We start from the raw sequence: 72089 nt of genomic DNA, 5'->3' as shown, positions 1-72089 counted from the left end.
TGTTTTTATCCATATAATTGACACATCTATTAAAAATAACTCTTTCCAAAATTTTGGAAAAACACGGAAGAATTGACACAGGTCGATAATTATAAATGGGTATTACCTTTGCAATCTTTAAATGATCAGGGACTATACCAGTGGTTATTGATAAGTTCATAATCATAGCAAGAGGTGTACTAACTTCCTTTGCAACCTTCTTTATAATAAAATTTCCAATGTCATCATAGCCAGGACTTTTTGTTTGATCAAATTGGTTGATGATTTTGATAATTTCTTCCTCTAGTACAGGAGGTAACTATACACTGTTTTGTTCTGGATTCTCTAGATATTCATAGAAATGTTTATCATCATGTTTTATATCAGACGCAAGTTCTGGTCCAATATTAACAAAAAAAGTCATTAAATTTATTAGCTATGGTTTTGGGGTCAGTCGTTATATCGTTTGAGCAGTTTTTGAAGCATGACTGAACTTTAGAGACCTTTTTTCGACCTAGTATACTATTAATAGTTGTCCAAGTTTTTTTTCACTCAGGTGCACCTGAGTGAATATACATCCAGTTTAGACCTTGACCTTTGAACCTAAGTAGCTCCAAGTCAGGCTTCTTCTGCAAATGCTTTTGCTTTGTCTTCACTATAAATATTTTATAGTATAATATTTGATAGGAAATGGAAATGGAAATGCAGACTATAAATGCTAGCTACTAAATTAACCTCACTCCCTATGACATAGTTCATAATATATATGCAGCAGTGAGATATCTAACTTGAGGTGGGCATAGAATATTAGCCCCATTTCCCATGAAACTATTTATAAAACTGTGTTCTGTAGCCCATAGTGGAGGGGATTTTTACCTGGGGGATGATATTAGTTTCAATAATCATAGGTGTTGACAGATTGATAGTGGTCTGGAAGTTCAAGTTATAGTAAATTACATACTGCTCATGAACTTATCAGATTTGGTTTGCCAGCTAGGTCAGTGTGCATGGCCAATACGTACAATACCAAATACCCATGAACTTCTTACTTAAATTTGCATTGAGAGGTAAGAAGGCTTGTTCTGACCAGGGTATGGATTTGATATAATCAGTCCAGCATTATTTTAACAACATTATTAACAACATTGAATTTTTAAGGCCAAATGTTTATCTTCTCCATTACATTGCACACAGTATTTTGATGCATTACCTGAATAGGTTTAGTTTCATATTACCTTCAACTTTTACTTTTACTCTCTAGTTGAAAGTAAGTGGCACTAATGAGGTTCTCAACATTTTAATAGATCCAGTTTTAAACCTTTAACTTTTACCTCATATCCCTGCTTTTACCCTCTTTCAAGTTGAAGTCCAGTGCATAATGAATATCATCAAAATGTTGTTTCCCTGTTTATTCTTCTAGATATTATATTCATACATATTCTAAGCTAACTGTATTCTAATTCAATATTTTCTAAAATAACACATTGCCTTTTGATTTATTGTAAAGACTATGGTAAGTTCTGATGTTAAAGCCACAATGTACGATCTTATACGAGGGCCGGTCAAAAAGTTCGTAGAACTCGGTATGTTACTTTGTCGCCCGGTATTGAATTTGGTCTCATTTGAAAGCTTGTTCCTTCAAAACATGACTGCAAAGATATTATATTTTTGCATCACTGTATATGGGCAGGACACTCTTCAGAGGAAGCCTATCACCATGAATTCACAAGTACTACCAGAAGTGAATACAGGGTCATCATGAAAATTTCGCCCGACGGTGGTGGAAACTCAAAAAACCTTTAACAATGTACAGTTGTTGTAAATGGCAATGAAGTCCTTGGTATTCAACAGCAACGAAATGGCTCTTAGAGTTCAAGAATTGAATAAGCGTCCTTGAAGATCATCCAAGGTCCAAAAGACTTGCTGACGTCACCACTAATGATATACGCGCTGGTACAGTGGCATTGATAATGAATAAAGAGCCAAATAAGAAAGATGAGATAGCCACAAAATATGACAACTCTGATGAATGTGTTTTCAATATTAATCCATTAACATTTGGGTATCCCAGGGTGTATTCTAGATGGGGTCCCAGAATCTTCATGTACAACATTGATACCAGTTGACATATTAAGGTCCACACCTTCTATACACTTAGAATGAGGACCAAGGCAAGTTTAATCTATATGTGGCTAAAGGTGATAAGGCATACATTAATCACTAGAATTATGAGTGAATTTAGTGGAAGCACCTGGATCTCACACCCCTAAGAAGAGCATCACTCGGTCACCGTAGTGCAAGGTCTTTATCGCTGTTTCTGAGATCCAGGGATAGTCTTGATGACAGATCTTTTGCCAAATGAAAGTACAATTATAGGCATATATCATATAATTTTTATAGCAACATTGAGGCAAGCCATCGTGTGAAGAAGGTTGATGGTAGGAATGTGGCTGTTCTCGGATTGTGTCCTGTACGCTATTCTTAGTTTGTCAAGCTGCCATTTACGATAGAGGGGTCAGTTAATTAAACTAACCATATTGTGGTTCAGGCATGGCCTTCAGTTAGTGAAACCTATTTTAGAATTTTAAGTCCTACCTTCATAATACCAGATTTGCTGGTGATCAATGCTGGTGAGCCTTCACTGAAGAGTGGCTCAAGGAGCTATCGGAAGACTTCCATTTTGTTGACATAAAAGGTTTCAAGAAAAAGTGCGACGGGTACATTAAGGTATGTATTGACCATGCTCAAGGGAGAGATAGACAGAAATTGGCTAGTACTCGTTCAAGTACCTTGTTCTACGAACTTATTGACCACCCCTCGTACATGTAATATGAAATTGGTTAATATTTTTTAAACCTGATTTTTTTGGCATATTTGTAATGTTTACACATGTCCCAACTTGCACCTAAATGGAATCAGCCAAAGTGGTTGTGTTGTAGGTCAACAGAACAAAGTTTGACATAATGTTATTTATATAATTCAAAGAATTGTGACATTATGTCCTCCTATAGACCACTTGACATCACTGTTTATAAACAAAGGCGAGGGACTCGTCTATCGATATGCTCGAACGAGCCACTACACTGATCAATGGCTTTCTTGTACTGTATGAAATGTGGCGGGCGATTTAAAATGCACGTGCCCTTAGCAGACTATGATGCGTACGCACACTGCAGGGCAAAGAACAATGTAAATTGTCATAATGGGCACGAATACTGCCGGGCAATGACGTCACATGCCAAGTGGTCTATAGAACTGCGTGTTAAATGGCCAAAATAACTAACCAGCAGGGTTTCTTTCATTTTACCTTGTTATTTCAGCTCAAAATGGACAGAAACCCTTCCCGATAATTATTACTAGCATTATTTCAGCATTTTGAGTGTAAAACAAATTTAAAATTTGAAGGAAATCATCTTTAATTAAAGCCTTGTTGTTTTCATACAATTTTAATTGAGTTTGTATTAAATTATACAAGTTTTGGTTATTTCATGATCCCCTCCAGCTTCATCATAATTTTGCACTTCCCTACCAAAAACAAAACAAAAATAACAAAAACAGACAAAATGGGATATTCTTATCATTTTGGACAATGCTATAATCAGCCTTCTGGAACGTTAAAATTTTACTGTATTTCCTAAAACTATTTATGAATCATCCAAATCATAAGAAACCTTATCATTATCTATCACACATCATATCCTATATATACATATCCCAACAGACTCTACATTGGTAGATATGCAGTCTCTAAATATTGAAGAGCTAATCACCTAGTGGAACGTTATATTTACCCTTTTAATCAAAATGCTTAGGGATCTTCACAATCTGATATCTTAATCTTATGTAGGCCTACATATAAAACAGTATCATTAGCCCTAATTATAAGAAACGCGACCTTATTCAACACCAACGACCTACATTGCACAACCATGTGTTCCAATCATGCCTGAGCACTCCCTTTTAAAGGGGTTTTTATTAATATTGTCTTTCGCCTTCAGAAACTTATCATCATAATAATTTCTCTTAGAGTTCCTTACCAAGGTATGCAATGTATTTCTGTATTCTTTAAATTTGGTGAACTTTCTCATTAGGACACCTCTTGTATTCTTTATACAGTTTGTTTTTAACATTTATACTCTTTAATAATCCATGGGGATAATGGGTCCTTCCTCCTATTTGGAGTGTATTTCGTAAGAGGAAGACACTCATCATATAATAATATAAGTTTTTAAAAATATTAATACATTTGTCATAATCATCAATTTCATCAATACCATCAAATTCTTCATGCCATTTCACTTGAGACAGTTTATGTTTAAACAATCTAATATTTCCGTCACTGAATGTTCTCTTATAAGTTGTACTTGACTTTTTTCTTATGGTTAGTTTTTGATTGAATTTCGAAACTAAAACAGTGGGAAAATGGTCACTTATGTCAGTTATAAGAATAGATGAATTGACCGCATCTTGATTGTTAGTTAAGATATTGTCAATTATTGTTGCAGTTTCATTTGTTATTCTGGTTGGCTTAAAAATGGTGGGGATGAATGAATAGGAAAACGCCATATTGATATAATCACGTGTAGGCCTACAAGTGTCTTCTTTCAATAAATCTATATTAAAATATCCCATCACATAGCATGTTTTATTCTCATTCGCAATTGTCTCAAAAGTTGGATTTATGTCTTGAAAAAAACTGTCGATTGACGTATACTCCAACAATACTATTTTTGTCATTTTCTTGATCAATTTCTATGAAGCAAGCTTCATAGTTGGAAGTTGCATTTGACAGATCTTTTCGCAGCTTATATTTTCCATTTTCAGATACGTATAAACAAACACCACCTTTTTCACGATCTATTCTGTTAACATATTCTGTATTGTAACCAGTTATCTTATAATAATCATGTGGTTTGTTTTTAAAATGGGTTTCTGATAATCCAATTATCGTGAAATCGTGTTCAGTTGATTTAATACACTCTTTTAGCTTTTCAAAATTTTTACTTAGACTTCTAGTATTGACCTTTAATATAGAGAAGTTATTATCTTTAGATGCTAGGGTACTTGTGCTAAATTGTTTAGGCATCATATAAGTACACGTTCTACATTTAAATTCACCCCCATCTGAATCATCAATAACATCGTTTTGATATTTAAGAGGATCAAATATCATCTTATCAAATCTTGATAGGTTTAGATCAGTTGTACAATTGGCACCAATACCTTTGCTAACAGTATCTTTACATTTCGTACATTTAGTTATGTTGTGATTAGCATGGCCCTTCTTTGAGCAAGACAAACAAAAATCAATAGAATTACTAGACATATCAATAATTTATAATACAAGTCCTATACAATTCATTATGTGGTAGTTATGAGTAAGCTACTTTCTAGATATATACGTCTAGCCCTTTTCTATTCACAGATTATCCACTGTATTCCTTTTGTTTAAGGTTCGTTGCCTCGACCATTACCTAGAGTAATGGAGGTAGCTGGCTGCCCAGAGACCGTTATCAACACAATAGGTCAAGATAACGGTCTCGGGCAGCGAGCTAAACAAAAGGAATACCATGGACATTCTAGAAACACTATGGAAAGGATCACAACATACATGTAGAATCCGAGTTGGTTACTAGTCTCTTGGAAATAATGCATTTACAGCTCGATTTAAATGCAAATGTTACATGGCAAGAGAAAATTATAGAGGGCGCCTGCAGTCCGTATAACAGTAATTCATATAACACCGCTGGTGCTCAGTTAGATTTATGCAAATTAAATTTTAATTATCATAACGAAGTAAATATTCATAAATAAAAGTAACCCGTTTCGTTGAATGTAAACTCAGTACATGTATATAAACTTGCCATTGGTTTTTAGAAGGAATCTGCCTTTATCCTTGCCCAACCCAAAAACGATTAACGGTCCTTGCAAATTAGCTGCTAGGCAAGAACCCCCGGGATACTACCCGACCAGGGGAGCTTCGCAAACTAACCTGCGGTACTCATTACAAGTCAAGAGGCTGGGGTGCAAAGCCTTACTGTGACCTACCCATAATGGGGAGCACCATTGGACACAACGTTACCAGGTCTAACAAATATCTGTTTATACTCACAGTTTTCTAAGATATAAATTTCATGGTGTTGAAACGTCAAAACGTTGAAAACTCTATATAATTTGCATTCTTCATTAATCATTTGAATAACAATGGTCACGGGGTGAATCAACTCCAGCGGATTAAAGCAAGTGAATAACCTACCAAACCACTTCAAATACAATTGTCAATTGAGATCAATTCTGTATTGATTTGATAAAATCACTTGTCATTAAATAGACTCGCACGCAGGACACATGGGAAGAATATTACACTATCTCGAGGTGTTTTTATTTTGGGGTAAAACCCACAACTTTTACAAAATAATACATCAGTTTTTTCCATTTGTTTTTTTTTTTTGGAAATGAATACACTTTTACAACAAATTCGTTTATTTTTGCATGTTCGTATATACGTTTAAAATTTTAACATCCCACTGATTACCTTTCTTATAACAATTCTAACTATTTTGTTATATTCACCGTTTGGCAGTATTGCATTAAAAATTATAACTTTTTGGGCGATATTCAATTTCAGCTCCAGCTGCTCGTAAATGTTAAAATGCTTGCACACTGTCGATAAATGCCTCTAATTGTAATATATAATAACAATTTTATTTGTATGAAAATTAATATCTACATTAAATATAATCTATAGTTATCTCATAGCAGCCTTAATGTTTAACAAAATACAGAAAAACAGTGTTATATAAACACGATTAATCATCTGTTCTTTCTTGAGGCCCAGTGTGGGTGTGTTCAATACAAGGTGTTTCATGTTTTGATGTTAACATAACGAAACATGCACAATAGCAAAGCTTATATTACTGAGAGTAACAGGAATTGCATTTTGGTGAAGGGAATCAAAGAAAACTTGGCTGAAATGGAATTCGATAGTAATAATAATAATTATGCCAAACAGCGGTGTTATACGAATTTAATTTCAAATTTGCTTCCTTTTCTTGTATCCTGGGCGTGTTGGCAAAGGACACGGTGGCCGATTTTCTGCATCATAAACAACAATGCGATCCTCCAGGCCAGTAGTGACCGGACCGGTGGATTTTATGTAATCTCTGATTATTTCGGGATCCAGTCGATAACCTGAAAAGAAAGGAGAAACTATTAAATGGAATCAAGAAATAATGAAGGTATAGTCCTCTTGTTCTATGAAAAATGGATGTTTATTCAGGACTAATTACCCCCTTTAGCCAACTCCCACCTGGACAAGCCCACCCCAATGTTAAACCACAGTAGACAATCCAACAGATATAAAATTGTTATGTAACAATGGTATTATGGAATCTGTTGGCACACTTTTCAAACCATGTTGATAGCTAAATAATAGGGCATCAGCAGGGTATAATTGGATAGATTAGTGGTTTTGATAGTAATTAATTTCTCGTATAGCATCCAGAGTATAAAAAAGAGATATAACGAAAACGAATTGAAACAGGGGAAGATTGTAAGAAAGGAATAAAAGGATAAAATAGAATATTTTATAAAAAGTAATAGGACTACGTAATAGTAATAGTATACCGTGGGCGCGCGCTTTATTCCGTAAACAATAAGTATATTAAGTATAATTTCTAGCACAACCACTTGTGGCATAATGTGTAGTCTCTCGACTATGGATTGATAGGTTGCTGGTTCGAACCCCGGTCGATCCTTGGTAGAATTTTAAATCTAACTTGTTTCGTTTCTTTTTATTAAGGAAATAATAGTAATACTAGTAGCCTGAGTAACTCCAACGCAACGCAACGCTAGTAAGCATTTCGTAAGGTGTGAAGACGCACGCTTTGTAGCGCTTGTTAGGTACCCGTCGGATATCGTGAAAGTGTGACAAGGGCGCACTTACATTATAACGTCATACCAACATTGTATAGAGACTGCTTGTACGTAGTAGATAAAGGGTGAGAAACAGACCATTATCAGAAATAATGGGCGTGTTGTTCATGACTGGTGAGATGTTAGTTGGTTTGAGGTTGAGACCCCGATAGGGGTCGAAACCTCAAACCAACTAACATTGAGCCAGTCATGAACAACTTTACCCATTATTTCTGGTAATGGTCTGTTTTGAACCGTTTATCTTACATATACGGCGAGCAAAATTAAATTGTTTGCATCAAAATATGTATATATAATTGTTTAAAAATAAGTTTAATGCCAAACTGTACTTTCTTGAATTAAAAACACTAACACCATGAACACCTCAGACGCCAGCATTATCAAATCAATAATAGTTATTGATCTCAATTTACATTTGTATTTGAAGTGGTTTGGTAGGTTATTAATCCGCTGGAGTGTATTCACCCCGTGACCGTTGTTATTCAAATGATTAGTGAATAATGCAAAGCGTTGTCAACGTTTTTTTTCTAGGGTTTCAACACCATGAAATTTATATTTTAGAAAAATGTGAGTAACCAGATATTTGAAACACCTAGTAACGTGTGTCCAATGGTGCTCCCCATTATGGGTAGGTCACAGTAAGGCTTTGCACTCCCAGCCTCTTGACTTGTAATGAGTACCGCAGGTTAGTTGCGAAGCTCCCCTGGTCGGATAGTATCCCGAAGGTTCATGCCTAGTAGCTAATTAGCATGGACCGTTGAGCGTTTTTGGGTTGGGCAAGGATAAAGACAGATTCCCTTCTAGAAACTAATGGTAAGTTTATATACATGCACTGAGTATACATTCAACGAAACGGTTACTTTTCATTTATGAGTATTACCTCGTTATGCTAATTAAATTTTAATTTGCATAAATTTAACTATCTTTATTAATTGAGCACCAGTGGTGTTCTATAAAATAGTATTGTTAATGTTATACGGACTGCAGTAGCCCTCTATAATTTTCTCTTGCCATGTAACATTTGCATTTAAATTGAGCTGTAAATGCATTTGTTTTCTAAGTCTACCTGAGACTAGTAACGAAATCAGATTCTACATGTTTGTTGTGATCCTTTCCATAGTGTTTCTAGAATGTCCATGGTATTCCTTTTGTTTAGCTCGCAGCCCGAGACCGTTATCTTGAGCTATTGTGTTGATAATGGTCTCTGGGTAGTTAGCCACCTCCATTACTCTAGGTAATGGTGTGGGCAGCGAACCTTAAACAAAAGAAATACAATGGATAATCTGTGAATAGAAAAGGGCTAGACGTATATATTTTGATATCGTTCGATAGAGGGGACTTGACTATATGACTTGACTTGACTTGTAACTAAACTGAGCTCAAAAAGAAACTTATAATTTTTTACAACTTGTGAATCACAAGGTCATATCTTAAAATAGTGTCAATCAAAATGAACCAAAATTACACACAAGATTACTTTAATACTCTACTCAAAACACATGTCAGTAACCAAGCAGTTGTCCAACTGACACAACAGCAAAATGCACTGTCATGGGACAGCTTCCTGGACTTCCTCCACTTTCACAGCCCAACATTTGGCACCCAGCACAAAAAATTTGTGAGAATACACACAAGATCCTTGCACAGATGATAAAACGGTGCTGCATTCTGATTTTCATACACTTTTTTCATGAAACAGGGCTGGGCTGTGAATGTGGTCCAGGAAGCTGTTCCATGTCAGTACATTTTACTGTTGTGTCAGTTGGATAACTGCTTGGTTACTGACATGTGTTAAGAGTAGAGTATTAAAGTAAACCTGTGTGTAATTTTGGTTCAATTTGATGGACAGGATTTCAAGATATGACCTTGTGAAAAATTATAAGTTTCTTTTTGAGCTCAGTTTATATACATTTGTATACCATATAACTGATTTTAAAATAGAAAATCATGAGTGAATTGTAACCAAGAGAGGACATCTTACCCTTCCCATAATCCGTTGTAACATGATGCATTTCCTCATTACTTCAAATGACACTTTGTACGGGTTCACTTTGTTTCCATGTTGAGTATAGCCTGTCACAACATGGGTCGGTAGAAATGAGCATATTTTGCAAGCTCTAGATATGCACTGTTTATTGAGGTTCATTTCGTAACTATCGCCCCATGTCGTACTACAGTCACTCTACTCTGAAGTACAAAGTACCGACGCGGACGCGGACGCACACATTGTGCCGACTTTGAAGGCACGTATACCTGCATCAGAGACGCAGCACTACGCACTGTTAACGCGCATTATACGCGTGCGTTGTCACTTTGTACTTCAGAGTGGACAAACTGTAGACATCAAATCAACACAGAAAATTGAAATTGGAAGAAATGCATTGCGGGAAGTGTAAGGTATCATCTCTATTGTCGCAATCCTCCCATAGGTAGGATGTCTTTAAAACTTCTCAGCATCACTTGTATTGTATGCTTACCTCGTTGTTGGATTATTGCGTTGTCTCTCAACACGTCGTACCCACCACCTCCTCCTAGGATATAGTTATTTAAAACCATCTTATAATATTTGTTGTTTTCCAGAGGTTCATATTGTGGTATGTCACACTGACGACACAAGACCTGGGCATCCTGCACTCGGTTACCCACTGGTTTGGTCATGTCGAACACGATTCTCATTCCTTTAAACAATAAATCAAGAACATGAAGTATTACATCAACCGGAAGCCAGAATATCCTTTTTCCTTTTTACAGGTGCGCGGCAAACAAAAAACTTCAACTTAGTCAGCCAGTATGTCTGGAAACTACCAACCTTACACTCATTTCGTTATAGCAGGTCACAGAATATTCACACGATTTGTGGGATTGACCTTAATTTCTTTATGTTATAACTTAAATTTTGGTTGTTTCTTTCTTTACACCGGTTAATATGAGTCCATTACATGCATAATAGTTATATACTAAAGTTTATTGTATCTATATAATAAACAAATTTACCTCCTGTGAAAGAGTCTAACCCTGGTCCATAGCTTGTGCTTGGACAAATCAATATGATTGATTTATTGATTTGTTGCCTAGTAATGGCTTTATATAAGCAGGTGTATAAGGACCAATGAGGTTTAAGGTCTATTGTTTGAAGTAGCCAATGGGAAGTGGTTAATAACCCTCTGACACTGCCAGTGGGTCAAGAATTAGGCACATTTTTATCTGTCATGGAAGGAGAAGGTTGGATCTCCAATGTGAAGAAAATTTTTAACACAGAATTATTTCCATGGAAGGTAAAACTTATTCTTTTCAAGGAAATAGTATTTGCTTGTATAACATGATATAAGCAGAGGTAGTTAGAAATAGCTATAAATTATTCTGAACGAAGGAATCATGATCGCAAAATATGTTGGCAACTAGTGTCTAGAAACACTGATGACAGGAATGGCAGCCGTCATGGGAATACAAAATATTTAGCACCTTGATGGATTTTTGAAATTTAGAGGTGCAGAATTTTGAACCGATCGGGAAGGCAAGACATCGCTCATCCAGTAAAGTCTGCTACAGTCAAGGCTGTTAATTACCGAATGCTGAATCTTTCAGCAGAAATGGAATTATATGGATGTGTAAATGAAACTCCATTCAAGCATCAATGCAGCAGCTAGCAGCGAGTCACAGCAATGATGGATCGATTGTCGATCATGGTCTGATGATGGCGAAATCTGTGTGTTGGGATCAAGTATTGCAATTTGGGAAGACCAGCTGGGCAAACAACGGTGAAACAACTGTGATTTATATGTAGTTATATTATGGATACTTGCTTGGACATGGACGTCGAAACGGGGTGAGCAAATTTTAAGTAAAGTTAAAATTAATTATAAACATGGACTCCATCAAGTTCTGATACTCCACTACTTGCGAAGTGCTGGAATAAGTAGGCCCTACTCTTGATCAATTTCAAATTCATGAGTGATTAATTAGTTGCGATCATGTGATCATAACATCGTTTTACTTTGTGTACGAGAGATAAAAATTATCATGAATGGAAAAAAATAAAATAAATCAATAAATCAATAAATAAAATAAAAAATGGGCGATTAGTATCCTGAATAATTTGGATGGTTTAGGTAGAGAAATTTGGTTGGGTAATCGAATTGGCTAGGGAGGGCCTTGGAAAACATGGGCGTGGCAATATTAAAAAGGGTGCAGGTGCCACTGCTGATGTGATAATTGTTTTGTCAGAATTCAGGAATATTAGTTGCAATCATGTGATCCACTGGATCAAAAATTTGAATGAGATCTCAAATAAAATATACTGGCCAAATTATTGGGGGCATGAATAAGTCATAGTGTGTGTCAGGTAGGGAGAATTTGTCAGGCAATCAACCCAGGATGTGATCATGACAGTTTGGCTTGAGAAAAAAAATAAATAAATGAATCGGATAACAATACAATATTGGGCAAATTATTTGTGGCATGAATAATTCATATTGTCAGGTAGAGAGGAATATATCAGACAATGAAGTACTTGACTAAGCACCCAGACAATATTTTATAGTGGTTAGGTAATCAAACATTTTGGCTAGGGGTGAAGTTTGTGCCTTCAATTAAAGGGGTGCCTTGGAGCCAGGGTTTTGGAGAACTGGGCAAAGAAAAATTTAAAAGGGTTGCCACTGCCACATTACCAAATTAGTGAATGTATAGGTAATTAGATGCATTCATAAGATCGACAGGGGCATGAGATATCATATAAATACCCTTTTCAAGGGAGAATTTTTCCCTTTTTGAATGAATTCAAAATAAATTTGCAGAGCGAACACCCAACAGGGCAAACAGAGGTCAAGGTCAACAGGAGATCATTAGGGGTCAATCAAACACCATGGAGGGTCGTTGGTTCATGAAATTTGGGGGGTGACCACGGAAACTGAAAAAAAAAAAATTTAGTAGGTTCATTAAATTTGGTTAGGGTAAGTTTGGGGTTATTCGTGGTCAGATCGCCATAGGTTGTCCCTCCGTTATCCGACTGTTGGATTTTTGCAGAACTGGTTAACAATTGCATGTGACATTTCATTTTATGACTTTTGAAGTTTGTGGTGCTTAAGGATTTTGTTCAGTCAGGGAAGCATGATCCTTTCTTTTCTGAGCGTTTATAGTTAAGAAGTTCAAGGTCATAAGGTAGGTCAGAAGGTATGGATTGTTGAAAAATATGGGATTGGAATTTGAGGTAATTGGAGGGCAAAATAAGAAGGCTCAAGGAGTTTTTCATGGAACTTGGGGAAATGGAGGAGCAGTCAAAGTCAGTTTCTTGGGTCAGGTCATGCTTATCAGGGTCACCTGAAGACATTGTATAAAGGTCAGATGGTCACGCAACTCGATAAAGGGGTTCCAGCAGATTCAGGCAATAGATAATAGTATCGGGTGTTTACGGAGCTTGGTAAAAAGAGGTACGTAGCATAGGAGTTTAAAAATGTTCAAGATGTTGGCTTTACTCAAGGTCATCTGGAGTCTAGTACATACATGTAAGACAGGGGAAATGGGGAAAGCGGCAGGATTTGAGTAACATCAAGTGAAGTAGTCATTTGGGAGATCAATGGGAGGTCATTCAATGTTGGTATTCATGAGGCTTGGAGAATGATCCCATTGAAAGTTAACAATTCACCAGGCAACTCACAAGATCAATTAAGTCGGTTTCGGGAAGTTGGAAGCATACACTGCATTTCATCAGGTTATTTAGGTACCATAATAAATCAAATAGAAATAACAAATTCCTGTTCTATGTCTGGGTAACTTCCCGGGTAACTTAAACAGTAAGGAAATTCCTGTCCCTCTCATTCCTAGGATAAGGAATTTTGTGTAGTAACGGCGAAATGAAATAGGAATTTTGCATAGTGGTAAGGTTGACTGGCAAGTTGCTTCCCAGTTTCTGTTTTCTTTTTCTGATTTATTTCAGGTTGAATCAACATATTGGTGGTCGCAGTTAATAATGGAGGCTACATGACGGAGAAGATATAAAGAATGATATACATGTAATACATTTCTGGACATTATTTGGACCATTTAGACCACATCTAATGATATCCGAAGCAAGCGTATGGCAGGACAAGACAAAGTGGGACGGGAACACTTTCAGTGTACAATGCGGACATTATGTATTAAAGGGCAGGTCTACTGCAAAAACAAGTTCATCTCTATCGAGGAGAATAATTATTAAATTACAAGTTGACACTTGTTGCAACTTTTTATGCATATTTCTCCTGGAAAACAAGAAATTGTGTGGGTGAAGTTCGTACGGGTTCGTTCCCCGTTTGAAGCGGAATTAATTTTCAAGGTAGCCGGCCGTCTATGTAAGTAAATGAAGCGGACACTATATCATACTCTCATTTAATACCTGTGTGACACAATCACAATCACTTTGACAAGTTTGACATTAGCCACATGGTTGCTGCAACAATGAGTTGTACTATATATTATTTACCATAACAATGCTGTATAACAATATGCAGACTATTTTGTTCTCATTTCGGAAACAAGCCTCACACAGTATTGTTACTATGTGTTGGCTTTGTAATATTTCATCCAACTGAAACTATAATAACTATAGCATTGCAATATTGCACAGGGAAATCAGGTACACGAGTTTGTGGACTTAACACGGTTTATATGCTAGTCTCAGATTGATCGTGCTGAAATTATTTTTTTTTTTTAATCTTTAGCCCAAATATTTATTATGATATTGATATACATATGAATTGTAATATCACAATGGACTAATATATAAGAAAAAGAAGCGGCTGATTTATCCATATCTTAAAAACATTTGTGTGAACAACAACAGTATACGTTATGTGCATTGAGAATGTTTATAGTCCCTTTTGGCAAAGCAGGCACAGTCATTTCACGATGTCAACTTTTTTCTAGGTCAAATCTGTCTTGTTCGAAGGAACTCATCGCTTAAGTTGGTTTTGCAGAATATCATTTTTAAACGTCTTATTTTCATTGTCCTCAAAACATTAGCTTTTGCCAATGATATGATGTTGTCTGAGCAATATATATGACCATTGAATGCCATTAATTATATTGTTACAATGTCCGACAATCTCATTCTTTGGGAACAAATGATAGATATGTAGATACTGGTATGCAAAATGGGTTGGCTTCGCAGCCAAAGCAAAGTTGCCATATTGTGTGTAATTATTGAGTTAGGCACCGCAGGTAGCCTAACTCGCTAGTATGTTCTTGCCATTTCTATCCTTTATTATATGACTATTATACATTGAGTGCTCTACGCCCTTACAATGATCACTGTTATGGAGTCAATTTACTTTACTTCACTTCCTGGGCAGTAGTACTGGGCACATTTGGAAATATTTGCCCAGCTAATTAATAGTCGGCCTGCTCACTTCATAACTACATTTATAATTAGTGAATAAAAATATATCCAATTGAGTGCCTTCTGCGCATTGGCGAAAACAGCATTTTGCTTGTTACGTCATCAGGAGTGGATCGCACGGGCTCAGGCGGGGCGTCAGTGATTAAGCTTAGGATAAGCTGTTGCGCAAGCCTTCAACTTGCCAGCATGGTAAAGGTACCGATGTGCAAGGGGCACAGGGAAATTAGGCTTCATAATAGGAGGAATTCAATCACCAGGGTGCCATGGGGTAGTAAGCCAGGGGTCATCCTACGTTCTCAATTTTTCTCCAAAAAATATAATAGAGGAGTGCGAGTTTTCGTAGCCCGCTGCTACCACGATTGTTTTTTCTTAGGCCCAAAGCCTTAACAAGTAAGTCTAAAATGTACAAGTATAGTATATGTTGTACATAGGGGAGGATAAACTCAGGAATTTGGCGCACAAACAAAAATAGGCACAGGTTTGGCTATTATTCGGGAATATAAACTGGGTGCAGCTCGTACCTCTTCCTTACACAAAAGGCGTCTTGTAAGGTTGAGATAAATTTTCTAAAATATCCTTGTGTTTGTCAATGACATCAAGGGCGCACATTTTCAAGTGATTCTGTAAAGGTTTTTAACGGCGTTAATAAGCCTAGGGAATTAAGCTGTCAAAAAGGATAGCTAGGGTTCATGAGGAGGCTAAGTTATAGAATCACAAGTGAAAAAAAAAAAAAGGGGGGTTGGGCAAATTTCTGTGCCATAAATTTGTTTGGCGGTAAAAAAGGGACAGGGCCACAAATTTAATCTTGAATCCAATTATATGAAAATAATTGGATCACCATAGGTAATTGTATAAGTGTTTACAAATAGTAATAATTCGTAACTAATAAATTTGAGAAATAGTGCTTGAGAAGTTGAACGAAATATGTCAAATATCCAGATTACTTTCCTGAATGTTTCCGGCTTCAGGAAAGTAGGATTAATGTATATGCACTTTTCTAAGGAATTTATATTAAAGGATTGACTCAATAAATGTATGTAAACTTCTCTGGAGAAATTTTCTCTTGAAAAGTTAAGCCAAGTTTGATGTATTATAACGGTACCCTTTGGGTCCGTATTTTATTGATAAGCTGAAGTTAAATCCAATTCTGGTTTACAAATAAATGGAGATACTCCTGACAGATATGCCAGCAAAACTTTTGAGTAAAATGTGCCTCATTTCATCTGGGGGTAATAAAGTTTATTGTATCTATACAATAAACAAATTTACCTCCTGTGAAAGAGTCTAACGCTGGTCCATAGCTTGTGCTTGGACAAATCAATATGATTGATTTATTGATTTGTTGCCTAGTAATGGCTTTATATAAGCAGGTGTATAAGGACCAATGAGGTTTAAGGTCTATTGTTTGAAGTAGCCAATGGGAAGTGGTTAATAACCCTCTGACACTGCCAGTGGGTCAAGAATTAGGCACATTTTTATCTGTCATGGAAGGAGAAGGTTGGATCTCCAATGTGAAGAAAATTTTCCCACCCACCACACCCAAAAATTTAGGTCATATCCCAGTATTCAATACCTTTGTGGACAGTCACTTGGGAGCATTAGTTGGCTGGGAAGGCATCCATATCGTACGGGGTTTAGAGGTACATAGACCTAAAGGGTATTGCAGTCTGCGTTTTAATGGTAGCTTCTGGGCATGGGCAAATTACCAGGAAGAGGGCGGTTAAGCTGACCAAGGGTGAGGATTCAATAAGTGCACATTTTAACTTCTCTTGGAGAGGTTAGGCCACATTTGGGTATACAGATCTAGGTGTTCATGAAATCCCTTTAAAAAGGGTTCTGTAGCTTGCTGGTTAATACATTGCTGTTAACTTCTTTAAAAAGTTGGACCACACGTGGCGAGTGTGGAAAGGGCTTGAGAATACCCTGGAGGGCCCCGTATCTATCTTACATGAAATTAATTTGGGTTAACTTCTCTGCAAGGAGAGGAGTTGGGCCACACTTGTGTGTGGGCCAGGGAAATTCCCCGGAGGGCCCCGTATCTTATGAGGTTATTTTGGATTAACTTATGCGATAAGAGAAGTGGGGCCACACTTGCATGTGTGCAAAGGGGCTGAGGAAATTCCCTGGAGGGCCCCGTAGCTTACGAGGAATTTGGGTTAACTTCTTTGCGAGACAAGAAGTGGGGCCACACTTGCGTGTGCGCAAAAGGGCTCGGGGTAATACCCTGGAGGGCCCCATATTCATTAATTCATTTTCATCCATTCATTTCTTTCATGCATTTAAAATGTATTGTACAAGGAATTAACTTGGGTTAACTTCTCTCTGAGAAGTTGGCCCCGTATTAAATTCATTCATTTTCATTCATTCATTCATTCTTCATTGCATTTCATTTATGCATCTTACAAGGAATTAATTTTGGTTTACTTCTCTATGATAAGATAAGATTGGGCCACACTTGTGTGTGTGCAAAAGAGCCCGGGCAAATTCCCTGGAGGGTCCATATCTTATACAAGGAATTAAGTTGGGTTAACTGCTCTGCGAGAAGTTGGGTCACACTTTGTTCCGGAGAGGCTCCGTACCTTACGGGTAAGTAGTGTAGGCATGAGCTCGGGAAATTACCGGGAGGGCCCCGTATCTTACGGGCGAGTAATTTAGGAATTGGCTCGGGAAATTCCCGGGAGGGCCCCGTATCTTACGGGTGAGTAATTTAGGAATTGGCTCGGGAAATTCCCGGGAGGGCCCCGTATCTTACGGGTGAGCAAACACTGTGTGTAGATGGGGACAGACTCTGTATTTAGGGGAAAAGTAAAGACTATCCAGGTCAGAAATTGTGGCGGTAAAAAAGGGACAGGGCCACAAATTTAATCTTGAATCCAATTATATGAAAATAATTGGATCACCATAGGTAATTGTATAAGTGTTTACAAATAGTAATAATTCGTAACTAATAAATTTGAGAAATAGTGCATGAGAAGTTGAACGAAATATGTCAAATATCCAGATTACTTTCCTGAATGTTTCCGGCTTCAGGAAAGTAGGATTAATGTATATGGTCAATTCCAGCCAAAGCGGGACAAAATTCTCTCTATGTTAACTTTCCACTTTAAAATGTCATTAATAATAGAAATCATGTTATTGATGGAGCATATCATGTCACGTCCAATGTGCTCTCTTTGTGCATATAGGCCTTTACTAGCAAGTCATACCACGGGACAAGTTATGATGGCTTAAATGAATTGGCGTTACCCACGAATTCAAAGATAAAGCACCATATATGTCATTGAATGTCCTTCAATCAAAATGAAATTATTACCGTTAGAAAGACGTTTGCATGATCTCTCATCATATGTAAAACGATTGAATTCCACCAAAGTTTGTGGACTCTAGAGGCCATTAAGTCAATTTGGCTAATAATTTTGTTACCCGCGTATCAAAAATAAAATGATCGTTCTGAAAAATGTTAAGTGAATATGCCATAAATGACTATATCATGAAATGAAGTTTCGTTCTATAATTCTGAGGTCCAAGTGATTATTTTATGCAAATACGTTTTACCCATAAAATTCCATAAAATCAAATTTGACGTTACCCACGTATCAACTGTTACCCACGAGTCCAGCAAATATAATTGCCATAACTTAAATTAACATTTAATGACTTTGGACACTGAATTTAGTTTGACAAGCGCTTAAAATTGTAAATCGTAAAAATTACGTTCACCGCTTTAAAAAAGAATCTACGACGGTTTAAACTTTTGTTACCCACGAATCCCGAATAGACGCTAACCTCGAAAAACAAGGAGATTGTTTATTTTAAGTTTAAATCAGCACTTTTTCAAGCCATGGGTATGCTATAATTTTTACAGTACTTACAGTTTATGCACATAAGAAACGCAAACCCCAAACGGTACTATAGTACTTATAGCTTTACCCACGAATTCGGCGTTACCCACGAATCCAAGGATTTACTCGTAAATTATATGTTTCTTATGCATCTTAACATTTTGAAAACATGCGAAAAAGGGTCCAAAACAGTCCTGTTTAATAGCGTTCTCTTGAGGGTATACTGAAGCTGTATCATGAAGTTTTGATTGATTATCCTAAATTACCATTTTTGGGGGTAAATGCAATTGGTTAGAGAAACGGGAATCATTGAAACACAATGGGGGAATAACCGCATGATGGTTCCAACCTTCTGTAATATTTTCTATTTTGCCGCTTACCAATACATACCTTCAAATATGTATTACCCACGAACATTTTGGTTACCCACGAATCCCTACTTAAATTATAGTTAACAATGTATTGATAGTGTTTTAGTTCATAGGAACTGTCAAAGACGAGTTAATAGAATATTGCTGCATGAAAAAATGGAATGATTTTACTAAAATAATAATATAAAACTGTTTGCTCTGTCTATTTGAATTTGGCAACTTCATTATTCTCAAAATTTTTATACCCAAAATGCCATAATGATCCATTCTAAATATTCCATGTAGTCTGTATTTGGATTAAAATTCATTTTAGTGCCATTGCAGCCTGAATTATTGACATACGGAAAAGTATTTTTTATTTTTATTTAAAAAAAATAATAGGAATTGCTATTTTCCAGACGCTGTTACCCACGAATCCATCCGAGATCCTCATCCTGCGACGAGATACAAAATCTATCTTTATATTTACATGAAGCATTTATTCTAATCTTTCAAAATAATACAGTAATGTTAAATGACAGCCACTTTGGAAAGAGTTCGAAGAATTGACACAATCTTAACTGTACACCTGGTTCCTTCTTAAAATTTGTAATAACCAAGATATTTCTTTGTAGATATATGTAATAAAATTCTATTTTACGTTCAAAGTCTTCACCGATTTCTAGTGTATATGCGTCACACATACAATATTGAAAGAAGATATTAAAGAAAGTGAAATTTTATGGCGTACAACAGGTGAAAAAGGCTTGAATTCGTGGGTAACATGCATATGCGCATTTAACACTTTATTTGGTCTAGCAAGAAAAGTTATTTTTCAATCCGATGGCACTTCCACCTGATGATTCACTAGATATGATCATCTCATTTGATAAGTCTAGAATTGAAAAGGAAAACATTTTCAAAATGGCCCCCAGAGAGAATTTTGTCCCTTTGGCTGGAATTGACGATATGCACTTTTCTAAGGAATTTATATTAAAGGATTGACTCAATAAATGTATGTAAACTTCTCTGGAGAAATTTTCTCTTGAAAAGTTAAGCCAAGTTTGATGTATTATAACGGTACCCTTTGAGTCCGTATTTTATTGGATAAGCTGAAGTTAAATCCAATTCTGGTTTACAAATAAATGGAGATACTCCTGACAGATATGTCAGCAAAACTTTTGAGTAAAATGTGCCTCATTTTATCTGGGGGTAAGTATCTTAGTCTTTTAGCTTGGCATGAACATTAATTTTTTTAAGCATGGTGCCATTAGGTCGCAAGTGTACCTCAGGAATGAGCGACCGTTTAAACAAACAAACAAACAAACAAACAAGCGAAGTAGTCGACCCATTCGACGACTGCCGGGGACTTTCGGACGCCCATATCCATGCACGTTTTCCTACCTGCGACATGCAAGAATCTCCAACTGTAACCTACTGAAGCCGAATGTTCTAGAGCACCAATGATATGTTTGCCCTTCAAATCCACGAGAGGAAACGTATTACCCCAGACTAACCAATTTCTGATGTCTCCATAAGTTATTGGCCCTACAGAATACAAATATTAAATAAATAAGACAAGAAAAAGCATTTTAAATTAATTAGTTATTCTAATTAATCTAAACCTAAATAGTTACTTGGATGTTCTTTGAGTTTTATACAATACTGAAACCTAGACAAAAGATGTTTTTCATAAATGCTTTATGCTATGTTGCATCTCTAAGAGAACAAACCTATGTTTTCTCTTTGTTTTCAAATGAAACTAATATAGGTATGGAAGGATGTATTAAGTTCAATTCCGAACTCAGTATGTCTCCCCCGGGTATGTCTCGTTTTGCTTGAAGGTGACAGTTACCAAGTTAGTTTTTGAAAAATTAATATATTTTGTAATTGTCTTCAATATTTTCAGGAATTGTCAGGCTGTAAGTATACCCACGTATAACCACGCCCTTACCCGCTCCATGGTCACTGTAGATACTATCAATATTTGCCATTGCCATGGTAACATCTGCCCAGGCATTGTCATCAGTGGAGTTCCTAGTCCATTCCCAAACCATTGCATCAGTTAACAAGTTTAAAAGATTACATTTTCCAATGCCACAGACGTCATAGAGACCCTTCAACCGAACCAAGCTATTACCGACTACCTCATTTTCGAGCTCTTCTACAGGTACTTTCCATACTTGTACTTCAGCTAGAGCATCAGGGTCTGTAAAGATGTATTTGTGTCGTTATTAGCAGTGTTCGAGCAATTTTACTAGATTACTGTCTTCCTAGATTTTAAATAATGTGTAATATAGGAAAATGGATGCGGTTATGTACATTGTGCGATAATGAATGTTAATATTATGGTTGTGAAAATAATTTCAAATTGCGACTGTTTATCACAAATCTTTAAAAAATGTGACAGTTTTAATGGTTGACGTACGGCATTTTTCAAAATACGTCATAGGCATGTGCGTCGTGACTATTTTCATTTTCTGACTTTTTATTTTATGTTTATGTCTTGATTTAAATACTTTAAGTAAACAATTTAAATAATTAATTAATTAATTAATTAATTAATTAATAAATTAATTAATTAATTAATTAATTAATTAATTAATTAATAATTAATTAATTAATTAATTAATTAATGCTGTTATCCTTGCCTTGTGGTATCGAGTCGTCCAGCAAAATTGGATTGCCTTGATAAGACTCCACTTCACCGTCATCAGTGAAACCAACCTGTAGATATCCTAAGTATTTTCCGTATCTAGCGACAAAAATAAAATCAGATCGAGTAAATATATATAGAATCATGCTGGACAATAAACCAAAGTACGTAAAATAATTATATTTCTTCAATGATATTCATTAATGTGAGCCAATGTAACACCATCAAAGACGAGAGGGGCGATATCCCACTAAAACACCAGTGTTCCATAATCTTGTCATACATCCACCTCTATTGAAAAAAAGCTGATTAGTACTTCAAGCTTAACAATGAATTCAAGTAACAGATCAACTCACTTAATCCCTTACGTTTTCGTTTCTGAACAATAGACATTACGAAAACTGAAAAGATAGAAAGACCCTTGGTAATTAACCACTAATTAAACACATTTGAACAATTTCCGGAAAACACAAATCTGGAAAGGTTATCAATAATATATTTGCTTTAATATATATATGACATTCCAATGTATAATCATGCTGAGTTTGAAGAATCTAGCGTTTACAAAACCAGGTTATAAAAGCGGAGGTAGAGCTTATTGAAAGACCCTCGAATATTGTATTAAATTGGCCCTTGATGTCTCGATATTCTTCGCTCAATACTAGAAGCAACCACATACATAATTATGATAATTTTTATTTAAAGGATTTGTCCTTACTTATATCCCGAAACTACAGGCACAGCTGTGTTGTGGGAGTGGTCTGGATTGACAACAATAGGATATGGTCCAGCTGGATTCTCATTAGATGGTGGTGCTCCTAGATTAAGATGGAAACAATAATGTTAAGAATCCGTCTTAGAAGAATGTCCTTCGTAAAAAAACTTTTTGAACCGTTTGGCAAATAGTCAAAAACCTTTTGGGGTACAGGATATTATTTCTCCTCGATCAAATTTTCAACACATAGCTATTCTATTCAAATAAAAGTCGATCAATACAACATCTCTTATGTACGTAGAAACCCGCATTTAACATTTAACGCAGTTCTTGTCAAAAGCGCGTCCCACATTTTGACAAAAATAGTAAAACAAAGAAAGAAAATCGCATTCTGCATTTCAGGTTTTCAAGAGCTTTGAGACAAACTATTCAATTAAAATGGAATAATATCTCCGCACTTGGCGATTTGCCGACGGACACATTTAAAGTGGTCAATATAAGAGAGAGACATGGATAATTACCGTTTGATGGAGGGGGTGGACACATTCAATATAGGAGGCACTAAAGTTAGTTACACTTTGACCATGGGGGTTGTGTTAGAAACCAACTCCAGTCAACCCCTCACAAAGATCACACTGAAAGTCAAACTGGCCTGAGCATTAGTTTGCATTTTTTTAAACTCATCTTGTCACTTTCCGTAAGCATTCGTTTGCTCGACATTCCTCTTGTTCAACATGCCATCAGTAGCAAAGTCCGGATTACTTAGGATCGGATTGACTCTGTCGAGCAGGCGAAGTGTCGATCAAACAGACAAGCGTACTCTTTTTCACTTGGAATTCTCTATTGAAACACACTCAACTCTGGTTATTCCGCTGTATTCCAAATTGGTGAACCATGCTGTCACTAGTCACGGTGACTGAACAAAATTGATTCGATTGATAACGTTTTGATACTTTTGTTTGTTTCTTTCTTTCTTTTCTTGCTTGTGTGTTTGTTTGTTAATTTTTATTTATACCCTATCTAATAGCATTGATGAAAGGGGTAAACTGTCAATTTTGAGCTAACTAGATTTGAATAATGTGCATCATTAAAAAAGTAAACCTTTGAGTTTTTCCTGCCTGTTTTTAAACGAACCAGGGGACGCGAGTGTGCTCTTTAGAAGAAAACAGTTTCGAGTCGAACATGTAAGGATTAAACTAAATCCCATAGAATATGCGAGTTGCAAGTTAGAATAGTTATAAGTTCACATTAAAATGACTGTATATACTTTAAATAGGGCCAAGTAGATTACCTGTGTAAAAGAAGGTATTATTGGTACCAGACACTACAATATCAACCCCACGTACCATACGAGCAACTGAGAGACTGTGTTCATAATCATGTCCTATGGCTATGATCTTATTGACTCCAGAGGAGATGAGGTTATCCACGACAGATTGGACGTTATCAATGACTGGCTTGATGTCGATCCCTCCTGTAATAATAATAATATTATTAATAATAATAATAAATTACCGTTTCAGCTCACATGGAAGCGCTAAGAAAAACGAACTCGGGCGGGGGCTTTGAGACAAAACAAAATGTAAATATTATTATTTTGTTCTTACCAATATCCATATAGTTTCTTGTTAGTTCCCATAGGTACCCAACTATGCCTATTTTATCCCCACTTGCAAATTCAAGTACGTGATCACTGACGTATAGATTCTGAATCCGGTCTTCTTGACTGCTGTCGATGTTACTCAAAACAACTGGGAATGTGACGGTATTTAGGAATGGCAAAACACCAGGGACGCCTTTGATAAAGTCTCTTGAACCTAAAACCTACGGGAAAAATTGCACACAATTAATATTACGTACATTTGATCAGCATTCACAACACACATTATAGCTCAATCAGGTTCCGCTTTTTAAAGACATAGTATTTTATAGCAGCTTTTTTAATGTTGTTAATATTCCTTAGATGTCTTTGAGGTGATCAGGTGATCATTGTTTTAAAGAATATAATGGCGGACTTATGAATAGACACAATAATGCACATTATAAAAAGTTTCAATAAACAACACTTAAAAAGGAAACTGCAATTGAAATTGTAAGGCAAATTTCGTTGTATAAAATTTGTCTCATAGATCACTGTAGATACGATACATGTAGTTCCTTTTGAATCAAAAATGAGTAAACTGTAAATAGAGTACATTTTTGGTAACCTCTAAAGGGCGCAGTGCAACAAATCACTACGCAAAAGGTGCAATGTTGAGGAGTTTCGGTTAAAAGTATATGGCTACTGAATGTGGCGTCCTTAGGGACCATGTTCTTTGTGAGGTTGGCATGTTCTGATTTAAATGAAAGATGCTAGTGTATGTAGCGGAAATCAAGTTAGCTCAATCGATAAGGCGTTCGACTATGGTGTGAGAGGTTGTGGGATCGAACCATGGCGGTGGCTTAGTAAAATGGAATTTCCCCTGGACAAGGAATTTACTGCTAATTTTCTTGTTGTAACCCGTACGAAACTCGGGAGCTGATCCTGGTTGCGAAGGTCAATTTGTGAATGTCTAGAGTGTGCGCTCTTGAAGCAAGTCAACCACTAATGGTAGTATCAAAGGGTCGTCTACTTCTCATTAGTATCAAAGGGTCGTCTACTTCTCATTGTCTAATTGAAATTCTCGATGTTTTTTTCAAAGGTACTGACAAAGGAGGAACTGTAGGAACCCTAGTTGTGACGGAATTCTCCAATGCATCGACCATACTTTAGCTATCCAGAGACTCTACGAGCTTGGTGTCAGAAGCGAGTTACTACTGTGATGTGCCCTCAGTAATTTAATTTGATGATTTATCTTTGTTTACAAAGTTACATGGGTGATGACATTTGTGGGGGGGGGGGGAATTCCCCTCTCAAATTGAGCAAAACAAGTGGAATCATATCTAATTTGGAATATTTGGAAACCCTCCTGAGGTTGTAAAGTGAACATGACATCATCGGGATTCCCCTCAGGAAATGATGTCATGTGACAGGTTGATGTTATTAAGGTTTGGGAATTTCCAAGATCACATTTGGCTATTAATATTTGGGATTTGCCATTGCTTGATATATAAGAAAATGTAAACACAATTATTGTGACAGTTTATAGTGTTGATCTGGGCTAGCTAGCTAATGTGCTTACAGTCCAATTCCTTCAAAGAAAGGAAATTGCTAACCAGAATTAATTTAAGTAGTCAATGCACTACTACCTGCCGGTGTTGTCGGAGAAGATCTAGAATACGTCAAAGAACGTACTTCTTCCAAGAAAGGAATATATATTCTTCTGCCGATTTGCTGAAGTCTGGTTAAAGGAGCAACTGTCAAAATAAGTGGGGACAACTGCATCGCAGTCCTGCTTCCTGAAGATATTGCGTGAAAGGTGGAAATAGCACCAAGTTTGGAGAAAGCAGCGCAAGGAGTTAAGTTTAGAGAAAGCAGCGCAAGGAGATAACGGCAAGGAGAAAGCAACACCATTTTTGTGTGAGGATTTCATACACAAGGATATTTATAAACTCAAGTGTTCACTGGACTTCGCTGATTTTCGCAGGCCAAGTGAATAAGGATATATTACATCAGTCGTCCAGAACATTGCAAGAACTTTATGATCACCAAGAAGAAGAATGCTGGCTAAGTACTAAATAGATAAAGAGTGATTATATTTGATTATTGTGTATGTGCATTTGTTGTCATATATTATACCAATCATAACCTGCTGTCAATTAAAGACTTAGATTTTGTTAGCTTAACCAAACAGTGTATTTGTGTTGTGCATTCGTGTGAGTTCGGGTAAAAGGTGATCTTGGCCTTGAGTCAAGTACGACTCGTAACAAAATCTTGGATTATAAACTTCCTGACAGCTCGTCGTCAACGGGTGCCCTGTCAGAATGGGAAACTCTCTCATGTGGTGTCCCACAGTGCACTAAGCTGGGCCCCATCACATTTGTTGGTGTAATCAACAATGCCTCTGAGGAGTCTCTGACTAAAATCTTTAAGTATGTCGATGATCTCACCCTTGGAGAGGTACGTCCTGCAAAACAAGTCAGCCAGATTGGATCTGATGTTCAGGACTTGGATGCTTGAGCAAAAGACCATCATCTCAAGCTCAATCCGAGTAAGTGGAAGGTGATGCAGGTTTGTTTCACGAGGGAACCTCCTGTCCCTCCTAGTCTTCACATTGCTGGGATTGAGCTTGATGTGGTATCTGAGACTAAGCTCCTGGGGCTGACTGTCCAGTCCAATCTTGGCTGGCAGTTTCAGATTAACAATATGGTATCCAAAAGCAGTCGAAGGTTGTACATGCTCTCACGCCTCAAACGCTTTGGTGTGCCATCATCATCATCATCAGTCGGCTGCGGAGCAAGCTTTCTCCAACTAATGCGATCTTGGGCAAGCGAAACAATTTTGTGTGGCTGCCGCATCCCTTCAGTATCTCCCAGGAGGTGCTGGACATACTGTAAGTACATTGTGCGCGGCCGTCCCAGTTTCCTATTCCCATGTGGTGGAATATAAAACGCATATTCTTTCACAGGCTCGCCCATCTTGGAACCTAAATACTTGAAGTCTGTGACATGGTTGATGGTACTACCATAGACTTCAATTGCTGGTTGGGCGTTACAGTTTGCAGTCATATATTCTGTCTTAGGTGCGCTGATGACAAGGCATAGATCTGCTGCTGCAGTTGCAGTCCTAGTAAGCTGTGAATGGGCCCGGTCTATGGAAGATTCCAGCAGGGCAATATCATCAGTAAAATCCAGGTCATTCAGCATCTTGGCAGGATACCTGCTTGACCGACGTGGAGCTAACACATCACCATGAAGCACTCCAGTTGTTACTTGGAAAGGCTCTGAGATACTTCCATCTACCATAACGGCACTATTGGAGTCCTTGTAGAGCACCTGGATGGCATTGACCACAACCTTTGGTATTCCATAATGCCGCAGCACTGAAAACATGACGGACCTGTTGATGGAGTCGAAGGCTTTTTTGAAGTCCACAAAAGTGACTGTTAAGGGAAGTTGGTACTCCTTGAAGCCTTCCATGATCCTCCTCAAAATGTGTATTTGCTGCGCACAGCTGCGACCCGATCTAAAGCCTGCTTGGTTGCTTCTCAGTAAAGGATCAATGTGGGGTCGGATCCTGTTCAGAAGGATCTTGTTGTACACTTTTGCGGCAATGGCGATAAGCGAAATACCACGGTAGTTTGTCATGAGAGAGAGGTGTGTCAACCGGTGACCTAGTCTCTGTTTATATTGGTTATGTTCGCCCAACAATAATATGCAGCCCCTGTCTGGCATGCTAGTATCACCAATGATCAGGCACATCAATTAGAGCGCATCCAAAGGAGGGCTTGCCGCATTATCCTTGGTGCTAATTACTCATGCTACACAGATTCCCTTGATCAGTTGGAACTCCAAATTTTGAATGATAGAAGATTACATCTCTGTACACAGTGTGCTCAAAAATATGTCGAATCTGTATTCAGAATGGTTTCCACATAATATGAGGACCCACAATATGACCCTTAGACAGTGCATAAAAGTCAGGTCACCAGAACCAGAACTAAAATATATGGGAACAGCTCAATACCCTATCTCACTCATGTACTTAATTAGTGCATCTCACCATGCTCATATTCAGCTGGTGTGTTTTAACTGTGATTATATGACAGCATTTTTATCTTGATGTATTATATTTTTCCCCTATAATTTGGCTTGTCCAATTTATGTGCAATATTTTGGTAATGTTATTTATTAATTACTGTTTTATTAAATTAATTTCTTTAGTGCATCTGGGGTGTGTTTGTGGAGGGATGATAGTTTGGGTGGGGTGTATGTAAGGTGGGGGTGGAGATGTAGGGGTGTGTGAGCGGTATGAGTGTGAGTGAAATTAGTGCAATTAATTTCTTTGAGCAATTTTATTGTGATTTTATGTTATATGTTTTTGCCACGGCAGTGGCTATAATATGGAATTTGCATGACTTAATTTCAGTCCAGATTGACACCAAACACGTTCAAGTTATTAACATTTTGAGGAAAATATGATATCATTTCTTTGAAGTAATGTTTGATATTTTCTCCTCACCTTGTTTGGAGACATGCAAGACCATTGAACAAGCTTGAACAGTTAGCACAGCATGATATGTTTAATCATGTTTATGACCCGGGTTGATATCAGATCTAATGTTGTATAGACCTATGCATGTAGAATTAAATTCTTCATATGGACCGTGTGGAAGTCAAAGTAAATATCCTATCCTTATAAATCGTTTTATGGATAATAAAAAGTCCTTTAAAAGGGGATGGAACGGAACAATGACGATTCCATGTGAAGTGTGCTGATGCATTTGATATAATGCTGTTTATTTTATATTTGTGGATACTAAAATGTTATTGATAAAGTAATTGATATCTAATAAACATCAGTTTCGTTTTTTTCAACGGGAAAAATCCCATGCAAAATTAAGTTTAGGGCATAGTTGTGACATGGGCATAATTTATACACGTAGCCTATAATATTGAACAAATGTACCCCATTTCACATGTACTTATAAATATGTAGGTAAATAAATAAACTATTGTATTATTTTATTTGAACTAAAATTTTAAATTTGGATTATTTAATTGAACTAAATAATATTTTTAAAATTAGTTTTCTCTTTTCAATGAAACATAAAAACCGGGTTTGAAATAAAGTTTTTCCTATTTTTTCTAGGACTTGTTGAATGCTCTAAGGGGGACACAATGGTCATATGGGTAGAGACCCCAGCTTTTGGACAGCGCAGTTCCCCACAGACCCCTGAATTTGACCAAAACAGCGCACTGAAAGACCCTTAATTTCAGCTCTAAAAGACCCATACATTGATCTAATGCGAGCCATTTTGCGAGGACAGAAAATTTTGGAGTTATAAATTAGAGAGTTGACAGAAAATTTTAGGATAGGAGTTAATGTTTGGTTTGTTGTTTAAGGGTGCATTTCCCATTATTGGTGGTCTTTTGGATTGTCATGAAACATGGTAGAAGTAAGCGCGAAAAAGTCATAGATTGTCGTGAAACTTTGCTTGATGTGATCACAATTAAGCGCCCACAATTTAAAGACATATCAAGGTCATAATGTGGTCAATTGAGCATTTCCATGAAACGTGGTGGATGTGATCACAATTAGGCGCCAAACATATTCAAGGTCATGTCAATGTCATCTGAGGTAGGCTGTTGGATTGTTGGACGGTACTGAAATTTGGTGGGTGTCATCATCTTTCAGCGGGGAAAATTTTCAAGGTTATCTGAGGTCAACTGAATATTGATTGTTGTATCAACCGACTACATTTTCATCGATTTTGAGGCCAATTCATGACCGTTTTCAACCAAAACTGACAGAGCCTTTGATTAACTCACATACATAGTCACATACAACATTTCCCTATTTATAGTAAGATTCTGATTTAAATATATTTAGCACACATTTTAAGAGTAAATTTGTATTTCTATTTCTTAGTATATCCTTGGTAGTATTTACCAATAAATACCCATAGGTCCCATCCGGTTAATTAATTTACACACGAAACAAATTATCAGGCACTTATAAATGCTAAATTACGAAACTTGATCTTCAGCCGTGGCATTGTCTTTTTAATGACATTTCTTGTTTTATGTCTTTTAATGTAAACAATGCAAATGTAATATTTCCTGTAAAGTGTGCTTAGGCTTGTGGATCAACGTCTAGGCGTTGTGCCTGTGCGTAGCACACTATAAATTGCCCCGCTGTTTTCTTAATCACTATAGATATTATACAAATCAGTTTCACAAGAAAAGTAAACCCGCTCCGAATGACTGTTACCGGAGCTGGTTTAATGCTAATTTCGGTGTTGAAATAACGACGTTGTCATGTATGTAAAAATCTGAAAAATATTGTCACGCTCAGTACAAAACAAAACAACCAAATATTTTATGGAGCAACTAGGTTAATTGCATAGGTCCAACAGAGCGGAAACAAGGTCATCGACAAAAAAACAAAACAAAAAACAAAAACAAAACGAACTGGCGCATATGGAATAACTTAATTTTCTACTAATTTTGTAAACTAAAGAAAGACTTTTTTTCATGTTTCGTCTTATGATCCAAGTATTCATGGAAACATTTGACAAAATATTAAATACATCTAAATCCAGGAGATATGAATCATTCCAACAATTGACATACGCTTTAATAAATTTCAGTAGCAACATTTCTGTTCTGGGTCAAAATCCGACCATTCGACTCTTACGTACAAGTACAAAATTGATTAAATATAAGTTTGATTTATGTGCTGTTTAAAAGTAAGCTTTAATACAAATCAGTATATATTGCTGACAGGTATAATTATTTCAAATATTATAACAATAATTGGATCTTCATTTTGCAAATTTGAATCTTCAGACCCTGAAAAAAGTGGCTTTAATTAGCCTGTCATTTCGCAAATTTTAATTTAAAACCATCGCCCTAGCAAGTTCAGACTATAAAGCAGTATATTCAAGACTTTTTATTGTACGTACAATATTAGGCCTTAACAAATTTTAATTTAAAACCATAATAGTGCCAAATGGTGTGTCATTGCCCTAGCAAGTTCAGACTATAAAGCAGTATTCAGACTTTTTATTGTACGTACAATATTGTATGCAACATATCTACGTTGTTTAATCTATTGCCATTCTATTTCCAGTAGTTCTAACGAATGTTTGATGACGTAAAGTCGATAATATATTTCTACTAGATATTACATGTAACATATTATCGATTTTTCGTCATCAAACATTCGTTAGAACTTAAACATTACTGGAAATAGAATGGCAATATATTAAATAACGTAGATATGTTGCATACAATATTGTACGTACAATACTCGGAGTCTGTGGAGCGCTTAACGGGAAGAACCTGTTGACTGAAAATGCTTTTACTGTACAAAACTATCAGTATTTTTCTTTCAATGGCTACCATGGCATCTGAATTCATGAATAGAAATCGGGATAGGGTTCACTGTACATTGTATTGTACTGAGATTATTCTGTCGGACACCAAGATTTTCATAACAGCAAATCTAAGTCTAATTTTGTATGGAATAAGTCCTGTATAAAAATGGTAATAAGTACGTGTCAGTTACTGTAACAGGTACTATTTGGTACTTAATGGTCCATTCAGTGATCTGCTTGTAAAAATCATCAAAATTTTCATATTTGATTGGCATCATATCAATGTCACGGGTCGTTAATGACTCAAGGACAAAAACACCTTTTACTCTTGCAAGGGGTATTACCATATCTTATATCTCTTGTGAAAGTGCTTAAAATTGTAAACAAAAGAATCAAATTAAATTACTCCAGGCACATCACAACATGGATAGCCTTTTTAGCCAATTATGGTCTGATTTCCCACTACGATAGACTACATTGAAGGACTAAATGGTATCTTTAAACCACAACCTTTCATTTCACATCTGTTTTTTTTTTTTTTTTTTGGCTTTAAGCACTATCTACCGGCTTTACCTATTACAGCTGTTTGAATACATACATACGAAATATTGTCTGAAATCTAAATTGACTTGTCATAACTTCAGTAAACTGTCTGTGCTTAAGTGCAGTATAATGTTCCAAATTCCATGAAGAGCTTATCCGATTACAAAAAATCTATACATACCGAAGCATTGTATTCTATGCGATTCATAAACTGAGCAGTCGCCAGTCCATCATATTCTTCAAACCATGCTGGGTTTCCCAAGAATCTGTCTCCTGCATCAAGGAGCAGCACATTCTCTTCCAGATTTCTGATCTCTTTGACTTTCGTTACTCTCCGTGCATACCCTCCAAAACAAGCACCTGCATTTGCAAGATCTTCAGTACACGGTCCACCATATGCATCTATTTCCTCATATCGGGCGTGGATATCGTTGGTATGTAGGATGGTCACATTAATACAAGATGTGATGGCAATCAAATATGATAATAGCAGTGAAATACTACAAATCTTAGTCACTACAGAAAGCATGCTTTTAATTCGAATGTAAGTCCGTAAGAATGGCAAGTATTAACTTTAATAACTCGTGTGTATATCTGCAAGAGTCAATTTAATTACGGGTAAGTCCGTTATAAGTCTGCAAGGGTTCACCAACGTTTAGAAAGCTCGCCACGCATATGGTTTTGTGGTATGCATATTCGTCAGGCATGGATTCTTTCATATACTCGTAAATCCTATCTACCAAAAAAACGTTTCAAAATGTTACAAAAATCTTTCCTGTGTGGCTTTTCACCCTTTTTAAAACTTGGTCCCATTTAGTAAAGTCGTAAAAACATGAAGAACGGGTCATAATTTTTACATGCAACAATTTGCACTTATAGTTTTAAGACTGTTAGAAAGTGGTGCAATATGACGTTGGCTATGTATTATCAAAAACAATAGAAGGTTTATGTTTTATTATATTGCGTGTTCATAAAGAGTAGTGGAGTATTATACTTAGCAAATCGACTGTCTGTCAACCTGCTGCATATAGGCCCTACATCTCTACATAAGGCGCAGAATCCAATATGACGATGAAGATTTTTTTTTCCATTTTTGTTTCTTAAATCAAAATACACTATAACGTCTATACCGAAAAACGTCAATCACGCACGAACATTAATTCATTTACTCTACGAAATAACACCAAGAAAACCAACAAGTATAAAGAAGTTTAAAAAAGGTGAAAAGCCACACAGGAAAGATTTTTTACACTTTGGCCCTTGTTTTACGTTGTGAAACGTTTTTGATAGATATTGATGCTTTTTTGAGTAGGATATCCATATTGCGTGGTTAGTGGTTCTTTGTAGCCATGCGAGGCAAACTAGTTGGATATCCATATTTCGCGGTTGGTGGTTCTTTGAAGCTCTGAGGGGCAAGCTAGTTTGATATCCATATTTCGCGGTTAGTGGTTCTTTGTAGCCCTGCGGGGCAAACTAGTTGGATATCCATATTTCACGGTTCGTCGTTCTTTGAAGCCCTGCGGGCAAACTATTTCGATATCCACATTTCGCGGTTAATAGTGTGATAAATGGGACCAAGTTTAGAATATGGTGCAAAGCTACACAGGAAAGATTTTTTAAACTTTGGCCCTCTTTTTACCAAACAAAACTCCATAGATCCATAGATTTTGTGTTATAATCTCATAATAAAGGGGTAATTACTTTTTGGTAGATGTTTATTTTGACAGGAAAGAGCACAGTGTCAGAAAATAGACGAGTTAAAATTGTCATGTCTTTCACAGAGTTGCGCAAAAGGATCAAGGGTGAGCAAGCCATTTAATTGTGTTTGAGTTAACAAAAGTGTATACGCGTTAAATTTCTGGACATACAAAATACACAAAAAGCCTATAAATATTTCGATATATCAGTTGCAAGCATTGCAGTTTATTATACGGATTTAAAAAAAAATGTGTTTAAAGATCTCGTTGGACATTTGAAATTTAAAAACATTTTAAAACAATTTTAATGGTTTAAAAATGTTTTTAAATTTCAAACATCTTAAAAGATATTACTATAAGCTTATACATACGCGTTAGCACCGATTATAATCTGACTCAGGGTTAGGTATGTAGTAAAAACTAAAACGTTTTCGACATTATTCGCAAAAGGTTAGAACAGGTTTTCAGACAACTTTTAACTGTCGGGTTAAATCACGTGACCATATTTGGGGTTGACAAAATATTTTGCAAAAGTTTTGCCCAAGATATTTGCAATAACGTTTAAAAAATATAACCCGACATTTAAATGTTATTAAAACGTTTTGGAAAAAAAAGAAAAAAAAAGAAAGGAAAGAAAACATTTTTGTGCTTGCTGGGAGGTTTATTTCTCAAATCGAATAACAAGTTTCAATTGACAAAACCGTAAGTCTGTATATTTTGTCCATATCGTCAAAGGACGTTATCTGATGGTAGTGCGCTTCGTCTTAGTTAGAAAGGTATCACAATATGTTGTCAATAAATCGGATATCACTGGTCATGTGCCGGGTATTGATCATAGTGTAGACTGAGAAGAAGCAAAGAAGCATGCATAAATGTTAAATAAAGGAGGCGGTTTATGTTAGGAAGCAAGACAATATCATAAACAGAGACGAGGGGCAATACGATCTCAGTTATGTTTTTGACCATTTCCTGGGGAAAAGAACCGGCAACATTGGTGCTAAGCAAGCTTTAGCAGCAAAATGAAGATCTCAGCAACAAAGTAGAATATGGGCTCTGCAAAGCTTTGAAACGTCCACAGTGAGTATTGTTTTATAGACAGCATACATGATCGACATTAAGTATGGAATATTATTTTTCGCAAAATTCCACGACTGGTCTGGAAGGAGTTTGCATAAACTGCATGGGCTAAATGTTAAGTGAGGTGATGGTGTAAAATAATTGTTTGATAGAAAATGTGCTATTCCATACTTAATGTCAAATCTGTATAATAAAATTAACTATTATCCCTTGTAATGGTTACCTTATTATATACGTTTAAAATGTTAAGATCCCACTGATTACCTTATAATAGTTCGCTTTTAACTCTTATGAAGTTATATTCACCGCATGTTTTACATGTTTGGCAGTATTGCATTAAATGATAACTTTTGGGCGATATTCAATTTCAGCGCCAGCGGCTCGTAAATGTTAAAAGGCTTGCTCACTGTCGATAAATTATCGATTGGATTAGTCGACCGTAGCGGACAATTCGGTCGCTCATTGGATTAATATTATCACGTGGTAAGAAATGTGCATTGGACAATCGATTACTATAATGGTTTAGTACTGCATGTTTCGGTTTAATCTTCACGAAGCGGGTTTATGGCTGAAAAGGTCACGGTGAATTTGCCGTGGACAAAACTTCACTATGACGTGTTATAAGCCCGTTTCTATACAGGTGAATGAGCACGAAAAGAGTCTATCGCATTACCATTTGGTGCAGACTAAATTTCACATTAATGCACTCTGGAAATGTATATCATGAAAGTATATGAATGAATCAACCCCTAATTTAGTCATGAAACTATGAGAAATATATACACGACGTAGAGAGACATTCAATTAGTAAATTAAATAGGAATAGCAGAATAGCTAACTGTAGTCCGCGCAGAACAGCGGTGCATTACGAATTTAATTGTCAACAAGCTTCCTTTTTTTTTTTTTGGGCGTGTTGGCAATGGACACGGTGGCTGATTTTCTGAATCATAAACAACTATGCGACCCTCCAGGCCAGTGGTGACAGGACCGTTGGCTCTTAGGTAATCTCTGACTACTTCCGTAGCCAGTCGACCACCTGAAAAGAAGGAGAGAAAAAAATAGAACCAAGAAATAATGAAGGGTAAAGAAAGGAATGGAAATAAGGGAAGATTGGAAGAAGAAAAAAAAAAGGATAAAATAATAATTGTATAACAGTTTATTTTTGTATATTATTAACGATGAGGAGGGGAGGGGGTGAATACGCATAATTTTGATTTTTGTATTTATGAAAATATGGACAATAAACTAGGTATTTGGGTTAATAGTCTTTCTTTTATTCACATTAATTTCGAATGAGAGGGCGCACTTACATTTGACATCATATCAGCATTGTATGGAGAGTATTTGTACATTTTGGTATCGCTATTGAGGCGATTGATAGCTAGTATATGAATTATAGTATGTGATTTTAATATAGAAATTCCTGTGTGGGTTGCAACCCATCTTGTAGGATGACTCTTAGTATCACTTAAATTTGTGGTATGCTTACCTCCTTGTCTGATTATCGCGTTGTCTCTCAATATGTCCTGTCCATCACCTCCTCCAGGGGACCAAAGGAGACATTTTTGAAAATTGAGTTACTATAATTATTATCTTTCAGTAACATTAGGCTATCATATACTGAAAACGTCAAAGGTCTAGCATATTTGATTCTGAAGTTATGAGGTTTTGTGATGTGTATGTATTCTATTTTTTGTACTTCATATTTTTGCCTTTATCTCAATTTCAAACTAGCCGCCTTTGGCTCCATGGACCAGATCGTGTCACAAATTCTATCTTAGTGTCATTTTTGTGGTATGTTTACCTCGTTGTTTAATTATAGCGTTGTCTCTCAATATGTCCTGTCCATCACCTCCTCCTAGGATATAGCTACTCATAACCATCCTGTAATATTTTTTGTTTTCCAGGGGCTCATATTGTGGTATGTCACACTGACGACACAAGACCTGGACATCCTGCACTCGGTTACCCACTGGTTTGGTCATGTCGAACACAATCCTCATTCCTTTAAACAATAAATCAAGAACATGATGAATAGTTAGTATAACAATAACCGGACCGCAGAATATCCTCTCTCTTGAACCAAAAGTTGCAGTAAATGTGATCTGCTACCGCGAAATGAGCGTAAAGTCGCAAATTGGTAGTTTGGAAATGCGTGTTCTTTGTTACAGATGCAACTGTTCAAGCCAGAAGTATGCCTGATCGTCCTTTATGATTGTTCAATGTACAATGGACCATTCGTGAACTACATATAATTGGCTTGTAGCAGGTCACAAATTATTCACACGATTTGTTGGGAGTGACCTTACTTTCTCTATACTTCAACTTATTTTTTTACTTTCTTTCTTTCTTCACATATGAGTCAATATGAGTCCATAACATGCATATTGGGTTTTTAGTCTTTTAGCCTGGCATGACCATTTATTTTTGTTTAAGCTTGGTACCATCATATCGCAAGTGTATTTCGGCACGGAGCAACCGTTTAAACAAACAAAGTAGCCAGCCCATTCGAGGTCCACCGGGGGCTTTCGGGCATCCATACATGTTTTCCTACCTGAGACGTGCAAGAAGATCCAACCGTATCCTTCTGATTCATAAACTGAAGCCGAATGTTCCAGAGTATCCACGACGTGTTTACCCTTCAAATCCACGAGATGAAATGTATCACCATAGATTAGCCAATTTCTGATGTCACCAAAAGTTATTGGTCCTACAGAAGACAATAATAAATAAATATGAAATAATGAAGTTGGATGTTTTGAGACTGCTGTTCTCTGTTTGAAGATCCCTGTATTCATGGTATTGCCAGTGATATGTACTTTGTAAATATGGTTATAGTATGCTGTACTCTATGCACTCTGTATGTCACGATTCACAAAGGACATGTCACTGCCAATACAGGTGTCTGCAAACAAAGAACATCAACTCAACAGTTGGGACATCTCGAAGCAGCTCCCAGGTTTAGACTATATGCTCATCTAGCGGGGGCAGGTCACATTTTATCTTAATCGGGTGTTGGTTGAGTTCTGTACATAACTGAAGCCTAGACAACGCTTGGTTTCTTAAATGTTTTACTTCATTTTGCACATTTCTCACGTGTGGTTTTAACTCACACGAACTAAATTTATGGTAGAATGAAATATTAAGGGGGTACTACACCCCTGCCTAATTTTGTGTCTATTTGTGCATTTTTCTCACAAATTATAGCGCATTGGTGACAAGTAAGATATGTATATTATAGGGGCAAGGACTACAACTACTGCACTGGACATTTTATTTCAGCACAGACAACAGTTGTGAAGTTACAGTCAAAAATGAGGGAAACCAATATTTGATCAATAAATCAATAACTACTTGCATTGAGTTGCTGAATTTTTAGTACAGTAGTTGTAGTCCTTGCCCCTATAATATACGTATCTTACTTGTCACCAATGTTCTATAATTTTTGTTAAAAAGGCAAAAATTGGCAAAAATTGGCTAGGGGTGTAGTACCCCCTTAAGTCAATCCTGAATGAATAGGTATACCAGGTATACCCACGTATAACCATGCCCTTACCTGCGCCTTGTTCACCGTAGAGACTACCAATATTGGTCATGCCCATTGTAACATCTGCCCAGGCATCACCATCACCAGTTGAGTTTCTATTCCATTCCCAAACCATTGCATCAGTTAATAAGTTTGCAAGATTACACTCTGCAATGTCACAGACGTCAATAAGACCATACAATTGAACACAACTATCGCCGACTACTTCATTTTCGAGCTCTTCTACAGGTGGTTTCCATTCTTGAACTTCAGCTAGAGCATCAGGGTCTGTGAAGAAGACGCATATCTGCGTTATTTTTTTTTGGGGGGGTGACCGTAAAGTCGCAAATTGGGAAAATTGGGAAATCGAGACGTTCCAACTGTTGAGTTAATATTCTTTGTTGGGAGGCACATGTGTTGGCAGTGGCATGACCTTTGTGAATAGGGACACAATTGAATACTGAGTACGGCATATTATGCCCCCGTTCGTATAAGGATACACCACTGCCAATACAGGTGTCTTCAAACAAAGAACATCAACGCAACAGCCTGAATACTCGAAACTTCCATGCTCATTTCATGGGAGTAGGTCTCATATTCGTGTTTTCCTAGATTTTAAGTACAGGGTGATTTAAATTGAACTGTACCCAACTTCACCCAATTTTTTAAAGTATATTTGCGGAGATTGTACATATCAAAAAACTATCATAGAAAGCAGTGATAAGTGTTCTGTAGTAGACATTTTGAATTTTGATAATAAGTGGTTTTAGTCAGAAGATATCGCATTTTCGAGTTATCGTCCCATTTGTAGAACAACAAACGGAAGTAAGTTTATCTGTCTTCTCTACCGCAGTAACAAAATCCAACTACCATGACTACATACATGTATAGCAAAACCAAGACAAATTGGTATTTCGCATTATTATATCAATAATATCGATATTCAATTACAATGTCAGGTTTGCAAAGATTACATGTTAAATAATACATGTAGAACAAAGGATCCGTTGAATTGAAATTGTAGAGGGGAATTTGAATTCAAATATAAATGGTGCTGGTGCAATATCCATACACCTGTAATTGAGACCTGATTTTTTCACCAATAATATGAAACATAGCCTACTACCCTATTATATCTTGCAATATAAAATAATTTAAATGTCGGTAAGTATTTAATTTTAATTGTATTTATTTATCAATTCATCTTATTTTCATTTTTAAATAAATACGCGCAATTTATGTTGAACTGAAAGAGTTTGAGGGCAGTTGAGTGAGCAAAATGCTGTATGTCATCCGTGTGCAACATCATTTTTGGTGTGTTTTCTAAGAATGTACTTTTCTTCAAAACCATTAAAGGTGAAGACACGATTTTGTCACCAATAATAGGAAACATACTATCCTGTTACAGCTTACAAACACAATTTATTTAAACGTCGGTAAGTATTTTATTTTAATTTTGAAGTTGGGTACAGTTCATTTTAAATCACCCTGGAGTCTATTATAAGAAGATGGACGCATTTTAACAGTGTGAGATAAGGAAAGTTGAAATTTTAAAATGCGACTGTTTAACACAAATCTAAAACTTTTTTGACGGTTGACGTAGGGAATTTGTCAAAATCCTACTTCTAAACTATTTTGATTTTCTTATTTTATTTATTTTATATTTTAAAAATAATAATCATTAACAAATAAAATTAATTCATTATAATTATTAATATATCTGATGTTTGAGCACGATTATTTCAAGGAAATGCAATTAGAAAGGAAATTAATAATCCTGTTATTCTTGCCTTGAGAAATGGAGTCGTCCAGCAGAATTGGATTGCCATCAAAAGTCCGTATCTCACCCTCATCATTAAAACCAACGTTCAGATATCCTAAATATTTACCGTATCTAGCGACAAAAGGAAAACAAAATTGCGTGATATATTACAATCATGGTGGCCAATAAACAAAATTCACAAGCGGTGAACGGCATGATAAACAGAGACGTCATAACTCAAAACAGCTAAATCATATTTCAGGTATTTTAAAACAGAAGTCTGGTTTACTCGGTGAATAATCATCGTGTAAATCCCACACTTTACGAAGCAATAGTGCAATACGAAAATGTATCATTCGTTGTTGCCGGTTTACAGCGATAATTCACCCATTGACCACGCACCAAATTCATTTGTACAAATAAGCAATGTGTTACCTGTATCCCGAAACCACTAACACAGATGTATTGGGGGAGTGGTCTGGATTTACAACAATAGGATATGGTCCGCCTGGATTCTCATTAGATGGTGGTTCTCCTAGATTAAGATGGAAACAATAATGTTAAGAATCTATCTTAAAAGGATTTTTAATGAATAAACTTTTGAAATGCTTGGCAACTATCACAACCTTTTTGGAATGCAGAAGTTTTTTTCTCCTTTATCATTTTATTTAACAAATAGCTATGCAAGCTGGTCTCCCAACTAAACTACCGTGTAATTATAGTCAGTTTATAAATGATCTTAAACTGATCATATGCGGCAGTTTAAGATATATTAAACGTTTTGATACCTCAAAACGTCTTTAAATGATTTTTAAAATTATTATAAAGTGAATCCTCCGGCCTTCTAAACTCTACACAAAAAGTGCGTCCTTTAAAAAAAAAAGGTCTCTTTCTACCCATTTACTTCAAATCGGTGAATAGTGCTGTTATTAGTCGCGGTGACTGAACAAAAGTTATTCTTTTGAGCTATAAACAAGGTCATAAAAATATGTTTTACTTCGTTAGTTTGTTTACTTGTTTGTTTCAGTTTTATTCCTATACTGTTTGTAGGCCTATTTGCTGAAAGGAACAATCAGTCAATTTTCGAGCAAAATAGATTGAAATAATTTATACCCATGAAATGAAAAGGAAACATTATAGAGCTATTGCTGCCAAAAACTTAGTAAAAGTTAAATCCAAGGAGATAGATGAACGTTATCCAAAACATAATTTGCATTGATGGCACCCCTACATACTAATGGAAAGCAAAATCAGGATCAGGGCTAAAAATCAAATTGCAATTTAGCTTACATTACTATCACCTTACTAAACGCCGTTGCCTCTCTGCTGCCGCGTCATTTTTGCGCAAATTTTGAAGACTAAAATAATAGAAGACAACACAGAGAAGACTTAAAGCCATATTATAACATTTTCAAACAAAATAGATTAGCATTTCTTTGCCATAAAATGTTAGCTTTTACTGTCAGATATATTCCCATTTAATTTGGAGCCGAACAACTACGGCAAAACAAAGACAATTGGAATTTACTACCAGCGCACATGTCGCCAATACGTACCACTCCTTCGGTCATGTTGTGGTACGACCCTTTGTTGTGTATATCACCGTCCCGCGCGCCGTACGTACTGTGTGTTATGAACATCGTGTATGCGTTCGACTAATAATTCCATCGTAATAATAAAGCGCGGATTCCGGCGTTTTATTCAAAATCTCGGATTTTGACAAAACTACAGCACCTAGAGTCTTGATTTTTGCAGGGTATATTGGTTTAATAAAGTACAATTTAATCGTGTAAAAAGAGGAATTTTAAAAATTCAGTGAGGGCGTCTTCCTCAGCAAATGTTATAATATGGCTTTAATTTTATTCTTCTATAATTCCAACACATATTGCATACTTTTTGCATACAATAAATCAATAAAAACAGCATTCCGCGCGAGGTTTCAATTTCTGACTAGCTTTTTGAGACACATGTTTTATTAAGGTGGCTTAAGTTGGTCTGAAATGTAATGACGATGTAGACATATCTTTTAATACGACCAAGTAGATTACCTGTGTAAAAGAAGGTATCATTGGTACCAGACACTACAACATCAACCCCACGCACCATACTGGCAACTGAGATACTGTGTTCATAATTATGTCCTATGGCTATGATCTTATTGACACCCGAGGAGATGAGGCTATCCACGGCAGCTTGGACATTATCAATGACAGACTCGATAACGATACCTCCTGTAATATAAAATAATGATAATAATATTTCGTCATGGACTACTAAATCCAACTTTTATGTTTTTGTTGCACTTTTATAAACACCCTAGGTGTTTAACACTCAGTTATGAACAACAAATCACTCAAAATGAATGGAGTGTTTGCGCAATGAATTTTGAATATTCCACGACAACTTTGCAAGCTGATTTTTTCGTCATTACCAAACACAAACGTATATACCAAGCTGGACGTTCGGAATAAAAAATTATCCTAATTCAATAAATAATTTTTCGAAAATGTCTGAGGTGTTTTTATTTACCCACAATAGATAATATATGACTTGTAATTGTTTTTCTGCATGAGGAAATATACAAAATATTGTTCTTAAAATGACGTTTTTTGTTCATAATTTACAGCTCCATGTACATTTCGCGTTCAGGATTTCACGACAGAGTAGTTTTGAATATATAATCCTCTATAATCCTATAGACGTTGAAGTGTGTGCTTTTGAACCGCATTTCGCAAACTCTCTACTATCGCTGAATCAACTCATCAATGTATTCAAACTCTAAATATGTTCTGTTGTTTTTTGCACCCCCCCCCGACAATTTTATTCATATGATATAAAAAATGCTTATAATTATTATTTTGTTCTTACCAACAGGCTTATAGTTTGCCGTTAATTCCCATAAGTATCCCACAATGCCAACTTTCTCCCCATTGGTAAATTCAAGCACGTGATCAGTGACGTATAAATTATCAATCCGAGATTCTTGACTGCTGTCGATGTTACTCAAAACAACTGGGAAAGTGATGTTATTAAGAAATGGCAAAACACCAGTGATACCTTTGATAAAGTCGTATGCCCCTAAAACCTACGGAAAAAAATACACACAACTAACAGTATTACATGTTATCAACATTCATAATATACATTCCAGCTCCATCAGGTTCCACTTTCTAAAGGCATTGATGTTGTTGATTTTTGCCTTTCTGAGATGACCAGGTTACACATTCTAAAAAGTTTTATACAACAGTTAAAAGCAAAATACCATTAAAATTGTACTCAAAATCGTATAAATCTTAGTCTCGTAAAATTGGACTAATAGATTGGAAACATGTAGTTCCCATATTTAGTCACCCGTGAGTTAACTTTATACCGGGTGCACTTTTCTGTAACCACTAAACCCCCAAATCTTTACTGGAGTAGATCAATTTCATAGGCCCCCCAGAGCGTAAAAAGCCCCTTCACTTTGTACACAAAAGACTATTATTGAAAGGCCAAAATGGAAAGCAATGCTTTTTTAACTGATCTAGGCTACCCTTCATGCTGCAAATAACGAAATAAATAAAAAGAAGGCATTTTAAAATACCTTTCCTCCCAGTGCTTACCAAATGACTTGGTTTAATCATGGGACCACACCATACTGTACTCTACTCTACTCCACTCCACTCCACTCCACTCTACTCTACTCTACTCTACCCTACTCTACTCTACTCTACTCTACTCTACTCTACTCTACTCTACGCTACTCTACGCTACTCTACGCTACTCTACTCTACTCTACTCTACTCGTCTATACTCTACTCGTCTATACTCTACTCGTCTATACTCTACTCTAGTCTACTCTACTCTCCTCTACTCCACTCTACTCTACTCTACTCTACTGCTCTCCCCTCTACTCTACTCGACTCTATTCTACTCCACTCTACTCTACTCTACTCTACTCTCCTCTCTCTCTCTACTCTACTCGTCTATACTCTACTCTAGTCTACTCTACTCTCCTCTACTCCCTCACTCTACTCTACTCTACTCTAAAATGCTCTACCCTACTATACTCTACTCTACTCTACTCTACTCTACTCTACTCTACTCTACTCTACTCTACTCTACTCTACCCTACTCTACTATACTCTACTCTACTCTACTCTACTCTACTCTACTCTACTCCACTCTACTCTACTTTACGATCAATCCTCGGACCTCGGGGGCTTAAAAACTAAATTTATTCGGCCGAATATTATTAAAAAAGTGGAACTCACTCATATCCGAGTTACATGGTTTAGGAATACAACTAGAACATTCCTAAACCACTTGCCATGAGCACCTCTAGAGATAAGTCTGGCATTCATTCCTAGTAAATAGAGACATTAGAAGCAGACGACTAGTGCATCCTTTTGATATGGATGATGCAGATAAAGTCCAATTTTTTTGGCGCCAAAAAAGAATTTCTGAAGCAAGTTCTTCAGCGATTTTGACCCCCAAATAGTTATACTACATTTTGTATTCTGATAATTGTCTGCGATAGAGTACTTCCATGCTGTTAACGTTAAAATTGACGTATTGTGATATAAGTTTCAACATGTCACGGTTCGCTTGTTGTGCGGTAATCCGTAAAAACTAAAAAAAGGTTGAAAGAATCGTTATCGGTCTTTGCACCTGACCTCGTCATGCATATCACGCAATATACTTCTAGTGCCCGTTTCTATTCATCGTTATGTATTCTTCTCCCGTGCATTATATTCGCGAACTACCTTAATAGCCCAAATTATTTAAACCTGCACGCTAAACAATGCATTATCTAAAACCCGCACGCTAAACAATAGATTCTAGATAATACGTGCACGCTCAAATACTAGAAATACTACTGTCACATTACATATAACTTGTCTGTTTGATATATATACCATCAAAAAAGTACGAATATACATTCTGTGGTGTTAAAATAATTATAGGTTACAGGTTATGGTATTTTTTCATGCGCAAGATGTAAATAATAGGTTATGAACTATGTTCTATTTTGCAAATATCATTGCCATAGATTATGATTAATGAACCCAAACAAATCAAATGAGAATAATCGAGCTTCTATTAATTAAAAAGGGCTAAAAACAGGGGGGGGGCTATATACAAGATGACACCATTACAAAATATTCAGCATTTTACAAATGAAATACATGTAGGCCTATATATAAAATAACATAAACACGCCCGGGAAACACACACTAGCGCATAATATCATGATCATGCTTTATAATACTGGTACAAATGTAAAATTACACTGTCGTGTGTTTTAATATAATAGGTAGATTTTAAAGTTCAAATTACAGAACTATACAGTCCCGTTGAAATTGTAAGTGTATTCTCTCATCTCCATTTCCCGTCGTACTATAGTGGGACGTCAAAATCGATCGTTTCCCGGTCAACTGGTTCATGCTCTCTGTGTTCGGAACCACAATAAAATGATCACATTATAAAGTCAATTGGTTACAAACCATGCGTGAATAAGTTACTAAAGTATGACGTATGGCGCAATCGATACCATTGATAGCTAACTTATAGAGTGATTGATTTTCTTGACCAGTTAAATGTACCTGAGTTAAATGCTACCTGGTCAGTGGCCTAACGGTGTTTTTAAAATTTAAGATATTTTCCCTAATATTAAAACTAATATAATGAATGCAGCAATTAATATTGCCTATTGTTTTAATACACTCAAAGTATATGACGCATAATGTATTCGTGCAAATGCATTCGTCAAGATAATCGCACTTGCCATGGAGTTATTGCATTTAGCTCTCGAGCCTATCGGCCCTCGAGCTAAATGCAATAACTCCACGGCGCGTGCGATTATCTTGACAAATGCATTGCACTCAGTTCATTATCCTTATCATAATTGTGTGTACACCGGAATGGTGAATTATAGGGGGCAAAGAATTTTTGACAGGCCAAAGGGGGAGGGGCAGTGGTACATATTTTGGGATTTTGTTGTTGTTGATACAACGCTCTATAAAAAGTTGTAGGAGAACGTAAGGGACACGTTCAAATAATAATGCAAACGGAACAAGGTTTAATGCTAAAGTTTGTTCGGCTTATATACGGCGGAAATTATTCGGCTTTTGTTACTGCGCGCGTCAATTAAGTCCCAACTCACGCTCGCGTAAATTGACATAGGCGTGCGCCAGTCACGCACTACGCAACGCACAACTAGCATAAGCATTGCGCATTATATATCAATACACATTGTTATGAGTCTTATTTTCCTACTTATATAAACCGAAAAACTTTAGTGTTGGTGTAGAAATAGCTTTTCAACATTTTTAATAAAAAACTGAATCTATAAAGTTATCCAAAATTAAACCTTAAACGAAAATTCCGTCCTTGATTAATACAGGGTGACGTAAAAAGGTGAAATTTTTTGTCACGCCCCGTAAAAATGGTGTTTGTACGCGCTTTTGAATGGAGAAGCCCTTATTATCATGTATACTAAGGCAGACTACATGTATACTGGTAAGAACTGGTTGATTGAATAACAAAATATCGGTATTTTTCTTTCAATGGTTGCCATGGCGTCTGATTTAATGAATAGAACTATGGTTAGGGTTCACTGTTCATTGATTTGTCAGTAGACTTAGTGTACTGTTGTGGACTTAATGTATTTGTGTATAGTGTATTAGTGTGGACTTAGTGGAATGAGTACTCCCTATTCCAGAAAAATGCAGCACTATTTTTTTTTGGATTTAAAACATTATCAACTTATTCCAAATGAAACACATGTCATTCCTAATTATTCATTGTGTACTAACTAGCAATAAAAGTTAAATTTCACTATTTGGCCAAATTTGTAAATTTACCATTGTCCCCTACGATTGTTTAACAAAACAAAACAAAAACGCACATGTTTACGCCTAAACGACCTAAGCTAATCGTAGATTTTACCCCATAACCATAACCGGGGGTAGGACCAGACGTCAAAGGTGACGATAGAGGAGAAGGGGTGGATGAGGCCCACCATTGGTTTCTTTCTTCAGTAAAATCAGTGAGTTTCATTTTACTCTAGTCAAAATAGTCCAAGTGCTTCTGACTTTTTGCTCATCAGTTAGGTTGAAATAGTCATTTCCTTTGATATTGATGAGAAAACGCGGTGAAAATTGTTTGTAGACTTTTTAGCCGAAAAACAATTTTGCCTATACTTTGCTACATGACCAGAATTTCCCAAAACTGCATGGGCGCCCTCACATTATGACGTCATAGCGATATTATGTGGGAATGTTTGTACTTATTTTGTTATCACTGGATATTATGTGACTTGTCCTATGTATAACGTCAAGGTATAATGCTCCGAAGTTCCACGACGAGCGGATATGATTTTTTTTTAAAATTCTATACATACCGAAGCATTGTATCCAATGCGATTCATAAAATGAGCAGTCGCCAGTCCATCATGAGCATCAAACCATGCTGGGTTTCCCAAGAATCTGTCTCCTGCATCCAGGAGCAGCACATTATCTTCCAGATTTCTGATCTCTTTAACTTTCGTCACTCTTCGTGCATACCCTCCAAAACAAGCACCTGCATTTGCAAGATCCTCAGTACACGGTCCGCCATATGCATCTATTTCTTCATATCGAACGTGGATGTCGTTGGTATGCAGGATGGTCAGATCAAAATCAACATTATGTGACGCGAATACCATGTTGATCAAAGATGTAAATAGTAGTAAAACACTACAAGTGTTAGTAATTACAGAGACCATGCTTTTAACTTGAGTACAGGTCCGTAAGAATGACATGTATCAACTTAGCGGGTGTAAATCTGCAATAGTTAACCATGAGTGTAAGTCTGTAAAATAGTTCAACTCGTCACCATGTGCCACGCGTGTAATTTTTTGGTATGTATATTCGTCAGTCATACATGTATATAAATACAATTGCTGCCGTATACATATTCTATTATTTATTATGGTTTTACTAATTCAATGAAATAGCAAAGCGCCAGGGGATATGTTGTATGTTACTAGCACAAATTAGAGATATGTGACCGTGCACGGCGAATGAGCCGTAAATTCCTCCACTGGTCAATTTTGTTTTATTTCGTGTTTAAAAATAAACATCATAAACTTAAAAATGGTATATCATTTGACTTCAAACGATATCCAGAAGCGGAGTTATGGTTAGTTAAACTTTGCTCCTACAACAAAATTATAGCTGTTTCCGTTTCTATGTGTGTCTCTTTTTCCACATTGCTGGCAATAAATATCAAACAGTCATAATTGGCGGTCATTTCAAATCATCCCCAAGTCAACGAGGTTTAAGAAGGTTATCTCATTGTTAATTGTTGGTTATGCATACCTATACAAATAACCCACCACTTGAAAAGGATTTAGCAAAAGCAAACAAAGACCAGGGCTGATATTCATAAAACCACGCTAGGCCTAGTTGACAGCTAAAATTGACTTTAGCAAGCTGCTAAGCCTAGCTGATTGCTAATTCTTATTCATAAAACCCAGTTAGAGTTAGCAACATTCTAAAATTTTGCCAAAACTTAGAGTTGATCTGGGGCAGCGCTAAGTCACTAGTTGACAACTAGTCTTAATGATTTTGAACTAAGTTTGACATGATTTATTGTTTTAATTTCATATTAACTGTTGTCAATTATGAAAAATAATGTTCTCAGAATATTCTGTTTCTGAGGTCTTCAGTGTGTTTTACACATAAGAAACTGTCTTAAAAACACACAACAAATTTAGGGTGAATGAATAAACATTGAACTAAGCCAGTATTGTTTAACCAAATTTGCACAAGAAAAATGATTATGATATAGCAAGTAATCTTTAGTTAAGCAGATATGTTCAATCGAAGCAATTCTGTTCAGTTGTTTGATACGTAAAATATATATTTTGGAGACATGTTACCAATGTTCTCTTTGGTAAAGATGCATGACTTATTTTCAATAACAAATTATATGTCAATTTGATAAAGATAAATCATGCTTGGCTTTTGTCAGGACAACAAGCAAGATATATCATATGCTATTAAATTATCTAATATTATTTACACAGTGTTGCTCATGAAGCTAAATGAGCAGCGTTAAGTGGATGCATGTTGTTTTCTATTTGATGAAGCAATATAGTATGTATAGTATGTTTTACAACAAACCAAGGACTTAACATGTATATGAACTTTACTTGTTCAGAGTATCTTTTTTATTTTATTTGCCGTAACAACCTTGTAGGCCTATATAGCTTACAAAATACACATGTAATTTTATTAACGAAATCTCAATGAAGACCATCAGCAATGAGTCATTACATTTTGATCATTTTGACTGTGGTTCAGAGCTCAAGTATAATAGACATGTATTATATAAGCCTATTGTATTAGATGTTACACAACTGTTGAAGGCCATAGCACCCAAAACACCCAAATAAGTTATCAGCTAAATATTTCTAGTTGATAGCTAGTTAGCAAAGTGTTTAGCAAGGTTTTATGAATAAGAAATTAGTTGATTGCTACGTAGCTATCAACTAGTGGATTTAGCATCTTGCTAAGCACTAGTTGGTTGCTAATTTAGCAAGGCTTTATGAATATCGGCCCAGAGCTATTAAAAGTTATATAGCCATCTAAGGTAGAAGCTTATTATCCACTTCAATAATAGGATTATTGATTGGTGTTGTGACTATCAAAATAAGACAGATGTCGCGGCAGCTTAAGTGACCGATGAATACGACCTTCGTACACATTTTACACCATAACTCAGAATACAATTTAGGGAATTTACGGCTCGTTTGTGCTGCCGGGTCACATATTGCGATTTCGAAACGTAGACATCGGACGTACGTTGATCTATTCAAAACCACTCTTCTGTATCGAAGCGAGGTCACGTATTTAGCTATTTTTGAAGATATTCCACACGTGAAATCGACGTAGATACATCGTTGAAAATGCACAAAATTTGTCCATTTCACAATATGTTAAAGACAGTCAAAGATAATGAACATACCAAAGAAGTCTAAATATTATTATGATCCTTTTTGTTTGTAAAAAATTATTATAATAAAGGTACAGCGATGTGTTAAAATAGAGTAAATTTAAACGCAATATTCATACGCAGAGATTGCCCATTGAAATGTGTGTGATACTTTGCGTACAACAAATGACATTGCGATTTCCCATTTTGGATTCCAACGTAGAATAAAACGCAGGTGCTACTATGCTACTATTATACTATGAAATATGCTGATTTTACCTCATGTCTAAGTCCATGCAACGCGCCCAATTTTCAGGACAAAAATATCTCATTTTGAAAGTAAAGTCATGATGTATGGATGTAGTGATCTTTAATCTACCAAAATATATGTTTTTAGGCAACTATACTATTTGGGGAGCACAAAACAACAATTTTAAAGTTTAATCAGCACGTTAAGTCAAAATTTTATCCATCCAGATTCAGCCTTTTGCCTATCGTAGAGGAGTTGGTGCCACTACTATGTTCCATCGAATACACTAGCATTAAGGGATGAGTCTATAGGAATAACGACCAAACAAAGAAATTCTTGTTTAAGCCGTAATATTGTAGTCTTTCAACCCTTTCACAACTTCAGCTGTGTAACTTACAAAAATTCCCGCTAAAAAGTGGTTCTTTTAATTTTAGAAAATACATTAATAATCGCATTGGACTTTTCGTACTGATCGTACTATAAGTGACCACCAGCCTATAATGTTCTAATCACACTATATACTGGGATTACATGTGACGTCATTGCCAGGCAATTGGTCGCTATTGTTCCTTGTCCGGAAATATGCCCACGCAGTCAGGGACCGTGCTTTTAAAACTCCCGCCAGATCACAATAAGGCCATTGAACTGCGTAGTAGCCATACGTACTCATTGAAGTATAACGGTAGCACGTTCCCTTACCGACTCATTATTAATGTGTGGAAAGGGGTCAGGGACGGCATTCTGATCATTCTAATCCTTTCTTTTGAGGTCAATAGATAAAAGAAAGGCCTTGAACACAGGTGCCGAGTTGTAAATAATATTTAATCATCAAAGCTGATGGCATAAGAAATTTCGAGGAGGCAGCGCTTATTATTTCTTGTAAACACAATCTAATGTGGTACTCACTACATGTAGAAGGCCGAGCGGGTCTGCAAATTAGTGCATGAAGCTAGTAAAGATATAGCTTTATGTTCAGTTTAATCAATTAAAATACTATGGCTGGATATCAACAAAATCGCGAGGCATTAAGTATTAATTTTTATATTATTATGACAAAATCCAGTCCCTTCTCAATTGAATAGGCTCCGAGATTAGACTTTCCTTTCCAAAATAAATTATATGGCCTAGAGGACATGATATAGGCCTAATCTAAACCCATATTCGGTATCCAGAAACCTTCACAGTCTGAGCGGCGCTTGCACTCGCATCGCATTAAACTAGACAAAGTTCGCTAAACTGAGGCCTGCTTCAATTGCCAACCTTTATCGAGGGGCGAGTTTGAGGTTTCATAGTCATCTATTACCTATACCATTTTTCACCCCGATGTGGCAGTGATGTCAACGCGTTGTGAACAGCTGTTTCGCTCGCGCATCTATGCGGTGGCTTTAAGCGCGTGCGTATGTACACCAGCGCCATCGAACTCCAGCGAGTGATGCGGCGCCTAATAAAATTCGTTTCATATCTCTTTCCCGCCATGAGTGTCGCAAAATACATCATCTCCCCGGGGGAGTACAGAGTTATGTTCATTGCATTCTGGAAAACGGACATTTCGGCTGGTGCCTTCATCACAAAAAAGGAATCCCCGATCATCACGATAATGGCGCGCGATCACGAACACCCGGCAAGCGGCAGAGCGTTTCAACCAATGACAAGTCTTGATTGTGTCCGTTTGTCTGCAATGCGCGTGCGCCACGCCGCTCATTGCAACCGGCATGGTAGTATGAAACCAGCACAGAGGAGTAAGATATCTTACTCCTCTGTGGAAACCAGCTTTATACTGACGTGACCCCGGATGTGACGTCACTGTCACATCAGGGCGAAATGTAGTCTCGGTACCAGCCGGTTTGTGCTCCTCCGTCACCGTTAGGAGAGCGCACCACCATTAAATGCGCCATTGAAAGACACAGAGAAAGACGCACTTTTGGATCGCGCTCAGCAGTTCAAAAACGTAACTCAGCTATCAAGTTTGGTATCAAATTAAAGCTAATCATGTATAGAATATTATTCTTTTAACAGAATATATTGGTGACCATCTACTTGTTTTGCTATTTTGCCGCCAAAAAAAAAGTGTGCAAATTTAACCTTAAAAAATCACTCAATTTTCGAAACCGGACATTGTCCAAATTCGCGCCAAAACTCCATCTCTGAAATAAAACATTGGGACTTTTTCTCATATTTTGTCATGTAGACACTTGTCGGAAGCAAATGAGATGAAAATGGGCAAATTTTGACTATACGTTTTGAAAATAAAGCCGTATCAAGCTCAAATAAGCGGTGGACTATTTTAACCGAATTTCACTGGTACATAAATCGTGGAGTGATTTGGTGGTGCGCCCTCTTAGTGACGGAGGAGCACAAACCGGCTGGTACCAAGACTAGGTGAAATGGTATTGAACAACGCAAACCAGCCAAATTTGTCATAAGTTTGAATAGCCATTAGAACAACCGTGAATATAGTGTCAGAAAGTCTTACACATCTTAGTATAACCTTGGCGTTAGTGTGATACTGAATGCAGCGCCATATTTGGAATATATTCGTACACGGTGTGGGCAAATAGTTGCTCAAATGTAGGCTAAGTAGGCCTAAATCATGAAAATCGCTTAATCGGAATAATACTAACCAGTAACGGACACTGAGACAGCACTACGTTTGAAGTTTGAGGTAAGTAAAGCTTTTCCTTGTTATAAAAAACAAGAAAAAGGCAGTCATTTTTATCACAACGCGATATTTTAAAAAAGTACATTTTGAGAGGGCCTACGCTGGTTCTTTTGATTCTAGTGTAAAATCTGTTCATCACATGTAGTCCGATTTGGTATCTATGGTCTCATCAAAGTCTTGAGAACTCTTTTGGATGTTATGTTGGTTAACAAAAACGATACTGTTAAAAATAGCGGTATTTATGCAAGCGACGTATCTATTGTGTAAAATGCATTGAAAATTGTCGGCTAAAGAGGGCATAAATTAAAATCGCGAAGAGTAATAGCAACAATAACTATCTACATTCCAAGCGGAAACGCTTTTCAAAAACATGCCACCTTTTTCGGGCAATCGCTGAAACCGAAATATGAAATTCCAGGCCATCTGTAAAAAAGTGCGTGAGCAGAAATGACCATGAACTTGGGTCACCGAAACAAGTGTTTATATTGGTGTCAGGCCTATCATAGTGATACAACAATTAGCCCCCAATAATGGCTTTCATTTGAACCGTTATTTGTTAAACTGCGATTTTTACTTTTTGAGAAATCAATGAATGTATCAAAATACTTTTCGAAAGTCGATTTATATTGACATAACCCGTTAAATGCTCTGGATCTATTGTGCCAACTATATACTTCTTGACCAACTCCAGGCTGACTCTCTTCTTCGCTACTCCATTAGCTCTCACGACCTTGCAGTTCAAATCCCGAGTCACAATACGCTCCTTCACATTCACATTCCCGAAATTGTGAAACAGTTCAACTTCAAAAAGGAGGTTAACATCGATAAAATCTGTTAATGACTATTATGATGTGCCCTGAGTAATTTAATTTAATTATTTTTCTTTGTTTACAATAAGATCTATTTCATGATATATAAAGAGAAAGGGAAAACCATGAGTTTGTGTGTGATAACATGTTTCAGGGAAAACCCCTTTGGTTACTGTAAACAAACGCAATCAGAGTTATTGATAATTTGGGAAAATCCCTACATTATTCTAGAACATTTCTGTATTGCTCAATCATAGTGCATTGCTAGGTGTTAACTGGGGAATCCCCAAGAATATAGAGTAGATGAAATCACGGGGGAATCACCCACAGAAAGTGTTGTATAGTGACAGAATGGTCTATTAATAGATCATGGGTTTTTTGAGGAATACAAAAGTAGGAAAGACGGAAGTTTGTTCTTTGCAGAATACCATGAGAGCTTGAAGACTCTCTATGTGTTGATCAAAGCTGTGCTTCAAAAGGTGATACATTTGACAAAGTTTACATAACCAATGATGTGCTATTTCAATACAACAACGAAGGAGACTTTGAGAGACTTGCTGGAGTCTGGTTTATAAAACAACACACCTGTCAAATAAAGTGAAACAGTGAATGGAGAACGGCGCAAGGAGTAAAGAGTTTGGAGAACTGCGCAATGAGATAAGCGTTTGGAGAAAGCAGCGCACGGAGATAAGTGTTGGGTGAAAGCAGCACCATTTTTGTGTGAGAAATTTATACGCAAGGATTTATGTAAATGCAAGTGTACAATGGACTTCGCTAATATCATGAAAACGCATACTATTGAATTCAGTGGTACGTGTTATAGTTGCGTAGTATGCCTATTCTTGGGCCATGCGGTCTTACAGTACTTTATAAGCCTAATAAGTTTTGTTTTGATATGCATATCTTATAATTACTTATGATTTTTTATTTCTGTTGACACAAAAACATTGTAAAAAGTCAAAAAATATCAGCGGCGTAGCCATGGGGGAGGGAGGGAGGACAGCCGCCCCGATAAGTCGTTCCCCTCTACCACCCCAACCCCATGATGACCGCACGCCCTGACGTTTAAGAGGTGTAGAGAAGTTGCGTCCCTTGCTCAGTGCAAAGTCCTGGCTACGTCACAGCAAAATCTGCTAATAATATATCGAAAGTGTGGATCGGCAGTAAGAAATCTCTAATCGGGGCTTTAAGCGGATGGAAAAACCGAGGGATGGGAAAACTAGTGTACGTCTCTAAATTAGCGCTTCTAAATTTTAAATCCTTGATACACTGGTGACATCCTGCGCACCTTGGTATATTGGCCTGGGGGACCAAAACCATTCACGCATGCCATTAAAATAAAGGCCGTCATCAGTATGTAAGCTGGTAAATAGACGGTTGTATCCCCTTTATTGTCAATGATGCAATCTGTGCACCTGTCGCTAGGTTATAACGTGATTTCTTTTATGCGATAATTAACTTTTCCAGGTAGAACTCTCAGCTTACAAAAATAATTACCTTATATTAATTTAACGACATTATCACAACTAAATATCACGAATTATTTCCTAATGGTTACACTATTCAAATGTTGCAGTAATGTTTAAAAACCATTAAATTTTTACAGTCCTGTATTCATTATTTATAAATAGCTATTTATAAATCACCATGGGGTACATGGGCGCAGCCATTACACAACATCGTATCAGCAAAAAGTATCTAGATAAAGCATTCACTCCATACAAATGAATAGGAAAACAAGATGTCGGTATTCATGAATTTTCACAAAAATGACTACTGCCAAAAATCTGAATAATGGGGATCCTGTAACTTACATTATGTTATGACTAACTGATTTTAGAGAAAGGTTGCCAAAAGCGTTTAAAAATTTACCCAGCGCCATTTATTTTATTCGGTAAAACACATCAAATTTTGAGAGACAAGTTGCTGAAGTCATCTGCCTTAGCATTGAAAAGTACAGGAAGGCAACCCACTGTGCTAGAGGTCAACTATCCAGACATACTGGCACCAACAGTAATTGCAACCTCCATTTCTCTCTTTCAATAATTTATATATTACTATTTATAATAAGATATAGTGGACTGATTTAATTACTGGATTTATTTTTTGAGCCCGCCGTATCCGTGAAGCAATCTGGATAAATAATAGAGCACCGAACGCCATGAACAGAGGGCCCATTACCTCTGTCACGTGTACGATCCACTTCTGGGCGCCCTCTGTTGGTGTATAGAAGTTGGATCAAAACATCACTCTGAAGATGGCCATCGCCCAAGATAGTCGAAATTGTCAGGTCGGTAAAACAAATCGGTTTTGTCAAGATGAAAATATATTATTTGAATTAATTCAAGATCTTCCCTTTCACGGTAAGCAATTGAATTATGAATATTAATAGAAGAACCACCACTTCTTCTACCTTGTTGGGGTGCATTAACGAGAACATAATTTTCAATATCAATCATATTAAAACTGTCATCATTTAACCACGTTTCTGAAATGGAAATAATTGTGAAAGTGTGACTTATCCAGAAATAAACTATGAATGTTATGAACATTTTTATTGAAACTACACGATTAGTACAACAGGGTTTAAAATTGTATAGAAATGAAAACAATTCTCAATTCTCATAGTTTTGTCCAATTCTCATCGATTTTGAAAGGATTCTCATTTTAAATTTCCACTAGTGTTTTTTTCAAGGGAGCAAAATACTTGGCATAATTATTTTGCTCATCATGAATTCATGGCTATTGAACAATTATTTCGATGAAAAAATGTGCTGACAATTCAGTGTATTAACTAAAAGCTAGGTCAAAGTATTGGTCAGAATTTTAAATGGGTTCAAATAAACTATCAGTATCCTTCTTTCGAATTCAATGGTTGAATGGATAGATATTGCAAAGTACAAGAAGTGTTCCTAAAAGTAAGGTCAAGGTGTGCACGTACCTGGGTGCATGCATTGGTCAGAACTTGTTGATTAAAAAAATGTAAAGTGTTAAAATATATCAAGTGATTAAGATGCACATTGACAGGACAGCAGATTAAATGGGAACTCGTGAATGTGTTGGAGAGAGAGTCAAAGGACTTTCCTCGTTGGGTCTTTAACTAGAACTAAATGACCTAAACTGAACCGGGTGACAAAGAGTTAGAATCAAGGGAGTGTCACAACGTCTTTTTGTTTTGTTTGTTTGTTTGTGTTTCGTCATCTACATACACCCGTGTCGTCATCGGAGGGACAACATCCGCTGAAGGTTTCAGATGGTATACAAAGTGGATGAGGAGCAGGTCACCCCTTTAAGTAAAGGCCCATTCAGTGATTTGCTCATCCGGACGATCGTACAATCATAGCCTGCGAGGTGTTCAGTCGAAAGCTGTGTATTTAAGACAAAATAAGACATTTTACACAAATCTGTAGTTTAGATACTCACAGTATCTAAATTAACTACGTGTATTTGAATGGGGCTTCAACTTCGTCAGTACTGCTGTTTTCTTTGTTTTTTGCCAAATTTGTCATTTTAAAAATACCAAATGATAATTTGAATGACTTATCCTTCACTTTTAAACAATTTATAAACAATTTTAATTTGTTCACACTTGCGCTGGGATCACTGAATGGGTCTTTAAGTGTTGTACATTAAATTCCATACACGAAGTCTCACGAAGATCTAATCAGATTTTGTTTTATCTATAATACATACCGAAGCATTGTATCATATACGATTCATAAAATGAGCAGTTGCCAGACCATCATAAGCTTCAAACCATGCTGGGTTTCCTAAGAATCGATCTCCTGCATCTAAGAGCAGCACATTCTCCTCCAGATCTCTGATCTCTTTGACTTTCGTCACTCTCCGTGCATACCCTCCAAAACAAGCACCTGCATTTGCAAGATCTTCAGTACACGATCCACCATATGCATCTATTTCCTCATATCGAACGTAGATGTTGTTGGTATGTAGGATAGTCAGATCAAAATCAACAGTATTTGACGCAAATACCATGGTGATCAAAGATGTAAATAGTAGTAAAACACTACAAATGTTAGTCATTACAGAAAACATGCTTGATTGACTTAAGTGTGAGTCCGCTAGAATGGCAAATATCAACTTAACTCGTGTGTAAATCTGCAAGAGTCAACTTAACTCGCGTGTAAATCCGTCAAAATTAACTCGTGTGTTTTCCGAGTGTCAACGTCTTGTGTAATTAACCTTGCAAGAGTTCGCCAATGAATTGGAGCTTACCACGGGTATAGTTTTATGGTATGTATATTCGTCAGGCATGGATGCTTACATATACATGTAAATCCAATTGCTGCCATATGCATATCGTATATTGGTTTAATAATTCAATGACCTAGCAAAAAGGGGGAATGGTTTGTATTACTAGCACAAGGTATAAACAGGACCAGAAACATAATTATCAAGCACAAATCACATGGTTTTATTTAAAACAAACTCATATTGATCATAAAAACGAATAAAAACATCCGTCTCTCAACACGCGATATTCAAAATTCCCGGGCGCCGAAATTGTCCAAGTGCAATGACGTAATAGTTAGTTGTGCTAGGATAACATAATTTTAAACATCTGGTGCTATTGTGATAGTATTTTTTTTTATCAAAGCAAGATGCTTTATTCTCAGGGAAATTGTTTATTATTTTAAGAACCTATTTAAAAAAAAAACACCACTCACAGTGTCATACAACATCATCAATGATATATATAGACCAGTTCTATGTATCCATGTACTCTAGCCGTTAGCGAACAAATAATAAAACAAATCTGAATAACACAAGAAACTACATCATGATAACAATACTAGGATATATGCAATACCACGTCACTAATTACAGAGACATTCTCACGTCGTGTTCACACGGTCGGACATTATCATCATTAGTCGGCTCCGGAGCAGGCCACTACAAGCTTTCTCCAACAACTCCGATCTTGGGCAAGCGAAACAATTTAGTTTGGCTGCAGCAGTGTAATGAAAGACTGTCTTGAGATAATTGACTGCTAGTTTGGACGAAATTATGTGCTCAGGTGTATCGAGGTGGAAGCTGAGCATATTATGGTTTATAAGAGAATCGTTTCTGTAGCCAAACCTTTTAATATGTTACCGCTAATATGTCAGGCTAACCGTGTGAACACGACTATATTGAAATAAAATTCTGTCCTACCACGGCCCAATTCGCATGATTAGATAGGACAATAACACATATGAATGTTGTGGAATCGATCTTCAGCTATCTTAGAACTGCACTCCAACATGGCTGCCATTTCAATTGTTATACCGTTCCAGTTGGTTTATTGCATACACTCTATAGGTGTGAACAATTATTGTTCCACTAGTATGGAAGGTCAGCAGGGACAAAAACGTATCCAAAAAGAGACAACCAAATATGGAAGGCCATTAAAGTCATACGTAAACACAAATTAGCAAAGCGGCAAAAATACCCAAATGCCTATTGAAAGGAGGGTCTGTCCCCACCACCATGACCACAGACACACGGAACCCCTGATAGAGAGCAAGGCTTGAAAAATGAGGGAAATTAAAAGCACAAACCGCGATAGACCGCCAACAACCGCCGCTCAATAGGGATGTCAAACTAGATTGCCCCACATGGTTGCAAAGAACCACAAACCGCGAATTTTGGATATCCAACCAGTTTAAAAGACAAATTAGCCACCGATAGAGGCCAGGGCCTGAACAAGTAGAGAAATTAAAAACACAAACCGCGAAAGAACGCCAAAAACCGCCGCTCACTAGGGATGTCTAACTAGATTGGCCCGCAGGGCTACAAAGAACAACAAGCCGCGAAATGTGGATATACAACAAACTGCGAAAGACAACCGCGAAGTATAGTTATCCAACTGGCTTAAACTATAAATTAACCCCCGATAGAGGGTAGGGCATAAAGAATGGGGGAAATCAAAACCACAAACCGCGAAAGACCGCCAACAACCGCCGCTTAATAAGGAAATCCAACTAGATTGCCCCGCAGGGCTACAAAGAACAAACAACCGCGGAATTTGGATATCCAACTAGATTGCCCCGCAGGGCTACAAAGAACCACACACCGCGAAGTATAGTTATAATGAGGGAAATTAAAACTACAAACCGTGAAATACTGCCAACAACCGCCGCTTAATAGGGAAATCCAACAGGGCTACAAAGAACTAACAACCGCGAAATTTGGATATCCAACTAGATTGTCCCGCAGGGCTACAAAAACACACTCATTAAAACATAATTATCTTGCTAAGTCTTGGCACTTAGACGCTTCCGTAGTATACGCCTTGCTGCATAGTTTCAATTTGAAGTAAATCGGACTGACTCTTTGTCTCGCTGGCATCGTCAACATTGGGTATGTGTTGTTCATATTTACATTTTCTTAGTTGCATTGAATAATTAAAGTATATTAAAATGTATATGTATCCCTATTAACATTACAGTCACGCGGTAGCTGTGATCAGCAAGTTTTTAAAATAAACGGGTGTTAAAGTTTTATTAAATTATTTACTGTCATAAATCAAGGATAACATAATTTCAAACATCTATTTTTCGTTTTATTCGTTTTATGGAGTACTTCGTAACCCGATGACTTTCCAAGCTTAGAGCTGCTTGGCTACATTCATAAAAAGAAAGAAAATCCACCAAAAAAACGTTGACAACGTAAAGAAAGCAGCAAGTTTAAAAAGCCCCCACCTCGGCTCACTTTTTGAAACTTGGTCCCATTTTGAATATCAACAGCGAATCGGTGTTTTTAACGTTTAAACAATACCATCATTGCCATTAACATGCCTACTTGTTATTCGTTTAATTCAATCATTGATCATGAACTTAATAATTATTATAAAACAAAACATATATAGGATATTGGCCAAGAACAACATAATAACCTTTCTGATCGTTCCAGAATGCTAACAACTTAATATCGCATCGGCACATTAAAGATACATAACACTTCTGGAAATGTTTTAAGTTGATACTTATGACAAAGATTAAATCAGTATCTTTTACAAATGGGACCAAGTTTCATGCACTGAAATGCATAGCAACCGGCATAGCAACTGTCACTCAAACTGCCGGCGAAGTGACTTCATTTTTCATACAGGGGTTGAATACGAGTGTTACGGCCCTGATAACCCCTAGAAATGTCAAAGGTCAATGGCCTCAGGGGCCGAAACGTAAATATACGCATCATGTTATATTTCAGCAAATAAACCAGCTTCAGCTAGACCTTAACCATTAAACATTAACAAATATATATGGGCCCATTATATCATATAATTAAGCCAATTAGCATAAAATAGTAAAAATCCTGTTCAACATTGGTACCACAATATGGCAAATTTCGCGAGCAACATAGATTAGGATATTTATTTTTCATTGTACCCCTCCGTTACTTTGGAATTATAATGCAAATTAGGTAATTAGCATAAAAATGTTCAAATGTTGTCCAAACTGTATCGACCTTGGTACAAAAGTGTGGCGAATTCCTTCTACTGTACTAATAGAGATGAGTATTTCATCGAGTTACTTTGCAACTCTAGTACCTTTATTAAACCAATGATATCAACCCAAGTCGAGGATGTTTCAAGGCGAAGTTTTAATTCTTTCACAAGCGACGTATCAAAACAAAGAAAATGATCAATACAGTAACAGGTAAATGATCAATGATGTTCAATATCAAATCCTCTAAATTCTTTCTTATTATACTGAATGTTTTGTCAGCCCCTGTGTTGAAAATCTTCCAAAGCACTGGGTTGTCCTTAAGCTCATTGGGTCAAATACATAAACCACATAAAGTATTTGCAACATACTGCACTTACTGTCCGTTTTCCTATACACAATACACAGTGCTCTTACCATTGACGCGTAACCTCTACAAATAGCGTATATTAGAAGTATGGGTAATTGCCTAGTTAACGTCGCTGTGTGAAAAATAACCGGCCAATATTAAAAGTACGCTTCTAAAATTCTAGAAAATATAGTTTTGTAACATGTCCTAAATTTTTAGCTAATTTAGATGTTTGGAAATATTCGTACTTTGGTGTTTTAGTGCATGTTATAGGTAATAGTACATTGCCTAGTTAACGTCGCTGTGTGAAAAATAACCGGCCAATATTAAAAGTACTCTTCGGAAATTCTAGAAAATATAGTTTTGTAACATGTCTTAAATTTTAGCTAATTTAGGTGTTTGGAAATATTCGTACTTTGGTGTTTCAGGAAGGATATGTAAACGACAGATAACACCAAAAAATATGAAGAAATTATTTCCAAACCGTGTTACGGCCCACAGCCATTATGTTTCTCATTTTCAAGAATGTGGTTAACAATATGCACAGTATTGTCTCATTTCGTGAACAAAGGCCACACAGTAATTGTTACCTTGCGTTTGCTTTATAATCGTTCACCCAACTGAAACTATAATACCAGCTCATTGGTCAAAACAGACACATGTGTGTGTGGAGAGAGAAGATCTGATGTAACATAGTTGAGCTGTTTTCAATGAGTGTTATCTTGGTTTAATAGCTGCTTTTAATGGGGTTTAAGTCCTGCAAAGGTCGTGGTAAATTCTACTGTAGACATGACTATATCATGACTCATCGTTTTGGTAATTCCCATAAGCCTTTGCGGTCAGAACTGAGATGCCGCCATTTGACGATACGCCGATGTGCACATCGTTAACTGCGCATATGAGTTACCAGTAAAAGCTTGTGGGATTTACCAAAAATGTGAAGGGGCAATACAATCTCATTCATGTTCTTGACGATGTCCTTTGAAAAAACAAACAAACAAACAGAAACAAAAACTGACAACCTCGGTGCTGAGCTTCAGCAGTAACAAACATAAGATCGTGACAAAAACAGTAGCGTAGAGTTGTTTAATGGACTAGAAATAAGAAATTCTGATATTATCCCAGGGGGGGGTACTCAGTACAAATGACCATACGGGGACATGCCGCAAACATTTTCGGCCTTCTGGTATATCAATGGCCCCTTTTTCAAAGCCTATTTTGGTATATGAATGGGTCCTTTTTTCAAAATGTTCTCAATTTTTTCGGAAAACAGCCCAATTTTTCCTAAAATCTAGCCAAAATTTTCAAAATTTTCCCAAAATTTTGGGAAAATTTGTAAAAACTAAGACAATTTTGGTTAAATTCGGCCGAAAATTTTGACTTTTGGTATATCAATGGGTCCAAATTTCTTGAAAAATGTGTATATTTATGGGTCCACTTCCAAAATCTCAGCGGCACGTCCCTACCAAAACCAAACTTGAGTACCCCCCGGGATATTATCCCATTGCAATAACTACCTTACTAACACGTTTAATAGTTCATGATCCTACTGACTACCTTTCTTATATAAATACGGCTAAACTCGTTGGAAGTTGCATTGGCCGCTGTTTGGCATGTTTGATAATATTGCATTGAATGATAACATTTAGGGTGCTATTCATTTTAAGCTCTAGATGCTAGCATATAAAGTGGTAAAGTCTTGTTTACGGGCGATAAAATTAGTATGAAAATGGATATGAAATAGTCTTTATTTATCTAATAGCGACCTTGCTGTTATGAGAGCCGGGCACGAACAACGTATATATTGTGGCCCGGATTTGAGATCGCGGGTAAGTGAGAATTAAGTATATGCAGAATGTTTAATAATGTTATTTGTGTGAGGGGTGGGTGGGTTTGTGGGGGTGTGTGTGTGTGTGTGTGTTATTATTATTTTGAAGAACACTGTAAACCTATGAACGGGGCGCATTCATATATTTTCATGACAAGTGTTTTTATTCCCTCGGGCTGCAAGCGGCCATGGGATGAACAGAGGAGAACGAGTTTGGCGTGCTAGGCTATCTGAAGGTTGTAAGATCATGAGCTTTCTCATTTTGCTCTATCCCACTCACTGTGGCCCTAAACGTGCAGACACCACAGTGGGTGCACAGCGTGCCGTGGTTCGGGGATTCACGTAAAATGGTAGTCCCGTGTGCCAGAAGAGCAATATCTGGACATGTAAAAGTTGCAGGCCTTTTCGTAAAGAGCAGGGGATCAGCACGGGCCTGCTGTCTGTCACACTCAGCATTGAGGTCACCTTGCGCTGCCGTTTGGGGCTTGGCAGCTAGCATATCGACCCGTGGCGCGCTTTGAGGGATCTGAGTATCCAGAAAGCGTGGATAAATGCCGTTTTATTAATATTTAAAGGGCGTTGACTGTTATATAAGTTGTTCCTTGTTATTCAAATGAAACAGATTGCACTCCGTGGCGTTTACACCGAGATTTCGGTGTTTACTCGTTGCTATGCCAAACCGTTTCCTATTTCACGAGCTCAAGGCCGTTTCTACATAGGTGAATGAACATGAAAAGAGTCATCGCACGACTATTTGGTGTGGACTAAATCACATTAATGTACTCAGGAAATATCGTGATAGTATATGAATGAGCCCCCTTTTTAGTCACGAAATATATAAGAGAGGGAGAGAGACTTTCAGTTGGTAAATTAAAAAGGACTAGCAGACACGCTAGCTGTGGTCCAGGCGGGACGCGGACATCACGATAGTAATAACGATTATATGCCAAACAGCGGTGTTATACGGATTTAATTTTCAAATTGCTTCCTTTTTTTGTTTCCTGGGCGTGTAGGCAGTGGACATGGTGGCCGATTTTCTGAATCATAAACAACAATTCGACCTTCCAAGCCAGTTGTGGCCGGACCGGTAGATCTTATGTAATCTCTGACTACTTCGGTATCCAGTCGATCACCTGAAAAGAAGGAAACAGTGAAACAATATAATCAAGAATAAAAACGGGTTAAAAAGAGAGGCATAAAGAAATGATGAAGTGAAGATTGGAAGAAAAGGAATATATTTTATTATTATTATTTTTTCAAATATTTTTAAAGCTTATCCTTGGCTTATTATTAATTATGAGCAGGGGGCATGAAGACACACGATTTTTATATTTGCAATTATGAAACTGTTCTACCTATTACGGACTCTAAACTGGGTATTTAGGTTAATAGTCTTTTCTTTGTTTCAACATTTCCGATTTAGAGAGCTCACTTACATTATGACGTTATATCAACATTGTATGGAGAATGTTTGCACATTTTGGTATCGCTAGATAGAGGGGACTTTTAGCTATATAAATTTATATTCATGTACATATATATGATTTTGATATAGAACATACTGTGTTGATTGCAACCAAGTGAAGATATCCGGCCCTTCCCAGAATCCTTTGTAACATGATTCATCACTTCATTACATCAAATGATACTTTACACAGGCTCAGTTTATTTTCATGTTGAGAGTAGACTGGCAAAAGATGGCTCGATACTCAAGAAATAAACATATTTGGTAAGCTCTAGATCTGAGTGAGATACATTTCGTCATTAACGCTCATCAGTACAGAAAATCGAAATGGAAGAAATGCATTGCGGGAAGTTTAAGATATCTTCTGTCTGTTACCCCCCCCCCCCAGGGGAGATGGTGTCAATGTTGAGTATCACGTGTGTGGTACTTACCTCGTTTTCTGATTATCACGTTGTCTCTCACAACGTCGTACCCATCACCTCCTCCTAGGACATAGCTATTGATAACCATCCTATAATATTTGTTGTTTTCGAGGGGCTCATATTGTGGTATGTCACACTGACGACACAAGACCTGGACATCCTGCACTCGGTTACCCACTGGTTTGATCATGTCGAACACGATCCTCATTCCTTAAACAATAAATCAAGAACAAGAAGAACAGTAAGTATAATCACAACCAACTATAAGTGTTCACATGATTTGTTGGGGTTGATCTTTTTTCTTTGTTCTTTACTTTAAATTTAGTTACATTCTTTCTTTATATAGACCGATATGAGTTTATAACATCCATATCAAAAGGATGCACTTGTCGGCTGCTACATGTGTCTCCTTTTATGTAATAGGTAAGAATAAATACCAGACTCATCTCAAGTGGAGTTTACTTCAAATCATCTCCAAGTCACATGGTTTAGGAATACATAGAACATTCCCAAACCATGTAACTTGGGGATGATTTGAAGTGAACTCCACTTGAGATGAGTCTCTTGTATTTATTCTGGCTATTCTGTAAAATGAGACACATGTAGCAGCCGACAAGTGCATCGTTTTGATATGGATGTACACTATTTGGTTTTTTAATAGTCTCTTAGACTGGCATCATTTTGTTTAAGCATGGTACGCAAGTGTAATCTTCGCACCAATGCGACGGCTTCGGGCTTTTCGGTCGCCCATACACGTAGTACATCCTACCTGACACGTGCAAGAAGATCCAACTGTATCCTTCGGATTTATAAACTGAAGCCGAATGTTCCAGAGCATCAACAACGTGTTTACCCTTCAAATCAACGAGATGATATGTATCAGCCCAGATTAGCCAATTTCTGATGTCACCAATGGTTATTGTTCCTAAAGAATACAAATAATAAACATATAAAGAAAATAAAGCAATTGAAGGAAATTAGTTTATCTACAATTAATTTTAATTAATGTCACCTTAACTATTTGTGATCTGCTCCCAAGAATTAAGCGTAAAATCACAAGTTGGGAACTTCGAGACCTTCCAGCAGTTGAGTTGGTAGTGGTAATATCCTTTGTGAATTGGGACAGAATTGAACACAGAGTACGGCATATTATGTCTCCTGTCACAAAGGACATGCCACCGCCAATACAGGTATCTATCAGCAGTTAGAAACTCCCAACTAGTGACTTTACGCTCATTTCGTCTCATATTAAGTTCAATCCTAAACATTGAATGTATCGTTTTGTTTAAAGGTGACAGATATCGATAAGCTTTTTTGTAATTTTCTTCAATTAGTTCAGGAATTGTCAGGCTGTAAGTATACCAACGTATAACCATGCTCTTACCCGCTTCATGTTCACCGTAAATAGCACCAATATTTACCATTGCCATTGTAACATCTGTCCAGGCATCGTCATCACCAGTTGAGTTTCTATTCCATTCCCAAACCATTGCATCAGTTAATAAGTTTGCAAAATTACATTCTGCAATGTCACAGACGTCGATGAGACCATATAACCGAACCAAGCTATCGCCGACTACCTCATTTTCGAGCTCTTCTACCGGCACTTTCCGTGCTTGTACTTCAGCTAAGGCAGCCGGATCTGTTAAGAAGAGTCATCTCTGCCGTTTTTTTTGTGTTTAAAAATAAAATTACAAATGTCCGTGCGGTTTTACGTTGTGAGATAATGAAAGATATAATGGTTGTGAAAATAATTTCTAAATGCCTAGTCTAGTCAAAAACTAAAAAAAAATATAACATTTTGACGGTGCGTACGGGATTTATGAAGTATGAAGTTTATGAGGTATTTGATTTTCTTATTTTATGTTTCGGTTTGTATTTTAATTAAATAAATTAAATAGATATATAAATGAATAAGTAAACAACTAATTAATTAACGATCTAATCAATTCATCATTTGATAAATGGTAATAAATATTAATGAATATTTAGAAAATAAATTAATAATGCGGTTGTTAATATCCTTGCCTTGTGGAATCGAGTTGTCCAGCAGAATTGGATTGCCATCATAAGTCCTCACCTCACCCTCATCATTGAAACCAACGTTCAGATATCCTAAATATTTTCCGTATCTAGCGACAAAAGTATTTAAAAAAAAGCGTGATATATAGAACCATGGTGGACAATAAGCAAACATACGTTAAAATTTATATTCCTTCAATGATATTCTTAGACTTACGTGATAATAAATAATCTCAAGTCCCAGTGCAAAGGCTGTCTTGTGAAAAAATTGTGTTTTATTATCTTTTAATAATGAGGGGCTCAAAATAAAAACGACCTATCCCACATTTTGGGAAAATTAGAGGGCGCTGTTGAAAAATGTAAAGGTCACCAAAGGTCATTATTACAAACATGAAACATCATGAATGTAACTTGGCAAAGTTGTAAAATCGACGTTTTAAGATGTGAAATTGTTATGTATTGTATTGAAAATTCGCACACAAAAGTTTTCTCAAAATAACCCAAATGTGGGATAGGTCATTTTTATATTGAGCCCCTCAATTTAAATCAGGATTCGGTGCTGTGGAAATGGAAAAACATCTATACATCAATTATATCTACAAAGAAGACGTAAAAAAGTAGACCAAATTTAAGTCAAAACATGATTATTTATATTTAAAAAAATGCTTTACTCCAACAAAATATTTTACTAATATGGCCCTCGATATCTCGTAGCAGCTCAATAAGACAGAGTGCATTGTGATCGTTGATATTTAAAGGAGTAATTCCTTACATGTATCCTGAAACCACAAGCACAGATGTGTTGGGGGAGTGGTCTGGATTGACAACAATAGGATATGGTCCGCCTGGATTCTCATTAGATGGTGGTTCTCCTAGATTAAGATGGAAATAACAAAGTTAAGAATCCGTCTTAGAAGTATTTTCTTTACGAAAAAAACAAACCAAAAACTTTTAGAACGTTTGGCAACTATCACACACATTCTGGGGTACATAATGTTTTAATCAACTGTTTTCAACAAATAGCTATGATATTCAAATACATTAACTAGCAATACAACACGTTTGGCACATTTCGCGACGGACACATTCAATATAAGAGAAACACATGAACAATTAGTTACCATTTCGAGGCAAGAACTAGCTATGTCCACAATTACATGTTACTCATTTCGGCAACAAATGGACGGTTAATTCTGCCCTCTATAATATAATGTAAGTGACTTTGGGGGTATGTACATGGTCACTTGCGTCTATAAACTAACCATGCTCACTGTTTAGGTGACCATGCATATACCCCAAAGTCACTTGCATTTATTATGGAGGGCAGAATAAACCATCCATTTGTTGCCGAAATGAGTAACATGTAATTGTGGACATAGCTAGTTCTTGTTCTAAGCCCTTGATTTAAGCATGGGAAGACTTTCTTTTGCAGGTTGCATTAGAAACCCCTAGTCCACCCTTCAGAAGACCACGATGAATTAGAGTCAACCCTATCTGAGTATGGTGTTGCTTTCTTTAAAAACTCATTTTGTCATTCATGCGTCTGTTCGACATATGGCTAGTCCGACACGCCATCAACAGCAGCACTGACCGGGTTATTTTCGACTTTCAATAGGGTTACGTTTAGGATTTACTGTGTCAAACAAGTGAAATGCCGAACAAACAAAGGGCGTTCTCATTTTGCACTTGGGCATTTTCTGTTGAAACACAATCAAGTCTGGTTCTTTCGCTTTATTCAAAACTGGTGAATCGTGCTGCCTTTAGTGGCGGTGACTGAACAAAACGTATTCAATCGGAGTAGAAAAGGTCATAAGGTAGCCTTGCTTCGTTCATTTGTTAGTTTTTCTGTTTGTTTGTTTGTTTGTTTGTTTGTTTGTGTGGGTGGGTATTTACTATTTTGTTTATTCCTACCCTGTCTAGTAAAATGTCCTGAGAGGGATAAACAGTCAGGTTTCCCAATAATATATTCGATTAAAATAATTTGCATCCTTAAACATGTTAAATGAAAAGCAAACCTTAAATAAATATTATGAGCATGTCGAAGCAATGTATTAGTCATTAAATCGCATAGGGTACGGCGTGCGCAAGGGGGGGGGGGGGGCACGGCCCGGGGTTATTTGAACAGTCAGGTGAATCGAGACCCACACCTACTTTTATAAAACTGAGTGCAACTTAAGTTGATAAGTAAGATAAGTAGGTCTTCAGTTTTGAGTGTCGAAATTAAATGATTGTATTGTATTTCGTCAATAAGGTCAAGTAAATATCTACAGATTACCTGTGTAAAAGAAGGTAACATTGGTACCAGACACTACAACATCAACCCCACGCACCATACGGGCAACTGAGAGACTGTGTTCATAATTATGTCCTATGGCTATGATCTTATTGACTCCCGAGGAGATGAGGCTATTCACGGCAGCTTGGACTCTATCAATAACTGACTCGACAACGATACCTCCTGTAATCAATAACATAATGATAACATAATGATAACATAATGATAATTCGCCATGGTCTACTGTAAATCCAGGTTTTATTGTTCTTGTTGCACTTTTATAAAATAAAAAATTAGGTATTTTACACTCAGTTATCAACAACAAAATACTAAAAATGAATACTCAATAGGGGGGCTCAACATGTTAATGGACAATTTCCGAAATGAGGAACTTAACCCAATTTGAAAGGTTCATTTACCATTTATATTGTATTGGATTAAGTTCCTTTTGGACCACCCTGTACATTTTTATATCTCGTAAATGTGTACGGTGGGGGATGGCAAAAAACAACAGAACATCTTTAGAACAATCTATTGAACAAAATAATGTTCGACCCATTTACGTAAAACTGCTGCCATTTTGTTACTTAGCTTGTTTCTCTCATGTTTTCACCACATATTCTTAGAAAGATATATATATATATTACGCCCCCACTATTTATAGTGGTTGAGCACTTTCGACTACTTTTGGAGTAGAGACTTGTGCTGGATGTGGCTTTTGTCATGGTTCTGACACCACAGAATGTATATACATGTATATGCATTACTGTCAAGTTGAAACCATGACAAATTATCCGTCTGATGATCGGTATACCCAATGATCGTAAGTGAGGGTATGCTGTGAAACTAGTAGTAACGGTTGCCTTTTCCAGAGGTCTATACTTTGAATTTGTATATATATATATATAATTATATATATATATATATATATATATATATTTAGAGTATGTAACACCTTTGAGAATAGCTGCTCTAAAAAAGAAATTAATATTTCAAATTGGGTAAAATTTCATTTTGGACCACCCTGTATTATATTATTATTTTGTTCTTACCAGCAGGCTTATAGTTTGCCGCTAATTCCCACAAGTACCCAACGATGCCAATTTTCTCCCCATTGGTAAATTCAACCACGTGATCAGTGACGTATAAATTATCAATCCGGGCTTCTTGACTGCTGTCGATATTACTCAAAACAACTGGGAAAGTGATGTTATTGAGAAATGGCAAAACGCCAGGAACGCCTTTGATAAAGTCATACGTAGCTAAAACCTACGGGAAAGAAATTGCACAACATTAATATAATTACATGTTATCAACATTCAGAATCAGTGGCGTAGATTTCTGTTTGAAATTGGGTGGGGGTTGGTGGAGTTGGGAAAAATTCTTGAAGTATAGTCAATCCAGCACCTTTTGGCGACAATATGAGCTTGTGATACAAATGCGCGAGAAGCGCGCGAAAATTTTTGCTATTTTGAAGCTAAACGAAAATTTACACTTTTGGGGCTAAAATGGGCAAATATGAGGTTAATATTGTCAGAAACACATTATCAGGCGTCTACAGTGGGGGCAAAATATATTAACCCCCCCCCCCATCCCCCAGGATCTACGCTTATGTTCAGAATACAAATTTTGCTACATTAGGTCCCACATTCCAAACGGCATTGATGTTGTTGATTCGTTACCTTTCTGAGGTGGTCACATTCCAAAGGATATAATGGCGGATTAATGATCAAAACAAAATAATTCTACCCATTTAAAAAAACAACTTAAACAACATTTAAAAACGAAATGCTATTAAAATTGTACTCAAAACTGTAGACTGGAGACTGGAAGTTAGACTAAGGCCTAAAAATTTTTTGATTGGCGTAACATATTAATTAATTATTATCATATCTATCCCACCGGAAATTTGAAATGATGCGTCATTGGCGAGAATTTTAAACTGCCACCCACGTTAAAAGTTGACAAATGAATGATGGAAGTTTACACCACAATTCAATATAACATAATTTTTTAAGCGGCTTTAATCCACCCAATTGGGCAGTTACTACACCAGTTTGGTGGTTTTTTTGCGACGTTGGTATGATCTTTGCATGTACGACTTGCTCCATCTATCAATGTCTTCAAAGCACAACTCAAGACTCTCATATTTAATCAATAATGTTGTCATGTGCAATCTCATCCA

The 72089-nt window shown here is 36.6% G+C and overlaps 2 protein-coding genes across 2 annotated transcripts; both read right to left on the bottom strand.

The window, feature by feature from the left end:
• Nucleotides 1-22848: 22848 nt before the first annotated feature.
• Nucleotides 22849-32881, bottom strand: LOC140140640 (5'-nucleotidase-like). The gene is made up of 4 exons (XM_072162397.1): nucleotides 32534-32881; nucleotides 24457-24673; nucleotides 24141-24323; nucleotides 22849-22952 (listed from the first exon to the last, which is right to left on the bottom strand). Exons 1-4 carry the CDS (start codon nucleotides 32879-32881, stop codon nucleotides 22849-22851), a joined length of 852 nt encoding a protein of 283 aa, XP_072018498.1.
• Nucleotides 32882-33587: 706 nt separating this feature from the next.
• LOC140141455 (snake venom 5'-nucleotidase-like) lies at nucleotides 33588-48347 on the bottom strand. Its single transcript, XM_072163317.1, has 9 exons — nucleotides 47799-48347; nucleotides 43283-43499; nucleotides 42463-42645; nucleotides 40850-40949; nucleotides 40443-40546; nucleotides 38683-38940; nucleotides 37681-37836; nucleotides 36931-37131; nucleotides 33588-36162 (listed from the first exon to the last, which is right to left on the bottom strand). The coding sequence occupies exons 1-9, from the start codon at nucleotides 48195-48197 to the stop codon at nucleotides 35939-35941; spliced, it is 1842 nt and encodes a 613-aa protein (XP_072019418.1). The 5' UTR covers nucleotides 48198-48347; the 3' UTR covers nucleotides 33588-35938.
• Between the last annotated feature and the right edge of the window lie 23742 nt (nucleotides 48348-72089).

The sequence above is a fragment of the Amphiura filiformis genome, chromosome 19, assembly GCF_039555335.1.
Source record: "Amphiura filiformis chromosome 19, Afil_fr2py, whole genome shotgun sequence".
Lineage (NCBI taxonomy): Eukaryota > Metazoa > Echinodermata > Ophiuroidea > Amphilepidida > Amphiuridae > Amphiura > Amphiura filiformis.
The sequence above is the reverse complement of the archived record's forward strand: the minus strand, read 5'-3'. Positions and strand labels throughout refer to the sequence as shown.

Excerpts from the sequence above, each read along its gene's own strand:
- LOC140141455 (XM_072163317.1), bottom strand. The coding sequence starts at position 48,197 with ATGTCATTCTTACGGACCTGTACTCAAGTTAAAAGCATGGTCTCTGTA. Across the intron at positions 42,646-43,282 it reads GGCAAACTATAAGCCTGTTG|GAGGTATCGTTATCGAGTCT; the intron begins GTAAGAACAAAA and ends TTTATATTACAG. Across the intron at positions 40,950-42,462 it reads TGATACCTTCTTTTACACAG|GAGAACCACCATCTAATGAG; the intron begins GTAATCTACTTG and ends ATCTTAATCTAG.
- LOC140140640 (XM_072162397.1), bottom strand. The coding sequence starts at position 32,881 with ATGCTTTCTGTAGTGACTAAGATTTGTAGTATTTCACTGCTATTATCA. Across the intron at positions 24,674-32,533 it reads GCATAGAATACAATGCTTCG|GTTTTAGGTTCAAGAGACTT; the intron begins GTATGTATAGAT and ends TTTTTCCCGTAG. Across the intron at positions 22,953-24,140 it reads TAATACCTTCTTTTACACAG|GAGCACCACCATCTAATGAG; the intron begins GTAATCTACTTG and ends ATCTTAATCTAG.